Raw genomic sequence first — 68,236 nt, forward strand, 5'->3', positions numbered from 1 at the left:
ATCAAACACACTTTGCTCTATACTTATTTAAATTTAAATTTATCTTGATCTCAGCCACGAAACTTGGATCTGGACTCAAAAGAAGACTTCTAATCAATAAAGTGGTGTCTTCTTACCGTTTTATGCTGCGCAGCTTGTAATTTTTGAGTCCAGGAATCCAGGCCCCGTCACCTCAACCGGAGTCGTCTTTTCCTCCTTGGATCACGTCGAGGGTCCACCAATTTAAAGGAACTCAAATCTCTTTCCTGTCTAATGAGTTCTGCGCATTCGTTTGATCCAAGGAAGAGTGACATTTTAGAATTAAGACAGTCAATTTATTAATAACAAAGTATGATTACCAAAGTAGGCCTTACAAGACCTTAAATACAACAGTTAAACAAAGAAATGCAAATTATTCAAATTGTTCAGAAATACCACAGTTCCAGCGCTTGGTCCAGTCTCTGTCAGTCATCCTGGCTCACCCAGGTCCTCCCAGAGAGTGGCACTTAATCTTTAGATCGTCTCGTCTTTTAAAGCCCTCAAAACACTCAAGACACTCCCATCATAAGTTAAGTTCCCCAAATCTGACTCCATAATGAACAACAGATGTTGTTTGATCTGATCACTAATCTAAACAAAGAATCTCCTGACCTCCTTCATACCTGTTATCTCCAACCAGGTTCGAGGGCCCTAAATTCTGTGTCTTGATACTTCAAAAGTCGGGAACATCCTTGTCTAAACAATCACAACATTTGTTACCGTGGCTTTATCCTTCCTCCCCCAATACATATGTTATCTTCACAGTCACCTTTAAGCCATGTCACCAAGGGCCATAAAAGTTAAGACACAGTTGGCCAGAGCCCCTGAGCCCTGAAACTTCATAACCCCTGCTGTAAGGAAGGGAGCGGTCGTAAAACACAACACAGGATGTTTAAGATCTGAATGAGAGATGACATTATCAATGTTTAACAGTTGATTACACAAAGGACATACATTCAACTCATCAATGGATACACCTATAGGAAAGTAATTTAGAATATGTCTTCAGTTAGAACTGTGAAGGTCTATTTCTGAATATAACCCCTATCTTTGTTGGAGATGGCCTTAAATAATAGTATTAGTAATGGAAGTTTGGGTAATTAAGACAATTGTTATGTTAGGTTGCTTCTGTATGTTTTGATAGACACATGTTGTGACCTCCTTTTGGTGGTAACTCTGTTGGTGATCTTCTAATCAGAACAATACTTAAATGGCACTGAAGAGAATCCCTCGCAGACTAGCTCACATACATGGTATTTATAATTACTAATTCAGCTTGACATTGTTCCTTGTATACTCAGAGTTACTTCTAGCACATCTTCTTCGCCTGGTTGTCTGGCATTTGTTTTAGGAGGTAACATTAAAAAAACTCCAAATCCCTCCAATTTTGTAAAAATATTGTAAAATAAAAAAGAGTGTTAACAGACTAAATGGCCCAATACCTGGACCAGTACCAACACACAACAAATATGTGGTAAGGTCATTTTAGTTAGATTAGGGAATTTGGAAAGTATCTATCCTAAATCAATTCAAGTATTTGTCTTTATTTATCTGAAGAAACGCAAGGATTACAAATACAAGTAATCTCCACTGCTATTATCTTATTGAGTGACTTTTGTGCGTTTTCCGATCAAATGAAAGGCAATAACAGATAACTCTTTGTTCTTTCTTTTTTTTTGTCTTTGGGAGTGTCTCTCTCTTCAGCCACATGCCAAAAACGAGTGGGTGTTTTGAAGCCATCTTTGTCCATGCCTCTGCTACATGATGTTGATATGAGGTCTCAACACGATCACTCCTCCTCAGTAGACAGCAAAGACCTTCATTGTATCGTGGACAATGATGGTCTTCTTTGGGGATCTCTGGAGTTGGGCTAAACTTTGGGAAAGCCCCTGGACAAAGAACAGGAGACATATTGAGGGATGCCAGCTGCCCATCACAAAATGGAGGACTGACTGAATTGTTGACTTGTTTGTTTTGTTTCAGAGCAAAGCCGTCCAGCCTTTGCTCTGCTCGCGCACCCTGTTCCTCTTTCAGAGAGGAAGCAGCCCACACAGTCATAATTGGAATCACGCAACAGCTCTTTTCGTTCCGTTGAGCCCAGCACTTGAGCTGTCACGAGACATCAGTTCAGTGTGAGAGAACCAATGTGTGTGCAAGATGTTGAACAAACGAGGTAATTTAAAGCCACATTAACTTTGATCTTTTATGACGCTTTTGATTAAACACTGACTCCAAAGAACCTCTAATTATCACCTCACTGTTGGGGTCAGAGCTCTCAGTCACGAAATGCATTGTTGCTACTCCCTAGTAAACCATCATTTCACAGGCTGACTAGTTGTTGGTCTTAATAACATTTCTGCCAGAGACCAACAATACAACAAAAAGTGCAAATGTATAGTGTCTACTAACTAGTGATTTCAATGAATTAACTAAACTAAAAAGTCAATAGCAGGGACTGCGTTTTTACTGACACAACAACCAACTCAGGTTTAAGAGAAAGTATAAAATTGTTGTTCTTGCTGTCTATGTTCTCAGGACCTTAAAAACATCTACAACCTACCTCGCCATGCACCTACACCTATAAGAATCACCTGGGAACGCATTCCTAAACATTCTTAGCTTAAAAAGTAGCTTCTAGAGGCAAAATTCTAAGACAATTCTAAGAATAAGTTTCTTAGAATTCCCCCCAAAAGTTAAGTGTAGATTCTAGTCAAGATAAAAGCAATATCTGAAAAATCTGAGTTCTTAAAGTGATAATTCATCCAAAATTCAAACTTTGAACACCCAGAGGGAAACCCTAGGGTTATAACAAAAACATCCTGGGAGGCTTAACCAGTCTGCCACAACGGCTTTGCAAAACTCTGCTGACCCCTTTACTTCTTTGCGAAGGCCCCTGCAACACAAACTTAGATGACACTAACTTCAAAGGCCCCGCGAGCACCTGACTGAGAAAGCAAGTGAACCAAGTCGAGAGCTACTATGGATAGACAGGGCAAAGACTTAATGAGTCAAATGACAACTCTCGCCAAACATGACCACCTTCTGCAAAGTCTCACCAAGTCTATTCAACAGATATCTGATGCAGTATCTAAAGTTCCCCAGGGTCATCTCCATCTCCTGCCGTGCCACTCCAGTATGTGGAGCCCCGACTTCGAACCCCTCCCAGGTATGACGGCAAGCTCAGAGGCTGCTTGGGCTTCCTAACACAATGTGAACTAACTTTTGAACTCCAGCTTAGCGGCTACCAGACTTCAGCAAAGTTGCATTTATAGTCACATTATTAGAAGCTTAAGCTCAGGAGTGGGCGACCGCAGTTTGGAAGAAGGAGGGGCCTGAATGCTCAAACTTTAAAGATTTCTCTGATCTTATGCTGAGAGTGTTCGACCCACAAACTATTCAAGGTAGTCACAGTGTGGCAGATTATGCCATAACGTTTCGACACTAACTTCCGAGAGTTAATGGAATGAGGCTGCCTTAGTATCAGCATTCCATCATGGCCTCACAGACCCTATTAAAGATGGCCTTGCTGCAATTGGCTGCCCTAATAACCTAGACTATTTAGTTGAACATGCCACACGTTTGGATAAAAGGTTGAAAGAGTGTCGTAGGGACCAATTACCTTTAAAAAATGTGTGTGGGAATACAGGTTTACCTTCAGCAGCACCTGAGCCCTTGCAGATTGGCCGCACCCAGCTCTCACCAGAGGAAAGGGAACGGAGGAGGCTACATTTACTGTGGTCGGCCGGGCCATTTCCGGAATTCCTCTGACCGGAGAAGGTTGTGATGGGAGCAACTCCTAAACCCGATGATCAAGGAGTCCACCCTCCCATCTCCATCTGCCGGGGAACAGCCAGCTTCTCTTGTCAGGCCCTGGTAGATTCTTGAGCAGAGGGTAATTTTTTTAGACTTTAACCTTGCTAACAAACTTAAGATTCCCCTCGTTTCCCTTAAGCACTGCCTCTCTGTTATGGCCCTAGATGGACATAGCCTTTGCATCTCCAATCCGACCCTCACCAAGAAGAGATCGCCATTTACCTTATTAGCTCTCCTGAGTTCCCTATAGTTCTAGGCTACCCTTGGCTTTGTCGCCACAATCCAACTATTGACTGGAGTCAGCGAATTGGGGGCTTACTTGCCATGCCACTTGCCTGTTCTGCCCCCTGAGCCAATCGACCTTCAGAGTTATCCAAAGTCCCTGCCGAGTACCTAGACTTGAAAGAGGTTTTAGACAAGGCACGAGCCTCTAGCCTTCCCCCTCATAGGCCCTACGACTGCTCCATTGAATTGTTATCGGGAACCACTCCCCTTAGAGGTCAGATATTTTCTCTATCCCAGCCTGAACGAGCAGCCATGGACTTCTACATCCATGAGTCATTGTCCAATGGATTCAATTATCGAAGGCTGACAAAATGACACAATGGTGATGTGCGCAATTGCTACCCATTACCGTTAATGTCTACAGCCTTTGACCTTCTCAAGGGTCAGCGATCTTTACAAAACTGGACCTGCGCAACGCCTACTAGCTTGTTTGCAAAAAAGAGGGTGACGAATGGAAGACGGCCTTCAATACTCCCTCAGGCCAATACGAATATATAATAATGCCCTTTGTTCTAACCAATGCTCCCGCAGTTTTTCAAGCTCTGATTAATGATGTCCTTAGGGACATGATTAACAGGTATGTTTGTTTATCTGGATGATATTTTTATTTTTTTCAAAGATGGTTGATAAACATTTTTCCCATGTGAAGCAAGTCCTCCAAAGACTACTCCGGATCAATCTTTATGTCAAACCTCAGAAATGTGAATTCCATGTATGGAGAATGAGGTCAGGACCTTAGTGTTAGCCTGTTCTGTGTGCTCCAGAAGCAAGATGCCCCTGGTCCCACATATCCCTGGACTTCGCCACCAGCCTGCCTTATTCCCAAGATAATACTGTGATTCTTGTTGTGGTCGATTGGTTTTCTAAGACCTGTCGATTAATTCCTCTGAGTCAACTCCTTAGTGCACTGGAGACTGCCAAACTAAACTAAACTCGGACTACCACAGGACATGGTGTCAGTTCGAGGCCCCCAGTTCTCCTCTCCGGTGTGGCAGGCCTTCTTCAAATTGGTGGGTGCCACTGCCAGTCTCTCCTCTGGCTTCCATCCAGTCCAACGGGAAACTAAGAGGTTGAACCAAGATCTGGAAACCACCCTACAGAGCTTGGCTATGAACATCCCTTCTTCTTGCCTCCCTTTTGCTGTATTAATATTAATATCAATCAACGACAACTCAAACAGGCACTTTGCTGTGTTGACTATAAAACCATGCTCATCCTGTATCCAAAAACCTGAACATATGAGACAAATGCATCAGCAGACGTACCTGCCACCAAAATGTCTCCCAAGCACTAAGTCCATCAAGCGCTGAAAAGTTTGTGCTGTGGTGTGTTGGGGTGGAAATGTGTCCAAGAGGAGTGTCAACAGGTTGGACAGGTTGATCAGGAGGGCTGGCTCTGTAGTTGGAATGAAGCTGGACTCACTGGTGACAGTTGCTGAGAGGAGATCATTGAACAAACTACTGTCCATCATGGATGATGACAGTCATCCTCTGAGCACTGTCATCAGTGAGCAGAGAAGCAGAATGAGTGCACGAATGCTCCTACCCAGGTGCAAAACAAATAGACTCAAGGACTCATTCATGCTTCGGGCTATTAAATTGTACAATTCTGAGTTTGGGGGCAGGAGTTGAGTGAAAATATCTGGATGTTCTGTTCTATGTTAGTCTATGTATCCTTTGTCTTTGTTATTTTTCTTAGATATGTTCTTTATCTTTATCTTTAGACTTAGATTGTGTCATCTTGTTCTTTCTCTTTATGTTCTTTTTCTTATTTTATTTCGATTTATTTTTTATGAAAGATTTGCTGTATTTTCTGTGGCTATTGGAAAAAAACAATTTTAAACAATAAGGTTTTACCTTACCTTACCTTACCTTACCTTAAGGCTGAACGGCATTTGTAGGCACTCATTGAAGGTTGAAGAGGAGTCTATGGCTGTTGGATAAGAAAATATATCTTTACCAGATGAGGAAAGGATGTTTTCATTTGCCTCGAACATGTCAAAATTTACCTCGTCACTAATGTGGCAAGACGAGGAAGGCAGAGACAAGTATAATTGAGAGTATTTATTGATTTATCATTAGATGCTCTACACATGAAATATATAAACTTCTGGGACACATCCTTTCCCATAATCCACAACTTCACTCATTTTCTACTCACCCTTATGTCAGCTAAGGATTGGGATTATTAAAGTAATCAACTCCTAAATTATTGGTAAAGATGTATATCCGTTGTAATGTAGCCAGTGGTGCTCATCCTCCTCTTCCTCCAAAATGAATCACTTAAAAACATCCAAATACCTTGATACTGCTTGTCTGTAACATCCATCTTGTATTGAAGCCTCAACATTGTTCCAGAAAAACTTAAACAATTCAAGTAACATAACCATCACCAGACCTTATTAAACTGAATTATTATTTTCTCCATTAGTTTCTTATTTAACCATACATCATCTTTGGATTTTGAATTGTTTTGCGCTACATTGTCAATAAATAGGCACTATAGGCCTCTGCAGACGCTTATACTGTTATACATGTTTTTTGTACAGTCTTACAGACACATCAAAAATTAATAAAAATATTTCTTTCAAAACTTTTTTCTCTTGAAAAATGTTTGCTGACGGTCATCAAGCACTGACAGCAGTGTTTTCTGGCAAAAGGTATAATCTGTTTCTGTAAAATGTGTATTCTTTCAATCTTATCTGGCATTGAATGAATAATAACCATGTCTTGAACACGCTGTTTTTTTGCTTTATTTTTGGTGTTTCTGCCAGCATTGTCAGCTTCAGACTAAATAAAAAATAAAAAATATTACAAATTCACCACAAGTTATATATAACTGGAAAACATTCTTCCTCTGAAGATGTGTTTGATACAGCGAAGGCGTCGACAATAGAACTTTTATTTAATCACACTCAACTTGTGGTCACTGTGTGTGGCATCAATGTGTGAGTCAGCATCATCACACAGTGAGAGAACGCAGCTCTGCTCATCATGCCATGTGAGCAACTAACCTCATCTTGGGCCTTCACACACGAAAGGTCTGTTGAGAGGGCACCGGGGGTCCAACTCTACGTCTGAGAACATGAGAAAACTAAGCAATCTCAGATGTCAATGGTGGGATACAATTATCTCAATGTAGCAAGAACATTTGATGGCTGGAGGTCTTGCAGAGGAGAGTCTGAGTGTACTCTCCTGCAACATGAGATTGTTTTCCACCACATGCCAACAGTCTTCATCATCAAGTTTGCACAGGTTCCTCTACACAACCTACACTTTCTTTTGGGCAACACATTTCTATTAATGCAGATCATACTGCCATGCATTGAAGATGTTGCTGTTTTGTTGTGGTCAAATTACAGTTATCTTGCTCAAACATGACTATTAAAAGGTTAATACCAATATAATGCAATCCACTGTCCTAAATCATGACCCATGTGTGACTGGTCTAATGTGCAACACTGGCAACACAATGCTGCATAGAAGTGTCTTTGGCATTAGTCAACTAATACGGCAGAATTGTTCTCAAAGCCTGTAAAGAGCTCCCTGTGAGCGGCTGTTGTTGTTTAGAACAGTTAACACCTTATAGCTGCAGTGTAGTGTGCACAGCACTGAGGGCCTGAGGGCGGTGTTTACATGGAAACAGAGCTTTGCAGCTTCCCTCTGTGAGGAAGTGATGGGCCATGATGAGTCTATGATGATGAAGAGGAGGCCCTGCTAGCGTGAACAGGATCAAGTGGAGTCTTGTTAAGCGACAGGAAAGCCTTTGTGTTCCCCCTGATGCACTGGAATGGCAGCAGCAGAGGTCATGTGAATTGTCAGTGTTGATCAGAGCTGGTGTGAACGCCTTTGTTGCGTTAAAACAACACATCAACAACACAGTTAAAGACTGAGGATACAATTAGAGATGCACACTTGAGTTCTCTAATGAGATTCATTATCCTGGAGTTTTAATGACTCACTCTGATCCCTAATAGTTCGGGGGATTTAATAAATAGAAACCATGTGTACGAGGGGATACCTCCCATTTTACCACTACTGTAGAAGATCTACATAGAAATGTAATTTACACCAAGACAGCATGAAGCTTGGTCCTTATCACAAACCCGACTGCCCACTTGACGATATCCCCATACTGATCTGGCAAGCCGTGGTGAACTTTGACCTGGGGGTGAGAAGTTCATGAGAGCAGTACAGTCATTATGTGTCCATGAGGCCTCCACAACAGCCGTATAGTACTGGTCACATTTAAGAGTCTTCACTGAACACAAAGGGGGATGAGGATGAGAAAATTAAGTCCATTTGCTTTGGTTGACCGTCACTCACCTCATGGTCACCTCATCTTAATCTCATTACTGTTGGGACTAGTTTACCTCAATCCCAAAGATTATACTAGAATTAAAAAGATGGCCTGAGACATCTGTGTACCTCAGTTCTTGCACACCACACAAGAATTGACAGAATTGTTCTGCAGCTTTTTTTACTCTTGAGCAGTTTTACATTTAGTATATTAGTAGACTAGATGTGTGAAAGAAAAATATCACACGCAATTTGTAGATTCACTATGAAATCTGATATGAATGGGCATAAATATCAATCAGGGAAGAGAAAGTAAAACATTTCAAATGGTCCACAAAGATTCCTGCCTCGCTCTATATGGACAAACCAATGGTAGAGTGGTTGCCTGCAGTCCAAAAGGTTGCAGGTTCAATCCCAGCTCCAGACAAGCTTGTGTCGTTGTGTCCCCTGTGTCCCGCGGGACTAATAAGGGATTCTAAAAATAAAAAAAAAACAATTAATGGAGGTTGGTAGATAGATGATAAATCAAGGGTCTCATTGCACAACCCTCACAATCTCTGGTTCTCAAAACTTCCTTGCAGGAACCACACATCCTCCTTATATAAACTCTTCCATAGGCTTTCTCTAGAGCTAGAAAAACACAGCGGATCCTTCTGACATTCTCTATCAACGTTCTTGAGGTGTTCTTTCTAGGGGGGAAATCAAACTTTACCTAAATGAAGACACATTCTCACATTGCCTGTCAAAACGTATCTTCATGATCTTTGTACTTATCCTTGATAATCCTTGATCATCCATGATCCCACTATGGTTCTTGGTAGTGCTCACCATCCCGGTTCTTAAAAATCAGCCCCGGATCACAGCCTTTGAAGATAATGTTTGTGTGGTCAGAAAGGTCATTGCTCTCCTGTTTCCCACCCTTCGTCCTCTCCAGGGATTATTCAGTCCCACCATGTTATTCTCAACCATCTTGTCTATTTATGTCCTTCTCTCAACATGTCGTTCTTTAATACCACAAGGAGGGGCACAATTCAGAATTTAAAAAAACGTTTAAATGTTGAGTTAGCAAAATAACTTTGGCGGTTAAACGACATCATCAGAGTTCGATGAATGATAGGGGTTAAAGATGTAGGGATTTTTTATAACCCCCTGATGTTGTCTTGACATTGGTGGTGGTAAGTTTGCTGCCTCTTAATAATAACCCGCTCAAGTAGAAGAACTCACATTTCTCCGATCCTTAAAACTCTCCACTGGCTTCCAGTTTCTTTCAGGATCAACTTTCAACTAAAATTCTGGTTCTTACTTTCAGAGCTATTCATGGTCAGGCTCCTCCTTACATCACTAATCTGATCCAGCCTTACACCCCAGCTCGGGCTCTGAGGTCTGTGGATCAGAATCTATCTTCTCTATCTATCTTGCTCCTAAGCTTTGGAACGATCTTCCTCTCTCTTTGCGCTTGATGGAGTCTACTGACTCCTTTAAGAAACATCTTAAGACGTTTCTATTTGTTCAGGCTTTTCCTTGATTTTCTGGAACTCCTGTGTTGTTCTCAGTATTATCGTGATCTTTGTACTTTTTTGAGTATTGTTTTGATTGTTTAAGCGCTTTGTGACCCTGGTCTGGAAAAGTGCTATATAAATAAAAATGACTTACTTACTTACTTACATTTAAGGTAGAGTAAAACAGGTCCCAGCGAATTACAAGAGCAACGGTGAAAATAATAAACTTGTTGAGGCAGAAACCATAAACATAGTGATGAAGAGGATGCAGAGAAGTGATACTCCCAGCTCCCAGAGTGTTTTAGAGTAGTGAGAAGGAACACAGGAGTCTTCCTGATTAAAAAACCTACACTAAGCGATCTACCTCTTGCTGGTTCTCCACCTATCACGCTCCTAGATATCAGCTAATTGTGTACCTTTCTAACTATTCTTCCTGTTCGCTTGGGTTTAGTCAGCTGTAGCCCGATATTCATCAGTGTACTGTCTGCTTACAACCCCGCATCCACTTCACATGTTCTTATTTTCGACTTGCAACGTTAGATTATAGCTGAGGTTCATCCTCTCCCAGCTTTGGGACACCATAATGACAGGATCGTGGGCCCAAAAAGAAATTCACACTTGACCTTATGCTACAACAATTTATGTGTTTATTTTCAAGGTTTAAGAAAATGATTTATCCATGTCATGTTACATTTTATTCATTTCATGCGTTTGTGTAAAAAAAAACAAATTACTAAAACTTTCAAACGGAGATAAAGTATGGTGTGGTAAAAGCACCAAAGAAGCACACCATAGTGCTAGTTCACTTATTACATACGATAACATTTTCAATTGTAACATTGGTCATTTGTTTACATGGTTAATGGCAGAGAAAATAAATTGTACATACAGTAATGTTTGTTTTTTTTATTTCTATTTTTAAATGTAAAACACTATATGTGGTTAATTAGATGCTATCAACAATAAAACTTGCTTATTTTTATTACTTTACAAAAAGAAATGTAACTTTCAGTTTGTTACATTTATGATCTTTGATATTTACAAGAAAAACTTAATATGATACACGTTTTGACTTGAATTAATGTTTTTTCAAATTATTAACTAAATGATAATGCATCTAACCGTGTTCCTTGGTTGAAAAGAAAATGTAGTTTTGGAAAAAAGCGAACCATCACTGAGAAATCTGTTGCTTAACGCTGAACTCAAGTTTTTATTTTATTTTATGGCAATAGTGCAGGCAAATAAAATAAAATAAAGGGATCTCTTTATATAACATTGACTCTTTCTCCAGGTTTATTTACATACGACTTAAGATTACCAGCAAATTGTAGTATATTTGCAATAGATAAATATGTTCCACATCATCACCAACGAAGAGATGAACCAACTTTGATTACATGACGTATTTAGCAGCTCAAAAATTCCTCAAAATTCATGAACCAAGTGAATATGACAGATGTCAACAATGCTATGACTTATATTTTGAAAAATGTAACATTTCAAGACTATCGACAATAGATATGCCAGTGTGGTCTGAAATTGATGAGATGAAGACTTGGAATATAAATGGCTTGAACTTCATTTTACTTGTAGACACAATTGGACGTTATTTGGATAATTTTTCAACATAATGATAAGATCAATGCAAACACTTCAATGTATAGGAATGTATCACAACTACCTTCCCCTAAGTATGAATATCGTCTCCAAGTGTTATATAATCTTTTGCTTCCATGAATTAAAAATGACCATAATTCATGATTTGTTGGCTATTCCTGTCACATCCCTGTCTTGCACGTCTTTGTGGTGAAGAGCCACAAGGAGATCTGCTGACTTCGGAATACTGTCAAGGCTCCACCCAGACGCCCAACACACTTGGCTACTGAAAAGTCAACAACTGCCAGGATTGCACTTGGTGGTGAATGCATAATAAACGTGTGTTTTAATTTTATCCTTAATCCCTGCCATATGCCTTTAAGCCAGCCTGCTGACATGTGTTGAATAATTTAGAATCACTATAAATCTCATAATCACATAAACCTTACAGTTGACTTGCTGAGCTGCGATTTCTTTAGAAAGACTTTAACTTTTCTTCGTCCATTACTGAGACATACTGAAGAATGTTGGTTTGAGATAGATGTGTGAGGTGCACTTTGAGGTCAGATGTTTGAACGTAACGTATTAGAACTGCAAAGCTTGTGAAACTTCGTCCTTTTTGCTAATGAGTTCAAAACAGTCTCTAAGCTGCCACAAACAAAGCATCTTCTGCCTCAGTCCGTCTTACACGGGCACTGAGCTCGCTTTAGTTCGCAAAAAACAGCTTTGCTCATTGGTCCAAAAAGTTTACCCGGTATGTGACCTGGTGGCCATTGTCCCAGGCATACAAGATCTTTTCCTTCGGGTTGTAGTCAATCTGAGTGGTGAAGGAATACTCATTGGTGAAGGGCAGGCGTGGAATGCCCTCTGTGTCTGTGTGGGTATCGTAGGCGTAGTGCACCTCTCCTTCCTTCTGGTTGTACACATTCACAGCATACAGGACACCGCAGATGATGAAGCAGTTCCCATAGGAGTTCCTCTTGAGGCCTGTCCTCCAAGTTGTTTCCTTTTTAAGGCTCAAGTCTCCTGGATCCAGTCTACTAATGACAATTAACTCTTGTTGGCTGTAGTCATAGTCCACCGAGGGGTAGATGACCCAGAGGCCACTTTCATCCACTGCAAAGTCAATGTCAGAGTGACCCCTCCATTTCCAGGGGGTTGTGTCTTCGTACACCACATCATGTAGTAGTGTCCACGCCGACACATATCGCATCTTCAAGTCATACTTGATGATGTTTTTGGTGAAGGCTCTGTTGTAATAGAAGGCTCCGTTGTAAACAACATGACCTGTGCCAATCCAGTTGTAAGGTAGTTTGAAAAGATTGCTCCAACGCCCTGAGGAGGAGAAAAAAAAAAATTGTTTTAGTAACATAAAGATAAATCACATTTCAAGTCAAGTAAGTTTAACACATAGTTAGATTTGACGCCAGGGTTATCAGGACTTAAAACTAAGTTTTATAATAAGCAACTCCTGTTCTTATCCAAGTTTCCTTTGCATATGTCCATTTAAATGAACTTACAAAAACATTTTAAATCATTCAAAAGTCACACATGTTTGCTGTTTTCACATTAATTTCCAACATTGAAAAAAGAAGTCAATGGCTGGAGAACCTTGGCCATGTTGTGGCGTCATTGACAAATCAAGCAAATCACAAACTACAACTACAAATCATTTCCACCCAAGTTGTTTGCTTGTTAGAAGATAAATAAAATAAAAAAATTGCCCTGCTTCTTTATACATGTGTCCCTTGGAGGGGGAGACTTTCAGGATTTATGACGCTGCCTGACAAACCTCCACGTTTAACCGATCACAGAAGAGTGGGTGTGGTTATTGTAAACAAGATATTATTTTCCAGGCTTAAGCACATTTTGTAATTTGAATATCTGTATTAAAAGAGAGTTTTGTAAACAGACTCATACTGATGAGTACAATAAAGGTCCAAGATCCTTTCAAGAGACACTTAAATCAACATTAGTTTCCATTTTACACAAATGTCATAACTCTGTTGTTGTTTGAAACTTTATATATGATAAAATGTAATGGAGCAGCTCTGTTTTAATTGTAATGAATAAAAACCTGTTTACTTAAATTGACAAAATAAATGCTAAGGTGTGAGTGCATGAGAGGTGGAACAAACAGAAAAATGACAGAGATAACCTTCAAGAGTCTCCTTGCAGCAGCAGACAAATTCTCTAAAATTGAACAATAAAGTTTTTTTTTCGTATATCAATTAAATTGGACAGATATGATGAAACAGCTAACAGCCTTCATGAAGTGTTTCATTTACCAGTTGACCTCTCCGTCACATTTATAGCACCAGCGATAGAGTTTGTACAACCGCAGACTAAGCAAACACCAGTTTCATGAGACAGAGTCAACGTTTATCTAGTGGTTCACTCCTGAACAAACTCATTGTGTACAATAAGTGTAATTTTCTAATCACATACCATGGGTTATGCTAACCTTTTAACCTCAGGAAGTCCCATTTAGATAAGAACAACAAATGGAAAACCCAGCACAGAGCAAAAACACAGTGCCCTGAAACATCAACCAGATTCAGCCCCCTTCTGCTAATCCCTCCTCGCTGAATTCATTTCAAAGAAAAGGGCCGGAGCACATGTCAAAGACCAGCAGGCATCAGCACTACTCACTGGGATAGCTAGTCATCCGCACACATCCCAGACTCACCTCCCTGCTGGACACCTCACATGTAAGAGAGTCCAGTGTCCAAACGCATTTACTTCCGCCAATCCAGTCCCAAAAACAGGAATTCACCTTCACAGATTCAACAATTTACTTTTTCAATGGGCTCACTCTTGTGTAGCCTTAAAATAACACTGAATATCATTCTACAAATGTCTTCATCTCTCATTCAGGATATCCTTGCTCACCCTAACACTAACCCTAACCCACAATTCCCTTTCATTTATGAAACAATGTCTTCTTAGACAAATCTAAACATACTTTAAATGTTGAAATACTCACGCAAACATAGTTTAAACAAGAAGCTTCAAGATAGATAAGATTGATTAAAAAAAACTCATGAAATAAAATAGAATTAGTGCGAAAAATAAATTAAAGAAAAGGATTTGTTGTATTTAGTTAAATAACATTAGATTAGATTTTTCCTTTGTTGCATTAGAATTGTAGAAGGACGTCTGTGATTCAGAAGCTGTTCTACAATCATAGAGTTTAATAATGTTCTAAATATATCCAGGTTTTGTTCGAGGCTGGATGACGAAAACAATGTTAGTAAGTAAATAATTATTACTTGTAAAGTTCCTTTCTCAGATCAGGGTCACAAGGCGCTTAAACAACAAAACAATACACATTTGAAATATATACTTTACAGGCAAGAAAACACATTGACAATCATCATCATCAGCCCCAAGAAAATTAAGTTAAAATCCTGCACCACTAATACATAGAAATTATATAACTTGCAAATATAATTAAGAGCTACTTATTTTGGGAATCCCACCTTGTTTGAAGTTTTCCAGGTTCCTGAACTCCACCAGATTGTTCCCGTAGTAATAGTTGGTCACATAGATCTTGGAGTCTTTGGCCAGTGGGTCCTTCATCCAGGCACCTTCATTGCGTCCGTAACTGTGCTGCTTCTCCGGCTGATCGATTGATGCTAATGTCCCTTCACAAGAGAGAAGCTTTCCTGGGAGAAACATAGACCATGATGATCATAAGTTATTTGACCTCTGCGTAACAATAAGAATTACACATCTTCTCTGTCCATTTAGCAGGTTAAGGACTTATCGTCATCAGGTCTAAAACCTTCGATCCTTTATTTTTTCTTCTTTACTTCTGCTACAAAATATCAGACCTAAAGTCAAGATCTCATATTAAAAGGTAATACATTTAATGCATAACACATAAATAATTGTGGAAAATGTGGCATTTGATCGTGTTCACAGTAAGAGTCGTTCAACCAGTCTACCTGCTTTGTGAAGTGAAGGGCGGTGGTTGCTGTCGGAGTTGTCCAGTGTCAGCACAATGGTGGGAGCTGGTCTCTCCAGAGCTCTTGTGGTCTGAGGGTTGACGGGGCTTGCAGTGGTGGTGGTAGTGGTGGTGGGAGCTTTAGTAGTCGTTGTGGTAGTAGTGGTGGGAACAGTTGTTGCTGCCGGTTCAGCTGTGGTAGTTCCCACATTCTCCAAAAGTATTTCTGCTCCTTCATCTTTCATCTGACTGTCGGAGATATGATGGACTGTGTATGTTTTTGCAGGTTCGTCTGAGAAAGACATGCGGGTCATGTTATAGAACTGGAATTTGGGAGTTTATGAAACATATCAAAAAACAAACCAAAATTATAAATAAAATAAATGTGACATGCATAATTTAGCTAAGATGAAAATGATGATAGTCCTTTACATCTAAAGCATATCAATAGTGCATAAAAACAGTCAGAGCCAGAACTAATAAAATATTTGACACTACTTGAACTTAAAAAAAATAAACTTCCCTCTTGTATTAAAACAGAACTTAATGTGTCATCACCTCCTGAATGTGTGTTTTATGAGGTATTCCATAATAATTATTTATCATTACCAAACTAGTTTTGAAGAAGTGGTTGTTGGTTTTTTCTTTCATCATCCTCAACTCATACGACGTGAATAATCGATCAGATTCACAATTATTTTGCTGCAATTTCCCTTGCTTTTGGATGTAATGGAAGTTAATGAGATGGCACTTGCAAATTCCCTCTGTGATGTCACACATAACAATGCCCGTGAAGGTTCTCATTCATCCAGGTCATGGTTATCCAAAAGGTTCAAAAGCAAGTCAACTGGACTGTGTAGAGTTTCTAGGACGATGTTTGGTTCCTTATCCAAGGAGCTTCTTAAAATCCAAATAAGATTGGGTTTAGTAGCCAGTATATATCCTGCTAAGGGGAGGAGAAGAGAACAACAGGGAGGAGTGAGGAACAATGCATGGGCTGTAAACCATCGGGGTGATTGGTGAGGCTGGAAGAAACCCATTAGTGTGCTGAGGCCTGGTGAGGGTCATGAACACTCACTGTTTCAGTGAGTGTTAACGATGAACATGCAAGGTGTGACCATCACATGTTCCCTGTTGAGGTTCCTTGGAGACTTTTGTAGGGAGTGAGCTAAAAACTACATTGTGCTGCTGAAAGGTTATGCCTTAAGGCCCCACCTCTGTTGAAGGGTTTTCCAGCCTAGTAGAGATGGCTTCTTTCACTCCTCTCTCAAACCACCTTTCCTCGGGTCTTCGCAAGTGACCAAAATGTTTTGGTCCACCGTGTTGATGTGCTGGGTGAAAGCCTCTACCTCATGATTTAAGATTTTGACCCAAGTGTTATCCACATATCTGGACCAGTGGCTGGATGCTCCTCCATGTACAAGTTGGCCACTATGGGAGAGACAGGAGAACCCATGGCACATCCATGTTTCTGTCTGTAATGGTGGTCTCTGAATGGGAAGTAGGAAGTGTTAAGGCATAAATACCGTAACGTGCAGATGTGTTCTGGGGAGAGCTTGGTTCGATCCTGCAGAGTGCCGTCGTTTACTAATCGTTTCCTTACTGCTTCCCCCCTAGCAGGATATATACTGGCTCCTAACCCCAGCTCATTTGGAACAGAAGAAGCTCCTCGGATGAGGGATGAAACGTCTTTCTAGAAACTCTACACAGTCTAGTTGACTCGCTTTTGAACCTTTTGAACCAAAAACTCGAAAATATAAAGTAAATTTCCATAAAAACTACCCAAAACTATATAAAATATTTTTTTAACCAATGAATGATCCAAAATGTAGGTCAAAATAAAATATATTCCTGCTTTAATGTGAATATATTTAGTTTGATGAACTATTAAACTCTACAAACCTGCACCTATCTTGGGTATAACACGATTGCTAACTTAATACATAATACAGGAAACATACTACTGCTATGAAACTAAGAATACAGGAAGACCTGTTGCTGTGGTAATGAATATTTCTTTAGTTTGTGATAAGCTAATATGATATCTACTTTTGATTTGATAGTGCTACCTCAATTCCTTTCATTCCTCGTCTTGCCAGTAAATCTAAAATTTGCAGGATGTGTTACAATATGTAACTCCTTTCATTTTTTTTTCATGGAATCATTTAAAGTACTTGCATTTAGAATTTAGCTTCACATTTATTTACAGATGTATTAACTGTAAATAAATCAACTTCATTCAGATCATATGCTGTGTAAAATGATATAAACAAATATGTTTATTTAATGAAGCACTTCCTGAAGGCTTTAAGTGTTTTTTATCTTAAATCTCGGCTGAGATAGTTTGACCATCTTCTGGCCTTTTTATTACTTTATTTAAATAAATAACTTTGAACTTCCTGTTTATTCAAGTGTTTAGGAAAGTGTCATATTTCATATATGTCAATTCTGCATTATTTTATATGGAAATCTTGTTATCTAAGGTGTGTGTTTATAGGCCTTGAGCAAAATGTGAAAGCCTCACAGTTGAAAGAACGCTGAAGAATCTGCTGAGGATGGTGATAAAAATGTGGATTATGTAAATGCAGCTGAAGACTGGTCTGGCTTGAGGTCACATATGTGGCAGAACACACAGTCTGACAGAGTCCTGTGCGTGTGCCTTGTGCAAACGCAGCATACCTATTCACTCATCTAGACTTAAAGAGGATTGTAAGGAGTCAGGAAATGTTTTCTCTGCGACGGTGAGGGTACCCTCTCATTGTTGCGAGGAGTGAGGCGGGGGCATGTCATGGCTGCGACAGCACTCCATTCAGACAGCATTCCACTCCAATTTGTCAATTATAGATTTAAATTTCCTGCTTGCCGAGTAGGTTTGACCCTGCTCAATTACCGACCTGAAGGTTTGGTTCAAAAAAAACACTAAAAGCACAAAAATACATTCCAGTCAGATTTAGTAGATAAATGTTTGGAAGGAAGACACTTGAGCTCACATATGCGTCAGGTCAACTCAGTTTGTTTAAACGACTCCTTGGATTGATTTCGATCATCGTCGTTTATCACGAACACATGATCACACACAGATGGGAGGAAAGTATGTTTTCACACAGAGATGATGCTTTCCTATGAGCTCAGATATGCACAGCGCCCCGGGAACTCACCTCCTCGGTGTTCATCTTCGTCTGCGGTCTTGGCAGCCTTGTAGTATGTGATGCCCCTCACAACGCCTGGCTGATGGCCAACCACTTTGTCTTTGGGATCTGGTTTCATTGGTTTCCCAGGCTTCACAGCATCCTTCTTGGGTTTTATGACCTTTTCCTTGGGTTTGGGAGGGGGTTTGGGTGAAGCACCCTTTTTGTTGTTTCCAGCAGACTTGCTTCTCTCCTCATTTGTGTGCTAAAACATGAAGATTTGACGTATGTAAGAAAATGTATTTGAAAAGTACTTTGCTGCTGGTCTCAGGGCTACATATACAAAGGTGGAATCTTAGCAGAGTTTATCATTATTCTCCTCAGCCATACACACATCATCACTGCAGCAATTGCATTGTTAGGATACAATAAGAGTAAGTATTTGTTAGCAAAAACAGTTTATGAGTGATGTATGCACAGAGCAAACATGGAGGAGAAACTCATTGTTAGGATTGGCAGGGCAGTGTGGCATGTTGATACACTAAAAAAAAAGTGATACGACTGCCATTCATGCAGTTACTGAAGCAGACCACCAACATGTATTTTCTGAATACTGTAACTGGATGCAGATAACAGACAGTGGCCCTCGCAGAAGTGTGGATTGGTACAGTTGTACTCCAAGGTACAAAAAAACAACCTGCTCAGTCCAATGCAGTTGTCATACTTTGACGTACTAGACTCTGTATTTGAGACGCCATCAGCACCACAGCTCTGCAGTCATAGGCCAAAAGAGGGATAGGAATGGCCCACTAACTCCTGACTACTATGTGCTGCTGTCCCTGACACCAGAGGTTATTAGGGTATCTGGGACCAGCACAAACACCCTCAGACCTTTCAGTCCCAGCCTCTAAACAATGGCAATTTAGCATCACGGCACAGGGCTGTTGAACAGCAGCCTAGACTGCCATACTGAGTGGGAAATGGGAAACACCAAAAATGGGCCCATCTGCAGCCCTGAGGTAGAACTAGAGAGAACTAAATGAAGACCAGATCTTTGCCATTACCGATATTACCCATTCATACTGGGAAGTGCCTCTAGTCAGTCTGTCTGGGACAATTTTCATCGTAGCAGAAATGTGATAAATTCTGAGAGACATTAGGCAAACTGTCCACAGCCAGACTTTTTTAATCGCAAGCACTCACAGGAGACCGGACTCTTCACAGGTGATTCACATATGCCACAGCTGTAAGAACTTTCCGAGAGGGATAGAGTGTTGGACTATGGTGGCTGAGAAGAGAAGTGAAGGGCGTTGTTTACAGTCTTTAAGCATCAGCAGATTGCACTGTTGGCTGGGACTGACATGAGGCTCCTCCCCAGCCAGCCATTGTGTGTATTGATAGATAAAACTTTATTAATCCCTCAGGAGGTCTCCTTCGGGAAATTGTTTATGTTATGTATGCCATCGGTGTTTAATGTTTTTGTCACAATAAGGTGTTTATTCTCCCTTCATGAAATTGACCAGAAGAGATACATGAAAATAGTTGCTAAATAATAATAATTCTGATTTACAGACAAAATAGAACTTGAGGTTTAAGATCTCCACTGTCACAAATCTCACCTGATGCTTTGTCTCGGCAGAGTCTTTCTGAAGCAGCTGCAGACTAAGACCAGATATCTCCTTCTTGATGCTCATCATGATGTTCGAGTGGTTCTCGTATCTCTTGAACTGGTTGGTTAGACTTGCCATGCTATCCCGGACATAATCGTTGTCTCGAGTCAGGTTGGTCTTGATCGTCTGCGAGGAAGTATGAATCGGAGTTAAAACTTTTTCGAAAAGAGACAAATTTAATTTAATGAAACAAGAAATAATACAATACAATGTATTTGTTCTTGTAGTAGAGTATAAACTCCAAAATCAAATACACAAAAATAATTATGAACAAAAGAAGGCTCCATTATAATGAAATAAAAAAAAAATGTTAAGACCATCCTTGAACCTCTGGACAGGCCCTGAAAATTGAGATAATTAATTGAGAAACTATTTAAACCCGAGAAGACTATATTGTTGAACTGTTTTAATTGAATTACTTTTTATAGCAAAAATCTAAAAAAGGAAGAGAGGACTACAAAACAATTATTGAATTAGCTTATAACTTAATATGGTGACAAGATAAATAAAGATAAAAATGTATTGTAAAACAATTAAAGATAAATAAAGCTTTTTTGCTTCCGCAGTAATGTTAGGATAATTGTTGATGAAGGTGTTGCTTACTTCCTCCAGTGTGTTCATCTGAGACACCACTTTGTTGATGTAGGAGTGCACTTTCAGCAGGTCCATGCTGAACAGGGTTCCCTCGAGGAGGTCCACCATGGACTGCAGCTGCATCACACAATTAGAGAGAACATCATCACTCACCGTGCACTCAATATTCTTGACCTTTTAACTGTGGGGCAGGCCGACCATTTCCTAAGTGCACTTTACTGGTCTGCTCTGATGAACGTAATTGACTGCAGGGCCAGGTTTAACTCAATCCACTCCCTAATATTCTCTCTCTGTTGTGCTGCTCAGACATCTGGCTGTGCATGTGTTCGATTGCGTGCTGTACAGCATAGAAATGTGCTTCATGTAGAAATGATGCTGACATGTGCTGCAGAGATAAGAGGGCATGAAGAGTTGAAAGAGTTGAACCAAGACGTCACTGAAGACTTGAAGGGCTCAACACTAATCGGGGATACAGAGTTCTTAAGGTGTCACCATGTGGCCCACAGACTTCTGAGTGTCACTGTCCAGTCAGACTGGATGGACTTTGTTGAGACATTGTGTTTGAGCCTTCAACTCTATCTTTGTAACTAGTTTGTTTTATTTATGCGCCAGGATCCGTAAGCGATCTGCCACGTGATGGATTTTACTATTCAGGTCAAACTTCTTATGCTTTGATATCAATGCTTATTTAAAATAATCACACAAAAATACACTGTTAAATTAAAATTGTTAGTGCTCATTTGAATGTATTTTACAGTACAATGTTACATAAAAATCAAAGAAGACAAAATGACAGTGAAGTTAAGAAAAATGTAGGAAAGGTTAAAAGGTCAGTGCTGTCTGAGCATCAAATATTAATTACAAATAACTCATCAAGGTTGTCATCAAACCAAAGAACAATCACCTTCAGTAACTCTGGCGCTTGTTTCTTCAGCTTCTCCATCTTCCACTCATTCTCACAAGGGTTGAGCGAGGACGGCGGCGCTGTGCACGAACATTTGCAATCAGAACCAGAGCTGACCGTCTCGACCGTGTAGAAGTCCTCTACTCGCACGCTGCCGCTCCGCAGCCGCAGACACGCGTCCTTGCTCAGCGGACGCATGATGCACTTGCAGCGACAGTCAGACCCTTCCGACACCATCCTGACTGGCTCAGTCTCTCCGAAGATCTGGAAGAAACGAGGAATAAAATGATACTGTTTTTGAAGAGTTGATACCATTTAAATGGATGGTCCACATATTTTACTTTCATGTGCTTGTGAATTTCATATTGTTATAATCAACTGCATATTCTCATCCAGTAGATTGGCATTTGTTCATTTATGCATAGGATTTGACATTTCCATTTGAAGTGTGTGTGCTTACAGTTGTTCCTGACATTTCCTAATCATATTTGAAGTGTTAAAGAAGTGTAGATGTAGATCAGCCTCACTCATAACCTGTCATGAGAATCATATTTGCATATGTGCTATTGAATCTTTCATCTTCAGAGTCTCCATGAATAATGAAACTCAGCCTCTGGATGAAAGTGATCCAGAGATGGCTATCAAATACACTTCCGTCTGGTAGTTAGGGGGGGAAGTGTCAGACCAACACATCCCTGCATCACTGCTTGGCTGTTTGTCCGGTGGATGATGACAGAGCTCTGGCAGATTCTGCTCACTGCTCACTTATGTGAAGACAAAACACATAAGAGACATGGCAGCTCAAGCAGCAGATCCAAAATCCTGCTAGAGAAATGATGTAACATTCAGCTGGTGTTCAGGTGCTGAGTTGGCAGGTCAGTATTCTGTCTAATGCTGAGACTTTTGTGCAAAAATGTTCTTTTTTCAAAGCTCATACCAGTGAAGCCATACAAGTGAATTACAAATCTTTCCAAAACAATAAAATCAGTCCATTCTATCAATAGTATCTAAAGGTTTAATTGGTCCATTCATTCTTTCTTTTTTTGCTATTTTTTGGTCATTGATCCATATGCAATATGTAAAGGTATAATGGTTTTAATTTAAAAATTCTAAAGAAAAGGTTTAACCAGTTTTGATGGTTGTAATTATACAGTAGTATTTAATATTAAGTATTTCATTTCCTTTAATTTAACCTTAAAACATATTTTCCATGTGATCCATTTGCTATTTTATGAGAAGGTGCATTAAGTCTTGCCAAACAAAAATGAGCATCTGAGAACATATAATTATTTTTACAATTAAATGTATCAAATCAAGAATCCACTTCACAGAGGTCGAGCAAGTAGTGGTAGGTAAACCCCCACACTGTAGTGTCCTCCTGTACATCCCCACTAATAATTGCCAATGAAAAGCTTCAGGATAGAAATATTTTTGAGCTTTGGTTCAGTGAGACTGAATCTCCGCCCAATGTTTTAAATGACTTTTTTTTTCCAAGATGACTTTGATGATTATTTACTTTCTCCAAATGAAAACAGAATAGCCAGGAAATGAGTTGGAAAGAAACACAATGACGTTGTCTTTAATTCCGTTCTTCTGGTTACACTCATGGCCTAAATCCTGAAACCTAAATCAAATTTTAGGAATGATAGTAAATATTGATAAAGGCCCATGTGTTTTATTTAACCAGGATGGGAATGAAATCGTAAGGTGCTTATTCAAAACACAAAAAGGGTGAACCTTTTTAAAAAAAATCAAAAATGATTTACCCAAAACTCATTTAGTTTCAAGCCAAAGACAAGGCTATGATGGAAGTATGTGGCGTTGGAGCTGGCAGACTCATTCTGGTGGTGGATTTAAGGGTCTCATTAGTGAAGGAATGCAAGCTAATTGATGGATGGGCTGATTTCCACTTCTTCCGGGAGACATTCCCAAGTAGAAGTGGTGTCAAACCGGGTAGACTTTCGTGAGCAACCCTGACACATGTCAAACCCAGAGAACCTGCTCACAAACACTACAGCAAATTCGACTTCTTAGGAAACTTCCTGATAGATTTGTTTCCAGTGCCTGCTCAGTAGACTGAATGTGAAACTCCATGAAGATCATGCTGAAGCTTAAACCTGCTTCCTCCTTCGGCAGGGTTGTTGGTGCCTAACAGAGCATTCAAGCGTCTCAGGAGGAGCTGACCTACCAGCATGAGACCAGCCAACGCAATTAAGACCACTAATAATTAAGAGCAGCAACTATTTAACAGATGGTTTCAGCTCAGAGCTGTTGACCTCTCAAGTGCAGTCAAGTTTCTGGGGCTAGAATGTGAACTCAATGGATGCAGAAGCTTATGCAAATGCAAAGCAAGCTATGAGATCAAGAATAGACGCCTTAAATAGACATTTAACGCATATCTATGAATGTTGAATCATTTTACATTCATTTGTGATACACTCTCAAGTACATCAGTCTTTTTCACTGGATCAACTTTCGCTACATATGTGTTGACACATGCTCTTGTGTTTTATAAATCATAAATGTTATTGGCTACTTCTGAACGCACAATTTTCTTCACTTACAACCTCACATCTACTCAAAGATAACTCACCGAGGTGCTCACCCATATTTGACTGGGTTAACTTATGCAAAATCATCGGTTACTTTCTTAGCTGTGTGTTTTGAAGAATGAACGTTGAACACAAAAAGATAAAACTGTGAACCTAAGATTGAAAAAACTTTTTTACTTTGAATATTTAGCATATCCCATTTGTATTACTTCCAAATTATCCACTCAGCCTTGGAATTACACGGCCATTAAGTGGTCAGCGACATGAATAGAAGATGAAGCGCTGCACCATGGCGGCTTTGGGAAGCACTAGAGACTTGCCATGGCTACTCATTGACAAGCATTTAAGCGCAACAGGAGGAGCTCCAGGAACGCAGAACTCCCACTTTTGTTGAAAACAGATTATTTTAAAAGACAAACGCTCTACTAATGTTAATGTTGTTTTATTAGTACTATTATCACTGTAACATTCACTATATGGTTCTAAATAGCAACCCTTTTTGAGCAATAGAGCATTCATTTAGCAAATAAAATAGCTTGTCTGTAAAATACACAAGAATGTATTTAACTCTACTGTACATCAGATGTATGACAAGAACATTGTAGTCTGTAGTTGTGGTATCTTCCCAGTATGTGCATACACCCTATGGAACAGCTGCATGTCCAGTTTTGTCTCTCACACAAGTAGTAGACCCTTATCTCATAAGGACCTCAACTTATTTGCAAAAAGAACTCTTGAGGAAAATCTGCATCATCTAATGTCAAGGCCCCTAAGACTACAAATTCCAGACCAAAGAGGCCGCCGGATTTTTGAAGCAGTGCTTGTTATACACAGGCTTATGTTGCTACTGTGAAGATTATTTCATCCAAAGCTGGATTGGGCACGACTCTTTGGTCTGCAAAGAGGCGGGGGCCCGGGGCGGGATGTCTCAGACTCAGCATTAGCTCGGAGATGTTAATTAGCCGAACACACAGAGTATCAAGCTCTCGCTGCTTTTAGGGGTACACATCTACATTCCTGCTGGGCCTGTTTGTGTCTGGACACACTCTGAACTTTTTACCCATGACCCCCTGGAGGTCTCCAGCTGGGTGGTCCAGATATGAATGAAAATTAGGAAATATCTGAGGGAAACTGTAGTGAAACGTGAGTGACAACACTACCTGCAGAGAGAGTAGACATCATCCCTCAACATCTGACACACTGACAAGGGAGAGTCAGCTCCTTATTATTGATCCAGCTACCTCTCACAACAACGATCCTATTAGGTGTCTGGTGGCTTGAGACACTCTATTCTTCCCTTAGCACATTATGTTGATTTTCTCATTGAATCCAGGTAAGAGCTTAATTAAACTGCTTTTATATTAGATTTATAGTGTCCATCAATCTTTGACTACTGTGCATGTAAACATTAGACACAGACGTGAGGGTGAGGCAACAAGACAAACAGGTGACTGATGGCAGAAAACTGGAAACAAGTGTGAAGAGCTGAGAAAGGGGTGGAAGATACAAACTGGTAGCAGTAACATATGTGGATATTAAATTGTAATTATAGGTTCTATCGGTATGACAACCATCACATGAATTACATTTTGACATATATTTCACAATACCTTTTCGATGTAGATTGTCTCTAAATGCTCAATAAATAAATTGGTATGATATATAGTATTGCTGGTTTGACTGAGGGCATAAGTTGCCTGACTACGGTTTGAAACAACTCGATTTCTTTTGCCAGCACAACTGCTTTCAATATCTTCTTTTGACAGGGATATGGACAGGCTGGACTATAATGTATTCTACCAGTGGATTTTTTACATACACACCTGTCTATTGTTACAAAACATGGTGCCCCACCACCAAATTCTAGTGTTCGTATTATAACCTCACTGTTTAAAGAAATCATGCCATGTTTTAATGCACTTCTATTGATTAGATTTAATTAAAGTTGCCTTGCATTGTTTTGTTTTTTGTTTTATAAATAATAAAAGAGTAACAGGTAAGAGAAACACATTCTAAATGAATCCATAATTATGTCTGATCTACATAGTTACAGCCAGAAAGGAATGTACGTAATGTACGTATGTAAACGTTATATTTAATTACAAATAAACAGATTAAATTTCTAGTTTCCTTTTGACTGTAAAGATTTATTTTCTCTCCAATTAAATTTTATTCCAGATACTGAGATATTCAACCATGAAAAATAGTTTGTCCTTTTCTACAACAATAGCCCGTGAACACAAAGACATCAGACTTTATGTAAAGAATTGAGCTGACTATTTCACCAAGAGTCAGGGAGGGAGTCTATAGAATCTGGCATCAAATCCAGACTTCTATAGAAACCCGGTCACATGAGGGGTCATGAACCAGGGTTGAAAGCTAAATGTTGACCCGCTCACTGTGAAAACCAAAAGCAGGATTTTCTTGGATCATTGCCTCAGTGTGAACGAGGTATTAGTCTTTGTCATGTCCAGCCGCCGGCAGCTTTGTTTGGACCCCAAACACAGCATAGACTCTGCACACTGATGATGTTGACACTCCATCATGTGACGTCGCCAATTAAACCAAGTCTTGTTGTCACAACACTCCATGATCAAACATGCTCTCATGCACATTTGGGATTGAATCCTGCGTCAGCTTCTCACTAGAGTACTCAATGGAGTTTTGCACCAGTTCAAGCTCTTGTGATGATAGTTTCATCAACTTCACAGGTAGAGACTGCAACATGGCATCATATTGATTATTTAAATGAGTCTAGTCCCTTAAAACATAAAATACAATAAGTGTGAACTGCCTGACATCAACGACAGATGAGCAAGAAACACACAACCATTAAAGTTATTTGACAAATCTTTGGTGTGATGCCGAACTACTAACTGCTACTACTGTCTAATAAAAAAAACTGCTACATTTTCACGCACTACTATTGTGTGTTGTGTGTCTCAGCCCTAGTGAAATGCAGCAGTGACGTCACCGGCTCTCCTCCTCTTTCCGCCAACAGACACCCTACTGTGAGTGAAGACGGTCCTTCTTGGGACTAAATCATTTCAAGTTTCAGATTTTCTAGAATTACAATTAAATAATGCAACAACAGATAAATGATTGGATAAAACATTTGGATCAGGAGTCCCATCAGGAGTCCCAACAGGAGTCCCATCAGGAGACCCATCAGGGGTCCCCAACATTTTTTGCACCGCAGATCTATTTAATGTGGGCATTATATTCATGATCCTACCTTTTTACAAAATCATTTTCTTCTATTTTACAGGTTTATTTTTTGGGTACTCTTGACGTGTAGAGAGTCACAGGCTAACGTAACTTCAGAGAGAGAAATTATATAAATCACTTTTTCTTTCTGTGCGTCCCAGTAACAAATGCCTCACGGATCAGGGGTTTGGGTCCACTGAACTATAATATGGATGTAGGCAACTGAAGTGAGGTTTTTTTTGCATTGGATTTTCTCTTAGAAATAAGGTGAGGACCCAGTCAGACGTAAGTAAGTAAGTAAGTAATATTTGTATAGTGCTTTTCTAGACCAGGGTCACAAAGCGCTTAAACAATCAATACAATACCCAATAAAATAGATGCTTAGAAGATCAAGACAACATAAGACCAAAACATAAGTCTCAGAAAATCAAGGAAAAGCCTGCACAAATAAAAATGTCTTGTTTCCAAAAGGGGGGGGGAAGAGGAAGAGGAATATCTTTCCAAAGCTTAGGAGCAACAGCGGAGGTGGCTTTCTTAGCGTGCCTCTTGGAGGCGCTCATGTTCATGTCTCCTCCTTGGCTTGAGAACGCAACGGTATTCCCCCTGAAGAGAGGAAAGTCTTTACCTCTTTTCTCTGGCTGCCACTCTGCCTCAGATAAGCGGTTATTAAATATGTCATGACTCCTTCTCTTCTTGTTGCTATCTAGTACTATGTGTTAGTATGTTTTAGCCCTAAAAGGCCTGCTTAAATGTCCAAAGTAGGAATTCAGAATATGCGTTTAACTAAGTTAGAACTACTCAACAAGACTGGATGAACTCTTGAATGTAGTGACAAATTGACTCTACATAAAAATGTTTATGTATGGTAAGAATTGTTGCCCACATAAGATGCACAAAAGCAGTCACGAAAATCCAAAGAACATGCTGAAACACTGTGATCATAACTTCATACTTACAACTTAAAGACTGAAGCCTTTGTTAAGAAATCTTTGGCAAAAACAGAGAAACAATAAGCAAACTCTATGATGCATCACCAATGCTCTAACTTCTCTTGATGACCTCTTCACCCATCCTAAAGCTTGTTAACAAGCAATGCTCAAGGCAGGTGTCCACTCTGGTTCCCACGCCACTGAGTGTCATCCTCTGTGCCATTGTCTGTCTGAGCTTTGTTTAAGAGCCACAGGACTGGCTCCAGAGTGCTACCACATACTGAGTTTAAAGTGTTGTTGGCTGCACCATGAGAAAACAAGAAACTGCGTTGTCAGATGGGAAAGGTAAATCATTCACGCCATGGCTCATTTTTGCACTTCAAAGGGGAAATTGTTGTAATCGAGGGACAAATTTAAGCTTCATCGTAACATTTCTCGACTTGCTACTGTTTATCTTTCAGTCTAATGGTCTAATTCTAATTTGGACTGTCACAATGCTTAATGTTGCCAGAAATTGAGGTATATTTGATACACTCTCCTTTTCCACTCCTACTTGAGAAAATAATTAAAAATATCCTAATTAACCATTAGATTTCTACTGGAGTGACTTCCACCTCAGCAATCTCAACTGTTCCTAAAATGCTAATGCTAACCCTTTAGCTCACAAGTCACTGGATCATCAATATTCCTTGTTGACCTACAGTGTTCACTCCCTCTGGTCCTGAATGTATCCAGGACTGACTGCTGTTGACAATCTTACCATACATGGCTGGAACCACTGCGTGTATGAAATGTCTGAAAGTGTGTATGTCTGTGTGTGCTTCTGAGGGAATTCTTTAAACATATTAACATTTCTGAAACTATTTGAGGACATTGGAAACTCAGGTGTAAAACTCAAGTCAAATTAATTTTCCAATTAGGTCCTGAGCTGTTGTGTTGGCTTCACTATCTAAACACAATTTTAAGAAGGTGGTGACAATGCTTGTCTGTGTAGTTGGACACTTACATTGTGGTGACCTGCTTGCATAAAGGGTCAAAGCGAGGTCTTCACAATTTAAATCATGTGATTTTAGGACAAGGACTGGGTTTAGTTGTGGTTTGGATTATGGTTACAAGCCATCGTTGACTCAGGACTGTGTGTGTCTGTCTGTGTGTGTGTGACAGTGAGGGGTTAGTGGAGTCCAGCAGCTGTACAAACAAGTCCAGCCTGTGATTACTGTCACCACACTGAGGACCATCTCTCTCCCACATTCGGGTGCTGGCAGCGCAGCTGTATGATTACATAGAGCTGCTGTTGATCATGTGACACTCTAAACCTTCAATGAGCGGATTAGTCCGCATCTTCAGATACGACAGACGACTTTGAAGCAGCTTTTGATTGGGAGGTGTGAAGCTGCAGGTCAGGACCTGCTCATGCTGCCAGAACATCATGAGACTGAAATCAGACTAATGGGAGCTTCTGTCAAACAATTGGGTGAAATAAGAAAACCTCAGCATCATCCAGTAAGTTTTCATCATCATAAACACGCAATACTTATTTTATTTTAACATGTAAGTCTGCTGGTCCCTCAATAGTTTTCTACACTAATGGTGACCAATAAGTTCTCTTCCAGCATAAATGCTTCAGTTTTGGATATAATGCTTGTTGGGTCACTGAAGGGTTTGGGCGACATAGCCTACAATAAAATATCAAATAACACTAAATTCAATTACAATTTCTCTAACAGGCCACAAAACGTTTTTCCATGTATAGTAGTGCAGGGGAAACATGAGTCAGTGTATTGATAAAAAGTGTATAAATTGAAAAGGAAGAATTGAGTGAGACTAGTTTGTCTCCTGTGACTTCTGCAGAGAACCACATTTCTGACTCTCTGCTGCATGCACCTGCTGTATGGTAGGGTTGGATATTTTCTCCCAGAACACTCTATTGCTTAAAATCCCCTTAACTATTTGGTTGCTGCCAATCATTACATACTTAAACACAGACAAGAAATATTTGAGTCACCCCTGTAACACACAAAACTGAACCGGAGGGTGCTAAGTAAATCAAAACAACTACCCTTTGTCCCGCCCTCTTCCACATTCCCTCCTTCTCTGTTCTATGATAGCGCTTTGAGGAAAAGTTAGCTCATCGATGCTGCACAGCTTTCTAGGAGTAGTTTCAAACACATCTGGTAGAATTTCTTATACAAAATACAGCTTGGTCACACTATTTTGAAGATGGTCTACCCTACTTTAGAGTTCTGTAATACAAAAGCTTTTGTGCAAAGTTGGCTGAAGGTAGTAGTTTGTTCACTGGCAGATGCAAAAAAAGTCCTTGTTTCTTGTTCATGTTCACAATTGAAGAAGAGGGGGAGGGACGGGACTCTACTATGGTAACTACAGGAACTGTGATCACTTTTCTATTCTCCTCATGTGGAGGAAAAACTGAGCATCATCTAGTTTCACCCTCACTTTCATGGACGTTTGGTTTTTCCTCTTGTTTTCATAGAAAAACATTGTTCAATTCTACATATACAGCATGACACAGAATGTCCTGGCAACTTTGAAGAGTCAACACATCATTAGCAATATGCTCTATTATTTAAATACATTTGATTTTAAGAATTTCCTTGCTGTGGAAGAAATACCACAGACACCTGTCTGCCAGGATTTACTTATGTAATATGTGAAGAAAGGGCCCAATTAAAGACAATCTCTTATCATTTAAAAGATAAAGAAGTTAATGACAACGACTCAGTGTGTGTCCTTGTAAACACTTTATTCGAGTCCAAATGCTTGTTTCTGATGGCCAACACGCATCCAGTAATACGTTAAATATTTGGTTTATGCTTCACATTTCTAGTTTCAAAATTCGAGAAATTGCAGCAAGAACCAATGTTAATGGTGAGTCCGTCGTTGGGTTATTAAAAGGAGAGGAAAACTCAAGAGTGGAGTGGTTAAGGCTGTAAACATTTCAACATAAATCAGTTACTCAAACTCATTCTAACTAAGAGATGGACCACGTCATCCGCAGCCATGTGCACACTGTACACAAGTACTTCTCCGTAACAGAGTCTTGATAAATATACAATGATAACATTTTATGAATTGTTGTAAAGATTCTATTCGCAAGATAAATGAATGCAAACTGCCGTGACGTCATCAAACAAGATGCGCTCCTCATGAAACATCTCCTACCTTGTTCTGTGCGGACCCATCTTTGCACAACAGAAGCTGCAGGAGCAGAAACGCGTTGAAGAACCTCCACATTCTTCCACAGATGGATTCCCAATATGAGGCCAAAAAAAACCCGGATCGCCGTATAATCCCGAATCTTGACTCAAGTGATACTGTTAGTTCTCCTGACCCATGTTCTGTCCGCGAGGGTCGAGAGGAGTGAGAGTTGTGTCAGTGCTGATGGATGTTAGTGCGAGAGCAGGCGGGGTGGGAGAGCGCGTGTGCGCGTGAGCGCGCATCATACTTGAGCTGCGCTGCACAAGGCTGGGAAACAGTATAGAGCTGAGGTCTAGAGTGATAGTAAGTGAACAGTGGGCTTTCCTACCGTTAAAAGTGGGAAAAAGTGTATAAAAAGTAAGACAGAAGTAGCAATTGTAAAAATGTTAAGTCATACTTTATTTCTATAAACCTGCTTTGAATCATAAAGCTAATGAAATAACAGAACACCCATTTAAAACATTGAGTCAAGATCAGTCACTGTCGGCCAGCACAGAGTGCTGAGTCAATAACCACTTCTCATAATGCTCTTATGAAGACAAATGATGCTTTTTTCAAGGGCAAATTCTACTTACTTTTCAAACTAATAATCATACATATATTTTAACGAAACAAGTACACATTAATTAATATTAGTAATTTGATGACAAGCATCGTTTTCGTAGTGTAGTGGTTATCACGTTTTCCTTACACGCAGAAGGTCCTGGTTCGAAACCAGGCGGAAACATATACCTTTTAAAAAACATGTTTAGCGCCTTATATATCCAGTTGTACACCTCACTCAAATAAATATGTTATAGTATGAAGCCTTTTACCAACCTTGATCGCATTGATAGATAATGTTTTAGAGGAATTCACTTTCTCAGTTTTATATCTCAGTTTGATAAGTCAAGTGGTTTCCGCAAAACCAATCAATCCAATATGCATTTCAATAATACCTTAAAAGAGTCATATCAAAATAGTAACAATAGACAATCATATTTCCTCAATAAACCTTAGTTTAAATGTTCTAATTTGACCATCTTCCAGGCTGTTGCTCCTAAGCTTTGGAACAATCTTATTCTCTCTCTGTGTTTGATGGAGTCTACTGACTCCTTCAATAAACATCTTAAGACATTTTTATTCATGCAGGCTTTTCCCTGATTTTCTGGGATTCCTGGTTTGTCTTATGTGTCTTGGTCTTTCAAAGTATATATTTTTAACTGTGACCGACTGACCTACCTACCTACCTACTTACCTACTTACTTACTTACTCACTTACCGATAGGTTGTCAGGTCGGTGGGCCGGTCATTGAGCAAGAGAAACATAAATTGGAATAAGAAGTCTATCGGAACGGCCTACATCGTTGTGGTCCCCTCAGAGGGCTGGGTTTGGCCGCTCTTTGTAATGGACTGTACCTGTGTTTATGTTCACTGTCTATGTTGATAGCCAAACAAATGTGTGTGAGTGTAAGTCCCACACATTTCTCAGCCGGTTGCAGCGTCACATGTCAATCACGCTGCCCTTACGCTAGAAAGGAAGCTTTGCGGAGAGAATTGAGAGCTAACACAATCCGGGCCGGATGTAAAACTAAACAAGCACAAAAACTCAAATGTGTCTCTGACAATCTCAGGGATAAACAAATAAATCCCTCGAGGAACTTGGTGGTCGTTCGGTTTTATCAGCTCTAGCAACAGCAGGAACAGAAGCCATCCAACAAATATCATGATGGAAAGTCATGTGATACTTTAGGTTAAAATGCTCTTTTGGCTAAAATTGGCTAATGCCTTTATCGTCTGCTTAAATTACAAAAACATTTTTACAAATAAAATATTTACTAGCATTTGTTAGTGTTTTTGTGAGGCACTTATATTGCCAATCGAATTGATTTTTAAATGAATTGTTTAAAAACACTTACAATACATGCATGAGACATGAGAGGCTCATACACTTTTATAAATGTGTCTGTATTTGGCCCTTCATACACAGGGTCTTCATCAGACCGAGATTTGGGTAACAGGGTGTCTTTTCTATTCATAATGTATGAAATGATCTCGATCTTTATTAAAATGATGATTCATTGTAGTCCTAATGTGTGTGTCTGGCTTAATAACCTTGAAATCCTCTCATGTACACACTTTACTGATAGGAAACAGTTTCATTAAAATGTTGATGTTGTTGTTGTATTGTTAACTAGCATAAGTTACTATACAAAATTACAAATCTTTCATCTAGACTGCAGATGATCCATGCAGATGTGGACAAGGAAAGAGGCCAAATCAAATCAGCCTTATTGTTATGGTACGGCTAATGAGTGAGGTAATGCTAATATATGAATAATATAATAATAAAGGTATTTTAATATTGCTTTTACTATGTGACTAACCTACTCACTAATATTTTATATTGAATGTTTTCTGAACTAGCAATTAAAATACGACCTATCCTTTGTTTAAATGTTTTTAAGGCTGCAAACGTGTGGTGAAGTCCATTGTTAAAAAATAAAGACGTTCTCTGTTTCCCATCTGGTACGTTGTTACCATCTACTGGCGATCATTGTGAACAGCAGAACTTTTGCCTGAAGAGAGCTCATGTTGTAGAGATAGAGTGGACTGTTTGCTTCAGGATTGTACTTCACGGATGGTTAAGAAATACAGTTATCTTGATGTATTAAATGTATCATTATTCTTTACTCTGGGTGTTGTATTTGATAAAGACATGTCTCTTGTTCAACACTGCAGAAAACTGACCAGAAACTGTTTCCTTCAACTGAGAAAAATCTCTAAACTTAGGAAAATGTTGTCACAACATGATCTGGAGCTTATAATCCATGCGTTTGTGTCTTCTCGTCTGGACTATTGTAACAGTTTATTTTCATGTCTTAACAAGAAGGAGCTGTCTTGCCTGCAGTTGATTCAGAACTCTGCAGCGAGCATTCTTACCCGCTCTAGTAGAACTCACATTTCTCCGATCCTTAAAACTCTTCACTGGCTTCCAGTTTCTTTCAGGATCAACTTTAAAATTCTGGTTCTTACTTTCAGAATCTATTCATGGTCAGGCTCCTCCTAACATCACTGATCTGATCCAGCCTTACACCCCAGCTCGGGCTCTGAGGTCTGTGGATCAGAATCTACTGATGGTTCCTGAACACGGTTCAGGACCAGAGGAGAGAAATCCTTCCAGGCTGTTGCTCCTAAGCTTTGGAAGGATATTCCTCTTGTTCAGGCTTTTCCTTGATTTTCTGGAACTCCTGTTGTGTTATCAGTTTTATCTTGACCTTTAAAGTATATACTTTATTGAATATTGTTTTGATTGTTTAAGCGCTTTGTGACCCTGGTCTGGAAAAGCACTATACAAATAAAAAATACTTATTTACTTACTTACTTATATGTTATTTTTATTGTAGTAACGTATTACTAACATTCTAACAAAATGTCTAAACGTTTAACCAAAACTGATCAATGAGTAATGCCGCGTGAGTTACTGTCGTCATTTAATTTCAAATATATATCGTACTTGCATTGGCTTACATAAATACAATTGAACTTCGTATAAGTATTCGTATTACTGGCGTATCAATGGCGTCCTCTGTTGGCCAAAAGCACCTGTGGATGTTGAACGTAGAATGTTGATCAGGATAAAAAATGTTCTTATTTGCGAGATTCCAGATTCCAGACAAATACTATTCAAAAGTAACTGTTATATTTTGTAATATTTGTCAGTATAATGTCACATTATCACGTAACTCAAAGAACGCAGTATTCTATATGAAAAGGAACTCGCAAGGACTGCCCCCTGTGAACTAAAGTACGGACGGACTCATCCTGAGTGAGTGTTGGAATAAATTGCGACAGCCTTGTCATCTCATTCGGATGTCCAGGTGTGGAATTGTTGGCTAGCAGGGATAATTGTGGGATCATTTAATTTGAAGGGTCGTAGCCCTGATCAGCAGCACCTCTCAATCTTCCACACTGATACTTGAAAAGAGCATTTATTCCACCTTTCATCTGGCTCTCCTGCTCATGCAGAGCGCCTGTTCACTCTGCATGAACGTTGAACGCCATCCACTCATGTTGCCCAGCAGTCCGCCGGCACTGAGTCCATAATACTGGCATTGAAAGTGGAGGTGAGGCCTGTTATATGTAAGGCCATACCACCCCCTGCTGGGTGGTCATTTCACTAATCTTTCTTGGTGGGTCGAGCATTAGGGTTTTAAACTATAGATATAGTGAGTAGAGGAATTAGCATGCATTCTTGGAACCTAGGATACATTCACTAAATAGTATACATCCTCTATACACTTATTTTCATCCGTAATTCTGTTTTTGTCCAGCCAGTAGCTATAGGTTAAAGCTGAACAAATTAAATAAAAGATTAATTTGAAAAAGGTTTCCTCCTCTATTCAGTGGAAGTCTACTGAGCACACACTATTAAAGACTTAATTTACCAAAAGGTTCAGCATTACATTTATTTTATTTTATTATATATATTGATGATGGATTTAAATTCATTTTAAATCAACTGTTGCCAGAAAGGGATGGGTGTTGCTGTATATTTTAAAATGGCTACATGTAATGTAAATTGTATGTTATCTCTATACATTTTACTAACACCATTATATCAAAAAAAAAAGTCAAATGCCAATAAAATGCACATTCCATTTTAATTTGTTGAACTTGTTGTATTATTGTTCCAACTATATACCCATAAGCACTTGTCTTTCCGGAAAGGTTATAGATGCAACAATATTTTCATTACGTCAGCAATGTTTTGACTACACAAGAGTACACAATTGATCAAACTGATGTGTGTGGACATAACTTCGTTGGATAATTATAATTTTGATTGCACAAAAACTCAAGAAAATTATAATACTAAAAGAGGTCATGTGACAAGTGAAATGAACTAAAGTAACACTAAGTAGTTAAGTGTTTGCAAGAAATCAGGTAATCAGTAAATTATAGAATTAAAAGAGCATGATCTAATGCATTAGGAAAATAAACATCAACACATAACATTTCATTATGTTAGAAGGTGTCTAAAGCTCTGAGCTTGTTTAACTTGTTGTCACTCAAGTTATTTCTCCAACAATTAAATGCATCTTCTCATTTGAATCATCAGAAAGGATTTTGGAACGTAAATAGATTTTCTTTATGTATTGAACAACCAAATAAATGTAAAAATGTAATTGTCCCTACAAATATGAACACAAGTTATTTAATGTTATTTTTTTAATTAACAGCTCATTGCAGAGAAATGTTTCCTTCACCGGAAAACAGCAAGAATTTGAGTGCGTTTGATAATAATAAATATTGTAATTATTTCCAAAAATACCCAATGTTGGATTGACAATAAGTAATTCAACACCAAACTATTTTTTTTAGTAGATGATGGATTTGATGGAGGTATTTAAGCCTTTTGATGCCTAAAATAAATTGTATTGTGTAAGCTGATATATTGTGTTTTAAAGTTCACCACATATTATGGACGTTCAATGTTTTACAAATTAGGCAATACATACATATTTTTATGTTTTTATATTTTTATATGTTTATTGTTTGTTCTAAATATTTGTATTTATATATTTATATGTACATACGTTTTTTTTTCTGGTTATTCCTCGAGTCAATGCATCGAACAACCGGTTGCCTATCATTTTCCTTTTCCAAGGATATCTATTTAAATGTCGGAGGCCTTCCACTGGTAAGAAGCCTGAAACACACCTTTGGTGCCTTCAAGGTCCCAACTTGTGAGGCGGAATTCTGGACGTTAGCTTGCTTTGTATATCTTAGATTCATTTTTAAAACTGGATAATGGCTGATATATTTATGGTGAACATGCAAATGTTGCGTTTGTTTAGAAATCGCATGAGCGACAAATATTTTTATAGATTTTAAATGATTCTGTCACCCAGGTTAAGCGTAACCGTAACATTTCCTGCAGACCTTGAACGCAGCAGATGTGGGGGTGTGAACCAGCGCTGCTGCAGGAGACGCTTCAGTCCAGCAGCATGGATCAGTGGTCCGAGCTGTGACGCCACCCAGGGAAGGACCAGGTCGAGGCTCCACACACACCGTCGTCCTCTCCAGCAACAGCAGGATGGAGGTGGAGAAGAGGAGCAGCGGGTTCGAGTACTCGGAGAGAAGCGGCGTCCAGACGGTCAACGGTAGGAGATCTTTCCTCTCTTCAGCCATCACTGTCGTACCTGCGCCTCTGCGTGCACGCGCTGCGCTTACACCGCCGACCCACGGCAGACGCGCACATCTGTTCCCCTGACTTCCATGCGTGTATCACAGGTACATTACCTGCGCGCATGCGCCCTGCATACGGGGGGCCTTTTGTTTCATCCAGAATGGAAATTTAATAGTTGGTGGATTTCGCACGCACGCGCTCGTGTGTGTGTGATTGCTGAGAACAGAGGTCGGAATGTTTTTATTTGGCGGTGGCCTGTCAGGCGGAGGCAGGTCGTAAAAGGTGAACTTTTGAACTTGTAGCAGCCCCCTGGAGCCCTCTAGACCCTAAATCCGATTTGGGGGCGTCAATGAGGAGCTGGAGGAAGAACAGTGATGTTCCACGAGTCTCGTAGTTTATTTCAATAACTGGTGAAGATGGAAGGAGTTGTGTGTGTGTGTGTGTGTGTGTGTGTGTCGCCCGGCGCCTGTCTCGTATCTGTGCTGGCAAATAAATATTTGTTGACATTATCAAGATTCCTCATTGCCTTCACGATACGCCTGTTCTTTAAATTTGACAAACTCAAACGTCAGCGTTTCCTTATCTCTCGACAGTCCCATTTACTTGCATTAAATCCGTTTAAAATTATGTCCGTTGTATTATATGTTGAGTTTATGAAATGCAAGTTAAATATAATTAAATACATGCATTCAAAACCAACCATGTATTTACCCCGAATTCAATCTTTTTTTTTAACCTTAAATATTGACGTCAACCCTCTGTATATTACCATTTAAATACTATATAGGTAGCAAACGTTGTTATTAATTTTAAAAAGTTGAATTAAAAAACAAAAATGAACAGATTAAAACATTTTTCAAAGAAATCCTGGAAATAATACCATTTAAATAAATTCTAATCAATACAAAGAAAAACAATCATTGTGACAAAATGCAACAACGTTTTATTTTTCAACATGTTTTCTTCGCCTTAATTTAATAAATGAGCTATAAAAACCGTTTGTATGTATTTATTTGTATATAAATTCAACAATTTAAATAACTAAAATATATATTGTATGGTCTAAATTTTATATAAATTAATATATTTCATCTGTCATTAAGGCATTTTTTTCCTGCAGGAGTGTTGTAGGAGTTAGGTATTAAATAATATCTTAATTTCCTGGTGACATTTGGTCCACAGTGGGTTACATCTCTTTTTCAGGGCAATGTTGATAATTTGCTGCTTTATTGTGAGAAGGTGTTGACTGCTTAAGGCCTTTTTTTTCCATCACCTCACAATTGTTCCTCAAGACAAAAGAAGCTAATCCCCCACCCTCCAGCCCTCCCCTCTTTCTCTCCATATAACCAAATTTTAGGAAGAAACTCAATTTGTATCGAAGACCCCCCTCACAAGAGCTGGATGAAGTAATGTAATTGAAGTCAGTGAAAGACGCACAAGGGGAATATTGGAATTATGGAAATAGGATGGCGGAGGGGTCGTAGAAAAGATGCCAAAAAGTGTGTCAGCACTCGAGCTTAGGTTAAACAGATGTTAAGGGAGACGGTGAAGAAGCGGGGGTGGACCACCACTCCGTGCGGGGGTATGGTGACAGAATGCCACCCCCGCCCACCACGTCTTCACCCCCCACAATGCGCTGATACTAGACTGATAAGCCCACAGGAGTACAGAAGAGGCTTCTGGCCTTTATCAGATCTGTTGACCTGGTAACATAACTGTGCACTATTCTTTTGTTTGGACTTGACTGTTTAGAAAGAAATTCAATATTTAGTTAATCTATGTCAACTAAATGTTTTTTATTTGCTTAATTGTATGTTTAGGAATCACCAATTTGGAGTGTCTTTCTTTAAGTTATTTGGAGGAAGTGAAGTAAATGTAGCATTTATTCTGTAGATTTTTAATGTTTAAATGTATGTTTCACAACACATGCAGTTTGTTTAAAATCAATCTTTATTAATAGTCTGTAAGTTTAGTAAAACCAAAATATCCTAACAACGTCACATTTAAGTTTGACACAATTAATTATGAACTGGAGTAAAGATAAATGCTCTAAATATCTCAAATGTCTCATTCTGTCTGGATATCCTTTTTGTAAAATAAAGAAGTCGTTCAGACAGCTGATAGGTTGATGAGAGCTTTAAAACCTAATCATTATTTCTCCTTGGATATTGACACTGAAGGCTCAGTGTCCTTCACCCTCGTGCAGCTGTTGCCTAGCAGCACATACAGTTAAGCAGGGCCAGGTGGTCACGTGACTGCCAAGGCTCTAACATGTCAATTTATTTGGTGCACTCTGCTCTTCAGTTGAACTGATTTATATCTGAGGATACTGTCTGATGACGTCATCAAGACCCTGGACTGCCTCAATGAGTGCTGGTGAATTACAATTAAATATTTATTTTCTAGAAAATATAGTTAATTTGTACCAGTATAACGTGATTACAAACTTGTTTAAGGCATTTTTTTTTTTTTACCAAAAAGTGGAAAATAATTTTAGACCAAGAACGAGCCAGATAAGGAAGGAAGGAAGGAAGGGCGGGGCCAGTGAAAGCGAGAACAGCATAAAGGACCTGTAAGGCAGAGATGGATCAGTAAATAATGCTTCTAGAACATTATTGGAAGGAGGGTAAACATTAGAAAAGGAAAGGGGAAGAAAAAAGGATGCAGGGAAACGTATAGGAAGTAAAATGGGATTGAGAAAAAAAAAGATGTTGTAATTTAAAAGTGTAAAAGGTTGGTGTTGATTTGTTGGTATTTCTAAAATGATCTCACTCCAGCTCTCATGACAACATGTGGAGACGGTTTCATGATTGATGATTGGCTGATAAATCTTTTCACGGCAACAGTTGTGTTCCTGCAACTGAGTGTTTGTGTGTTGTTGTGCGGTCAGTGATGGACAGGCGGGGGAGGAGGAGGCCAGTTCTATGGGAACAGCGACCAGGGTCACCGCAATGTTGCTCTTGAAGCATTAATGGCCTGTTCTCTGCTGACCTCCAGGTAACCCAGCCAAGTATTTACAACCTCCACTTGATCCCTGAGGCAGTGGTGTGGGACAGCCAAGTGACACGCTCACATTAGAAATGTGTCCCGCTGCTGCAAGAGATATATTGGCTCATTTCTGATGTTCAACATGAGATCCACCCTGAGGCTGTATACGGCTCCCGTCTGAGTTTGAATTTGGGGCGACAGTTTATAGGCCGCTGTAAAGCACTGAACTTGATGTGCTGAGGGCTGAGTTGAGGGTACAGTTGTTCAGGGTTGTAAAGAGCAGCTGACGGTCTCCCTCTCTGTGTTTAGTGGGAGAACTCTGTTATTTCTCAGCCAACAACAAAAACCCACAACAATGTTGGCATTGACTACTTTAACAGGACTGCGCTAAACACCACCATTGCACTAATTACCTCTGCCAAGGAGGTTGAGAGTTTGAGCTCTGAGTATTTGTTGATGGTGTGACTAGAGGTAAATGAACAAATATTGGTATTGTGCTGGTTACCATTTAGATCCAGGAATGTTTTGAAATGCATGTTAAAACCTTAAAACATGATTTTATATATTTAACATGTCATTGTTCATTTATTAATTATTAAGCGCTGTAAAAAACGATGCTGAAGGCTTACAAGTAAAAATCTTTAACCAATATCCAAGTGTGCATGAGTGTTGTTCCAAAGTGAGCTGTGTTTTTTAGAGTTTTAGATGATTTTCATGATTTAAAATGGGTAAATTACACATTGTCTCCGGCAAAACTGCTTCAACACACCACACACTGTACATAGAACCATCTGCGTCATGCAATATTGTAAAAATGTTGACATTCTTTTTTTTTATAGTAGTAAATAGTGTCTTGATATTGTGAGTGTGTGTGTGTGAAAAACAGTTTATTTGACAAAGACACAATGAATTTATTGATTAATTGATATGCCTTTATTCTTCCCACATTGGGGAAGTACATGGAACCTGTCATCTAATGAAAACATGTGATGAGACTCATTCCACATGACACGTTTGAATAAAACCCAGTGAAGACCTCCTTCCGATGTGTTGTTTGAGATTGGTTGTTGATGTGTTTAGGTTTCATTTCACACTCGTACTTTCATGCAGTATCAGATGTCCTTAAATATCGGTTTGTAAATGGGACCATATTCGTTGTGTGTGTTAAATCTTTTGTACTTCTTAACCATATCCAAAACTAAAAGTTGTTATTCAAACAGAAAGAACGTGAAGTTAACCAGCTATTAGAGTGTATAGTTTGTTCATTGGTAAAAAAAAAATCCATATTTATTGTTAAACTTTGTCGTGACACCTTCCATGACCCGAAGCGACCTGAAAAGTTGCAGCAATCATCTCAGTTTCATAGTTGCTCACTTATGAAGGACCGTCACACCATGCAGCCATATCTGTGAGACGAGGCAGATTCAGACCGGAGACTCTCGGCTCCGTTTTGTAAGATAATTATCAGCTGGTTGAGTATGCACAGTGCAGTGCGCTCCCCCGCTCGCTGCAGCAGTAAAACGCTGCCCTCCGGTATGATGAAAGGAAATTTGCTGCTCTGAGCGTGTCAGGAGCCCCCACCCTGCTGACCACAGAGTGACCCTCTGCAAGAACGTCCGTCAGGATTAGATAAAGACATGGATTCATTAGCTCGACGTAAAATGCACAGATGAGGGCCTGATGAAAGCATTGTTTAATTTATCACAGATATAACTATCTTATGAGACAAATCAAGAGATTTGTTGTTGAGGCGATTTTTGGTAGAATACATTTGTTTTTGTCCGTTGTTAAGATAGTCAAAGCCTCTAAAATAAAAATAAAAGGAGGTAGAAACAGGATATTGGGGAAAACATTTTTCATGAACTATGTGATATAATGAAAATTGTTACAAGTTTGAAATTCTATTTTAAATGATTTACAACAAATCAAAACCCCACTCTAAGAAACATAGTAATCCAAATTATAACACTTGCACATGTATTGTCCTGCAATTGCAGGGTATACTTGCTTATCATTTTTATCAGCTCTTTTACAGCTATTGTGCATCATTCATAGCTTGGCTGGATCAGCACTTGTGTCTTAAAGCTGTCCGAGTCCTTGTTTTTACGATTTATTCAGTATTAGAATTAATTAGCTTGACTTGGCAATCCAGAAGGGAAATGAGTCAATCCTCAACATACAGCAACAAAACCTGAAGATATTTTTTGGATCTTGACCAGGCTATAGTCAATCATAATGACATCTGGGAAAATATAGTTTGAAAATTGATCTAATCAATTCAGACCTCTACTACATTTTCTGGTCAGAGTTCCTTCATTACTTCCTCTCATGCTCACCTATTTGTGCTTGTAACTCACACATTATTTCCATTTTGTCTTCTTGCATGTTTTACATTTCTGCCCTTTTTAATGACCAGTAATCAATCTAGGCCCTTCTCTTTCACAAGCTCATTCATGCCATTCAACCTATTCTTTTCCACAGTATCTGTGTAGTATTATTTTGGTTTTTGGGCAGTTTTATTGAAAGGTGGAAATCTCATATTTATTGCCCTTCTCACAAAAATCATTGCACCTGCACTTTGTCCAAACAGAAAAATCTTTTCCTGTTTTTGTATGTTTTTAAGTGTCAGTTTAAAAAAAGAGCCCAGTAAAAATGGAGCTGTTTCAAGCATCTTGAGAAAGACACAAACTACCAACGATGATGTTGTTACCATGACTGGCCTGTATGTGTAGTTGATTCTCTTGCAACAAACAAGATTGCATGACTGAATGAAGAATCTTGAGCTCTGGAAATGCTAGCAAAGACGTTTGCTTGGTCCTTCATTAGTGCTATTGAGCTATATCTACAAGTCACTATGATCTACAATTAACAAAGGTATGGGATATTGGTTTAGTGATGCTCAGCTTTTTTTGTTTTTGCTGAATCAACAAGAGATGTGTATGAATTTAACTGGAAGTTTCTAAATGGTTAAAAAAAATTCCTGGCCAGTTGCTTTAAAGCTGGATTTATGTGGACGACGACCTATCCAACACAGAACTTTCACGGATAAAACAGATTTTGTCCTTGTGTGGACGGAGCCTCTGTCTGTTTCAAATCTCTTGGTTGACAAAGCAGCATGTTATTGCTGACATTTGTTTATGAGCTGCCTCCATCTGTTCCCCTTTCTCAGCTATGCCAACATTGTGCTGTTGTTTTAAAACTCTTTCAACATCTGCAACTGTGTTACGCCTACACCTTCTTGCTAGTTTTCAATGCTATGCAAAAAGCCAGATAGGCTTTATTAGCGTCAACATCTGACGCTACATTGACACTTTGTTATTGTTAAAAAAAACATTTGGCTGTTGGTCAGTAGAAGTTAAAACAAAGCATGTTGCTGTTGTGCTTTAGTTGTCAGCCACATTAGTCATTACTGAAAAGGCTCTTTGTCATTCAGTTTATTGGTATTTATGCTAAAATTCAACTTTTGTTCAGGAGTGAAAAAGATGGAATGCAAAGTTTTAGTTTTTTTTACAGTTTACAGCGTTTGTTGCATCATTCATTGAACTGCCCATTTTGTGTTGGGAACAGGACGGTTGATTCACTGGGACAAACGTGTGACCTGGATCATTCCGGGTACATATGTCTCATTCAACCGGAGTAGATCTGAACAAGTAGAACCCTGCTTTGATAAAGGGAAACTTAAACTACAGCACAAGCTTTTACACAAAAGTATGGAGGTTGTAGGACTATTGCTGATGACCATGTTATTCTACTGAATCTTTAATCATAATAATTGTGTGTGTGTGTGTGTGCACACTCTTTGGGTAGTAAAGATCTAGGTGTAAATGCTCACAGCTTTGTTAATCTCAATTCACTTCAGACATATGCAATGCACCTCCTCTTTCATTACAATGAGAAGACAATATGTTCAAAGACCAACAGAAGATCCAAACACAAGTTTAATATTTTTTTTGTTCGTCAGAATAATAATAGTAAAGAGTGACTTGTAACTACAGCTCAACCTGGCTGTCGTACGAACTATTTGACAGGAAAATGCGTGGTTGGACGTGGACAAGGCAGGAGCTCACAAAGTGAACTTGAGCAGAACTTTATAGCAGCATCTGCGTCGGCCAGAGGCAACGGGGAGGACAGAGTGGACAATTGTGCTGCACTGTGTTACACAGCAGGGTCAAAGGTCAGGTTTGGAGGTTAAAAGGATGAAGCCAACACTTGAGTTCCTTCCGTCTTTCATATGAAGCATCCTTATGACGGTGAACAATAACCGAAGGTTTAATTTTGTTTCATATGGCTTAATGAAGTTTGGATACAATGGGATATAGCATCACCACTCTCATCCTTGCTCATTCAGGTCACTCAACATTGCAGATTGGGATTTTCCTGGCTGGTAAACCATACTGATAACTTTGATTAAGATACCATTTGTTTTCTACCAATATCTTTCTTGTAACTACAATATACACTGAATCTAAAACTTTTATGATCAAACTATTCTTCAAAGATATGGAATTTTTTTTTAAATACACATTCAAAACTTTGTCCAAGTTGTTTTAAATATTATATTATAATTTTTTTTTTTTGACATTATCTTTAACACAAAGGCCAGAGCTAGAAGAGTCAGAGTAGAAGATGCTCAGGTTTGCACAATGTGTGGCAGAACATTCTGCATTTGCTACTATGGAGTATTTTGTATGTATAAAAACGGCATGTTTCTCTTTCTGTACCTATGATGTGTCAAAGGTGGGTTTGATGCAGTGGTACAGCAACAGCCCTTCCTCAGCCAGGTGGTCATGCTTCACTTGTTGTGGTTGACCCCCATCTGCTCCCACATACTGAAACTGCTCACTGCCAGGTTTGCGCACCCGTGCTGGAGGGCCCAGGAGCCCCTCCACCACCCGTGGACCGCTATGACCTCTCAGTAAGCACAGGATTCATTTTGTCCTCCTGCAGGAGTGAAAACAATGACATGTTTGTGCTGACTGGTTTCCTCTCATCCATCTTACAGTGTTGGGAGGGAGGGTGTGTGTGAATGAATGATTGATTGATGGGACGTCACCTCTCTCAATCTGCTTGTATGTGATCTCCTGAACACTTCCTCTACAAGTGTGCCTAGCACCACTCCTTTTCTAACTTTGCGTTTTATCCCACCATAATGGATGGCAGAAAATAGAAAATAAATTTGTACTAGAGTAGTTCAACTTAACCTATGGTCTTTGAGGTGAAAGCAGCAGTCTCTGTAGTGGTTTTCTCCAGTGAGGTAATGGTCTTTTTGAAGAAGCAGATCTTTGATGGTTTCAGCCTGAGGTTGGGCAGGTCAGAATACAAGGTGTAGTCAGGTCCTTGATGTGCACTTGGCCTGAACCGTTGTATTAGTCGAAAGGATCAGTGGTGTATCATCTGCATATTAGGTTCCTTGTGTAGGTTTATTATTCCAGTTTCATCAATCAGATCCTTTCATCAATCAATTTCATATATATGTATACATTTGTAAAACATTTTTATATTTTTTGTTTCCTCTCCCGAGCAGGCTTTGTAGCCATCATTGTCTGTCTGTCTGCAGGTACGTAAAATAGATAACACCATCTTTCAGGGGATGGAGAACATGTTTAAATGTTGGTAGTGGATCACCATCTGGATCCAACAACCTTTTAAATCATCTTTCACTTTCTGTGATGAGAGGTGCAGTAAAAGGTTAAATGACATTATTTTGTGTTTACTGTGTGTGTTGTGTTTAATACTACTGCCATCTGCGTGAACCCCCTCCTCAAACAATACAATACAATACAAGTGGCTTGACCATTGTCTTTTCTTAGTTAATTATGAGATGATGATGGTGGAAAAAAACATCTAGAGTATAGATATTCACTATATTCACTTATGCAGTGTCTATAAGTCACTAATAGGGCTGAACAATGATTGAAAAATATATATATATATATATATATATATATAAATATTCTCAGAAATATTGCGATTGCGATTATTTTTCAATGTCCTCTTTTTATGCATTTTTTGATGTAATACAATAAAATTAACTTTACATTAAAATGCATTTCTCTTTGATTCTTAAGATACAGTTATTAAGTCATTTTTATGATAAAGGCAAATTAAGCATAACTTAAAATGAAGGGAGAAGGTTTATTTAGTTACTCTAATTACACTTGTAAACTAAAAGTGTGATGTAAACATTTATATTTATGAGTCAATAATATATCATACAAACTTCAGTGCAAAGTAAAGAAAATACACTAGTCAGTCATTATTTTTCTTACTGCTTATTTTTGCACAGTTTTTGGTGTTTGAGTGCGTTTTTCTGTCATACACAATAATATATTATCATTTACACAATATGAATTGTGTGATTGCCTAAGGTAACTTTTATGAGCACACACAAACACAACAGTGGTGCACACACACACACAACAGTGGTGCAATGGTCTGCAATATATTAATCACATTTTTGAATATCGCAAATGTGATTCATCGTTCAGCCCTAGTCACTAGGTATGCTAATGGTGGAGAAAACCCATCATGACTCACCCTGACATAATTGAGTCTTAATATCATCTCCATCTGTGCTCATTTAATCAGAATTACTACAAACCTTTCTAGAGTCTAAAATTCCTAAAGACTACTCTTGAAGTCACTGATCATCAATCATCATGACTGATCGATCATGTGTCTGGTTGTTGAGGCATTGATTGTGTTTATTTACCAACAGCAAGCTTAATATTGAGGCTAATGAAGGTATAAGAATCACAAAGCAGCTGATGATAATGAAGCTTCAATCGATCGCTAGAAAATAGCATTGCAGTTCTTCTCGGTTGGATAGATGGAGCTGTTCAAGTTGAATAATGGCCGAGTTGGCCCCGGGCCTACCAGCCTGCCAGCTAGAGGCCAGTCTGCTCAGATATCAAGATAGCTCTGCTCACCACTGGCCAAGCGGAACCTGGGCCATCTGGAATGGAGAGTTTGACACAGTGAGTGACAATGGAGCTTCACATTAGTGCTCGAGAAAGATTCCTGGACAGGACGTACGCATGGCTGCTGTTGAAAGGATGTGCTCTTAGTGTATATTCTGCTAAATCACAGTCTCTGTCATGTACCAGCGTCCTAAACATACTTGTAGGTGGCACCTGAAGAAGGAATGCGGGGTCCTCTGTGAGTGAGGGTACATACATTTTGTATTGCTGCTGGGCTGGCCTGGCACTTGTTTGTGTAAAGAGTGAAAAAGGGTTGAAGAATCTTTTAGCCATAAGCCTTTTTCTCATCTAGCTAGTTGTAGTCATGAACCCAGTTCTACCCACTGTTGCATGTGGAAGCAAATATACAAATACACTCCTGTTCTTAAACACAGACACTATCTGTGATTAAAATACTATAACCTTGGTGCCGAGTGTTTTTTTAGTTCAGTTTATTTAAAAGGCCACATTTCTTCGACTGCAAGTAAATTCCAAAAATTGGGTTGGTGCCACCATTCTTACTGGGCACGCCGTATTGTGTTTTGTGTGTGTGTTTAAAGGCGGCACGTGTGGCTCCGAGCCGTGTGTTTGATGGTGTATGCTCCAGGGAGAACATATGCTGCTGTTGACGCTGTGTGGGGCAGGGTTGTGGGTGGGGTGGCGTGTGTCGGGTCAGGGGTCTCCAGCTGCTGACAGTTGGCTGGGACACTGTGCGATGGAGCTGAGCGGGCGGATTGTAAGTGAGATGCGGGTCCTGAGTGTGTGCACAGATGGAAGGCGGTGCGACTTGGACACAAACTGGTAACCAATCCAAACCCACCAGATTGTTGTGGGTTACAGTTTGACCCTGGCACTGGTCGGATGACGATTAAGAGTGTTAAATAAAAGTTCAAAGTGATTCTGTGATCCTGATTTTGTTTCCTATTATAATGTGTGTCCGTTGTGCATACAACAGGCTTTAGACCAACACCTAGGCTTGGTTTTAGTAAGTGAGTGGAAAGGGTGATGCCACACTAAATCAATATGTAATTAATTATCAGACTTTTTGGTTTCTAGGATGACCATCTGGACACTATGCTGTCCTCTACCATGCAGGTTCTACTGGCTTGTGTGAGCAGACTTCAGAGCATTCATCTCACCTACTGTTCTCTTTGTCTACCGTTGACATTTATGACTTTATTTAAAGGTCATCCTTACCGAGGCAAACGGGTTTAGTATGATTTTAAATGATCAAATTTGACACAGGTGTAGATACACACACATGCACACGTACAGTATGACTGTTTACTTTTTCACTATTCAAATACATGTTGAGGCCTTAAAATCCCTCTTTCTGAACCTTTCTACAACTGTCATGAACATTAAAACATTCTGAGCCAGTTAAACACCAAGAAAAATCTACAAACTTTCAATTTAATTTACTTTTTTTTTTTTTTTTTTTTAATATTCAGAACCGTAATTAGTTTTTGTAATGCAGCAACGTAGCTTTTTAGTCCAACCGACAGTGTGTCTGTGTTATGTTATGTGTACTAGTCTGGAAAAGCGCTATATAAATAAATATTACTTACTTACTTACTTATGTGATTATTCCTTCACAAGTTAGAACTATTAGTTCATACCTGTGGCTTCAAATGGTAACCAAGTATAACATTTATTTATAATGCAGACTTTTTGTTTGTATCTACTTGACTTATTATTGCACTTACTCTGTACAAATCACCCAAAACATTATATTACTTATCATATTTCAAGGGTTGTCTTATAATTAACAATCTGATGTTTTGTTTTCCAGGTTTCTATGGAGACCATACTTTGGCATCAGAACAGAAGGATATGAGTGGTGAGTCCTACTTGACTGATTTCATCTACCTCTAAAAACCACAGCCTGTATGAAGTAGTCTGTTTCTCCTAACTCACCAGCCATTTGATCATTATACCTGACATATGAGTGTTTTGCTGTAAATGGAGACAATGAATGAGAACCTGTCGTAAACAAAAGGTCAAATAAAAGTTAAGGTTGAAGTGCACATGAAAAATCATGTGATGATAAATGTCAGAAATTGGATTTAAATGTAAATCATGTATTTGGCTCCCCCTTGTGGTGAGATATTGCACTACTACCTCTACTATGGAACGACCTGTCAAAAATATAATATTTAAATCACGGAGAGGGAGAAAAGGGTAGAAATTTCGCTGAACAAACATCGTTGCAAAGTTGTGAATCATCTATAGTCGAAACTTGCTTTTTGAATAATAATGAAATGTTGAATGTTAATCTAATGAATTTAGAATCTTCTATTTAAACAGGAAACCTGAACCAGAGATTAAACTCTTATTCTAACATCCAACAAATTCCACACATGCGACTCCATCGTGTCTGCTGAGGTGGTTACAAGAATAAAGTGGACAGGGGTGAGTCGCTGGTCCAATGTTAAGGTCCAGGTTCAAGCGAAGTTCAGCCTGGACTCCCTTGGCTGCCATCCCAGTGCCAGGTGCCACTGCGGAGGGGCCAGAGGTCAGACATAGTTCAGAAAGCACTGACCCTGCCGTGACTGCCCTGACCTGATTGTGACCATCCTTTCTCATTGCTCCTACTATAAACCTGGTGGGTGGAAGTGGGAGGAAGTGAGGGAGGACCTATTAAACCTGGACTCACTCAGAAAAGGATGCCATTGTTGTGTGTTGCAGGAGGAGTGGTGGATTTATGAGGCCGATAGGGCTGTAAACCTGATGAGGTGGGATAGTAGCTATCTCTCTCTCTTGCCCCCTGCCTCGGATGGACTAGGCAGGGGTGATGCAAGGGTCAAGGGGGCTGAGGCTTTTAAATGTTCTGACAGGGGTGGGAATTCAGAGACCCCGATTCAGTCACCGAAAAACCCGGGTCAGGGGCCAAATAGCTGAGTTGGCAACAGCTGGTTTCAACACTAGCGGAGATGACTACAAATGTTTCTCAATTCAACGTGTTCATGCCGCACTCTTGAGCTACAGTGGTCCTAAGAATAACAAAATATAACTTTTATTAACTGGCTGGATCTACCCCCAAATCCTTTAATGAAAACTAAAATGCTGTGTAGAAAAGTGTTTAATGTCCTTCTAGGCGTGTCATTTCATTGTTGCATAATGTCTTTTTGTTTATTGAAAATGTTGTCGTTTTAAACTTTAATTGATTTCCACAAATTAGTTTGTGATGGCTTCTTTATTTGGGTCGTTTTCATGTGGACTCCCATGTTCCGTTGTTGAATGTGGCTGCGATGCATGTTTTGACCAGCAGGGTGCGGCAGATATGCATCTATATATAACCCTTGTGTCCTTAACTCTTTGCAGCCATATGGAGGCAGTTGGCTTCAGTCCAGCACCCAAGTTTTCTTTGTCTTTACATAAATGTGAGCTGGAGCCACGTCTTCCTATTCCTTACTTCTCGTGTGCCGAGCTGCAGTGTGGGTTCATGCGAGTGTGAGTGAGTGTGTTCTTCAATGGTCAGCAGTCGTTGCCGTTGATCTCTATTCACTGGTGTTTTTAACATCTGTCACATCGCTCTTCCTCATCATCGTAGTTTGTTTAACAGCTATCGATTTCTGAAATGTTTAGTTGCTTTTCAAGTTTGTGTCTCTCACCCTTGACTTGTGTTGAACATGGAGTTAAACATCACTCCTCTGTCCATTCATCTGATCGACTCTCATTTCGGATGTAAATAATTCATTATTACATCACATTCTGGCGAGCTCTCCTCCAGGCCTGGTGAGGGTCTGGGGGTCATCCTGCAGTGTTTCCAGGTCAGGGAGAAATGGGGCACTCTGTTCCCACTGTTACTACAATTACACTGTGTGATGACAAAGAACTCCACAAGGATAAACAAGTGTTTTGTATCCCCCACTACATTTGTGTGCATAACTATGGACTTTATTTAAACCTTCAAACATTTTCTAAAATTCTTCAAAACACAACTTGGTTTTTCTTGGTTTAGTAGCTCAGGCATTCAGTCATGTGACTCTCATGGACAAACTTTCCATGGTCTCTTCGTAGGTCCATTCTTCTATCTATATTTAGTACCATAGATTTGTTTTTCTTTATTTTCCAAATGAATTGCTTGCTGAATTTCTACATGGTAGCTTCGAATGTAGCTTTTTATAAACAATTATCTCAAATATATCTACATGTGTTATTTCATTTTCAAATCAGGTTGAATCAACACAAAAATCACATTTGTATTTGCAGTGTTTTTAATAAGAAGCACACTCACACAGACACATCTTAATACTGGCCAGAAGAAAGGATTCAATAGGCATTAACATGAGAGTTTATCAGATCTGGTGCATGATGCCATTCGTTTGCTCATTCGAGTCCTGAGTGTGTTTGAACCGCAGTCTTCATTCATTGATCAGTGAGTTATTCGGCAGTAAACCCACCGACAGCAATGAATGTTTATTGCAGCCTGAAAAGTTCTCTGGTTGATCTCTGATCCGTGCCGGACGTCGCTGTGCTGACCGCAGGGTACAGTCAACGATCGATGGTTTAATCTGAGCTCAAACTCACCGACAGCGTTGAATGTTCACCGAGGTCACCAAGTTGTGTATGTGTGGGCTTCTACCTGCGTGTGTGTGTGTGTGTGTCTGTTGCTCTTACAGGTTCACATTAGTGTTGTATTACTTGAATTTTTTCAGGTAAATGTATTCTATTTCTATGTGTATTTTGTTGCCTGCATATTCTTTAAAAAATTACATTTATCATTTTCGTTTTTAGATTTTATTGAATTAGAATAAAATAAACTAAGCTAAAGTATAAAATCTAAAGGTAAGGATTTGAATTTAAAAAAATCGAAATCGCTTGTTTTGGCTTTCGTGACAAGGCTTTGACCTTAATGTTGTTACAGGAAGTCATCTGTCCAGTGTCTTCCCTCTGGCGCCCCTCCGTGTATCTCTGCTACCGGCAATAGTTTCCGATGATGATGTTCGGTGGTTGAGATGTGGAAGACGTGGCCTTCGTTCTCCCCCCGTCCTCCTCTTGTTTTTACTAGCCTGCAGCAAACGAAGCAGAACAGACGAGAATGAGATGTGACAACAATCAAACATGGTGTGTTCATGGACGGAGGCGTATCACAGAACTCGGCGGCGTCCCCTGCTTTCACCGCGATGTAGAGCTAGTTAGCTCCGACTGTTATCATCACCCTGAACTGAACCTCCGTGTGTGAGCGCAGGGAGCTCGCCTTCCTGTGCTCGCCTCTTTGAGGTTGGAAAATCCTGCAGTCATGTTTTATTAATGTTCCCTGTCTGTCTGTCGCCTGCTCCCCCAAATCTGGAAGGTTTCTTTGTTGTGCATAGTCAGCGTCTCATGTAGGTCAGAGACAGACGGGCAGGTACGAAGAATCTCTCGTTGTGGGATTGTTCGCAGCGTTTTGTGTTAGAAATTGTTGTGTTGAGGAGACACTGGCGGCTTTCAGGGCCTTGCACATTCTTCTGCTCCCTGCATAATGAATGAACACTCTGAGAGTGGACACACACTTTGGTCGGCTGTTTGACACACTCTACTGGATGCTCACACATTGAGGGGACATTAATGCCACAATGTAACACAGAAACGCACTCATGAATTATTTCCATCATACACTTCATCCTCCACGAAAGGCTCCGGGTCTGGCTCATCTTAAAAGAATGAAACGGAGAAGGAAAATAGCTCAAGATGATTTTGATTATTGTTTTAGAAGTTATTTTTTTTCAATTTAATTATAAAATCAAACGTATGTTTAATATTTGGATAAATTGGAAATCTAGATAAAATTGTAAAAATGAAATGCATTTTGTTCCAGTACTTTCCAGTACAATTCTTCTTTCCCCGCATTTTAATCTATGATTAATCCAGTATCTGTGCCGCATGTCTGCCATTTAACTCAATTCATTAAAGTTTAATGTGAATCTTAAAACACTAAATGATGTGTGGGAAGATTTAAAATTCTGCTGCCGAGCGTTGACCTGGACATAATCACTTTTTTGGATCAGTTTTTTTTTTATTTTTTTATTCAGCAGTTGGTTTAACTAACACTGGCTGTGTTTAAAAGGAGTGACTTTTCCTCTCGGCTGAATCCTTCTTTTGTTTGTGCTCCAGCACACAAGGTGGGATGTAATAGTTCTCTCGCTCTCACTTCAATGGTTTCCCCGCTTGGCACCGGTGCCATCTGGCAATGAGCCCAAGATACACAACCAGGGCTTTTCTCATCCGCCAAGACCACTGTTCCCTCCATCACAACATGTCGTAGGAGTTTATTATCCTGGTGCTCAGTTGTGACGATAACCTGATGACAGATTGAACTACACTGTAGCACAGAACCAGCTACAAATTAATATGAATCCTTGTCGTATAATTTCATTAAAAAAAAGTATGATTATAAATAGATGGTCTGAGATTTATTATAATCTGCATCAAATGAGTAGCTTACCAGGTCAGTTTACTATCATAGGTATTAATAAAATACTTGACCTATATAGAATATGGTGTTTTTTTTTGTATTCCTTTATTTCCCATATATTTTTATCCTGCATTTCTGTTTCACCATTTAGTGATCATAAGATGAATAAACATTTTTGATTGTCGATCTGTAGGGTTATCAGGAAGAAGACTATGTGCTGTATAGAATTAAAGTATTCATGATGTCATTCAGCCACGTCTACTAATGTAACGTGTATGATGGCTGAAGTTCCCCTTTTCCTCATGAGTCTTTCTCAACACAACCAGAAGATTTACGCAACTGACAAAAATGTGGCTGGTTCAGTTGTTGCGTGAGCGGCGACAACTCCGACGGGCCACAGCCACCAGTGCTATTCTGAACTTGTGTGAACTCTGCTTTGTCAGCACATTCCTGGGGTTCGCAGTGAGAAGTACACACTGTTCTCTCCCACTGTCCTGAGCACTCGCTGGTCTAACCATGAGTAACGGCATCACACAGACGGCATTGAGTTCTTGAAGTCATTTCCCTCACAACATTTTTTCAGCGTTTGAGTCAGTGCTGGGTGAACTGCAGGTCAGAGATTAGATTAGATTAAATATTCGGCGTGTTGGCACATTGCTGTTATATCATTTCTAGTCAATATTAACCAAAATATGGTCTTGTGTGCACTTCAACCTCAACTTTTTTTGACCTTTTGTTTACTGACAGTCCAGTCAGCATATCTGGCTGAAATTGTTTTCCTTTTTAAATCATTTAAACTATTTCAAAGCTGAATTTATATATAAGGATGTTAAAATAACAAAGCTAGTCGATGTTAGCTCTGTTCGGCTAATGATGACATTGAACTGACGGCATTTATTTAAGACCTTTCCTCTCCTGTGGCCCTCGTATTAATTTGGGTCGGAAGTGACACTTAGCCTGACACTGAGAAGCTCAGATGTACGTTGGTGAGTGTGTGCTGGCAGCAATGTTCTCACAGGCCGCTGCCGTCCTCAGTCCTCGCTGCTGAGCAGATTAGAATCCGTTTACACACCAGCCGAGAGCCTGATCCTCTGACTTCATCAACCGCACAATAAGACCTTAATTAGTTTGCGAGTAGCTAAATGGGCTCATAAGTCCGAGTGGACGTTTCTTATGGAGGCTTCATTTAAGACGTTGGTTTAAGATTGGGCTGCGGCTGCGTCGGGTTTAGCGGCTGTACTAATAAGAAATGCTATTGCTAACACTTGAATGGTGCTAGTTTATTGTTTTCATGACCTTCCTCGCCTGTGGGATCAAATCATTTTTGGGTGTGACACTGTTGAGATGAGGGTTTTTAAGAGAGAATATTTTTTTAAATAAAGAGGTGTAGGACCTTGAATTGTGTGTGCAAGTAAATGCAAACTAATACACATTTACTGTAATTACAATTAAGTTTGGCCATGAATTTATCCAAACACAGACTTTTCTCTCTCTCTCTCTATATATATATATATATATATATATATATATATATATATATATATATGGAAATAAACTGAATCAGCTGAGAAGTTGGTTTGTATTCACCACTGAACCTTAATGTGGATAAGCTTATTGTATCTTTTTTTTTGCTTTAAAAAAAAAAGTCACTATTATCTGACTTAAATTTTACCAAATTAAAATATTTTATAATATAATTATATATATTATATAATTACAACAATGTATCATTGGATTTATATAAAATTCCTATTTAAGTGCTATATTATAAGCCATTATATGTTATATAATATAAGCCAAACATCTAATAGGGTTATTATGATGCTTCATTTGTATTGTATAGGTTTGAAAGTGAATTATCTTCAAGTGATAATTCAGTGACATATTGACCTCATTCAGTATAATATATCTCAGTGTATTTATAAAATAATATCAAAGCCCTTCAGATAAAAAAAAAAAGTGCTTGTTCTTGAAAAAATGTCGTTTCGTGAAATTTTGCCGTACACTTCAATATCTATAAGAAACCATTTATTAATTTCAACTGTAGAACAATCAAGTAGTGATTTCATGTGAAGCTGACTGTGAGTAAATTGTTGTTAGTTTTGTATTTTATTTCTTCAAAGGATATGGCAATAGTCTGATAAGAACTAGTTGGATCAAGAAATACTGTTTCCAGTACTAGCAGGTTAATGGCATCATCATGATGTTAGGAACTAAAAGTGGGATAAAAGATGTAGCTTGGTCAGTACAAATACCCAGAGCCCTAACTAGTGAGTGAAAGTTTCTGTTGAAGTGGGCAGGCAGCCCCGGGGAACTCCTGCAGGCGTGATGCCAAACCCTTCCAGACACACAGTGCTTCCACGTGCCACACACCCTGCTGCCAACACTCCAGGGTTTCATTTTTCCTCCTTGTGAGGGCCAAGTCGACCCTCATTTCCACTGCCAATTTCTAACCCATCTAAAAACGTAATGTTCTCACTTCAGTTATCTCTCCATTCTGCACGGTCCCTCTATCTGATCGACACATATGTCTGTGTGTCTTGTCTAGCATGTATCTGTCTGCCAAGCACCTTTTGAACCTAATGTCAGCATTGATCATGTCTTTCTTCCTTTTATCCACTCCTGCAAAAATGTTAGCGCTGCACTGTATTTCTCACTCCTGTCTTTTCTACGCGGCTTTGTCGGCTCATTGCAGTCGCGTGGCTGATGAATATTTATCTGTGGCTTCTTTCACTGCAGTTTTAACAATCTCTAACAAAGTGGGATGAGAGGGCCCTTTGTGGCTGCCTCCTGGATTAACCCATGACATTTCACTCCAGCGCGTCTTCATTGGAATCTGCTTCACACTCTATTCCAAGGCCTCACTTGTTTTGGAAATACTTGGCAACCCCATGGAGATTTTTTTTCCCCCCCAAAATCAGTACATTCAAACAAGCAAAATGTTATACAATGTTATTAATCTGCCGTGCTGACGCAGTGCAGTGGAGGGACCGGGAACATGGGCTGACAAACACTGACAAACACTGACACACAAACCCACTGCATTGCAGCCCGGGAACTGGGCCATCGGCATAATCATCGCAGTTGTCCCTCATCCACCGAGTGGATATAGAGATAGCGATGACCAGAGAGTTGAGCCTCCAGCCGAGATAAAGCCTTCCGTCATACAATCACAACATTGTAACGCTGAACAGTTTTGGATTATCTGACTGATTAAATCATAACAACAACCACATCTAAAATCGTGTGACCGCCTGTCTGGTTACACTATGCTAATGTTTGTCAGAAGAATGTTTTTTTACCACCATTTTACTGGCTAGACAATTTGTATCAGTCCCGTATGACCATTCATTGAATCCATCCTTGCACAGACGTGTTTTTTTTCCAGCCGGAAAACTGATTGTAGTGCAGTCCGCTATATATATTTTAAAATTCAAAATTCAAAATACTCTATTTAATGCTGTTCACAGCCAGAGTCAGCTGAACAAACACCTTCTCCGAGGAACAGATGTCGTACAAAAGCCTTCTGTTAACATTAGAATTAAGCTTAATATTAAACAATTGTACTTTGTTAGTTGAGTTAATTCTTTTGTTTGAAATCGGTGCTCCAGCCCAGTAGGGAGCGTGTTTCTGCACCCTCACCAGCAGGGGCACCATGTATCTAATGCCTTGGAGTGTAATATGTGCGCTTAAGCCAACGTTAAGCTCATCTTTTGTCCTAGTGTATTACCAAAAAGGACTGGGTGTAAGAGATAAACTTCAGAAGTATAGGAGAGCGCTGCGGTTAAAAAAAAAAAAGCTGCTGGATTGGAGTGTTGTTGCACTTTCAGATCCTCTGCATGGCAGCTTGACGATTTGCAGCAAGAGTTGTCAAGGCCAGTGATTCTGAAAGTTCTCAGACTTAACCCTCCTCCCCGGCACCATCCTCCTCTCTTGTGCAGAGCGAAATCTCTGCTGAATTCATGTCTTCTTTCAGATTTCTAAGAGGCGTTAAACCTTTCTGGATTAAAGTAGGTAATCTGACAGGCAGAAGATTGTATTAGCTGGAGTGTTGGCAGAGCTTTTAATTTCTTCTCTCTTTTCATTCCCCCCTCTCAGCTTGTCTCTTCTGCTGACCTGCTGGATGGTGTTATTGTGCTTCTGCTTTTGAATTACAGCGAAAAGCATCCACATCTTTCCCACTATTCACGCTCTATCCCCCTCGTTCCATCTAACTCCTCTTCCCACTTTCTTCCTCATCTCTCCGAGCACCGACGGCACACTTGTGTGAACTCATGATTTATCATTTGCTAATCCTTGCTGATTACGGAGCTTTCCACACAGTCCTTATCTGTTGCTGAGCTCGCTTTTCACTTCGTAGCTGCCAATTATCATCCCTGCAGCTTGCAAACACTCGCATCTCAGCCAGCTGCTGAACAGCCACGAGGCCCCTCCTTCCTGGTCACGAGTCAAGTTGGCTTTGATTGGATGTTTCACTTTTAAATTGGAGTGGAAGTGTTCTCTCCATGTATTCTATGCGACAGTCTGAAGCTCACCCGTTATTCTGTAGACATTAAAGTCAACCTACAGAAGCGCCCCGAGTCCACCACCCACATACTCTCCACCCATTGCAGTCCGGGCGATGCCTGACGGTGAGTCGTGCAGCACTTGCGCTTCATTAACGCAGCCTCGCAATGCTTTGCGTATGACAGCGTGGAGTTTAAGGGGAAGAGTGGCCATGCCCGCGGGAAGGGTACGCGGAGCAAGGCGGACTCGGCTGATGTGACTTCCTATTGTCAGGGTAATGGGAAGTGACGTGCACATCAGAGCAATGTGGGTCAGAGCGCCAGACGACCAGCCCGCGGCCTGTATCTGCTTCGCCTGTCTAATCTGCTGCAGCCCAAGCAGACGAAACTCTCTAATCGACCCTGATATTCACTGAACACACATTATCATCTTCACGCTCAGAAACGCCAACACACTCGTGGCACGAAGGCAGTTTTGTATCTGGAAATCAAAGTCAGCAGAAGAGCGGTTTCGCTGTGTTCATTGTTTTGCCGTTGAAGGGAAAATAATAAAAGCAGGCAATGCTGAGGGAATGTTGGAAACTCTTCCCACACTGTCTCTCAAACTTTAAAAAACACTTTATTTACAATCATTTCACACCTTAACCGGTTTTGACATACTGATGCAGGCGTCCGGATATAAATGTCAGAATTTGGGGGTCCCTGCAGCTTGGATTTTTAGTGGGTGAAAATGGGTCGGATAGATGAGAGCTTAATAGGATTCTCATGACATGGTGAAGGACTGCCGTCTGAGGAGGGAGAAGGCCCAGGAAAGGCTGAGGATTGAGGAGGGGGATGATACACGGCAACTGGAGGTCGAAGTTTTGTGTGTTTGCTTGGCACCTGTGTATGGACTTAACAACTCCATCCTAGCTAAAGGGAAGTGACACATGGTGGCCTTGAAGTGTTTTGACATTTTCTGCTCAAACAGGTTTTTTTTACGGTCGGGGGAAGAGGCCCGCAGTGGCCCAGCCTGTGCGAATCTGCCACCGCTCCATCAAAGGCAGTAATTTCCTGTTAGTTTCAGGACAACCCCATCCCCCAACTCCCGAGCTCATGTCTGCTAATCCCACCCCTGCAAACTGCCCCCACTCCCACCCTCTCTCAGCCCCCCTGCTGGTGTCCTGTGCTTCAGCCTGCTCCACTCCAGGCCTGGGGACTGCGAGGCTTCGCGCTTTGTGTCAGCAGGCTTGCAGTTGAGCACTAACAAATCCTCATTGTCCCACACGGGAGTGGTGACAGAGTCGGAGGGAGGCATGGGGGGCGGGGGCATTCCCTGTCTGGTTTCTATTCAAATCCAGGTATACACAACGCCTGGGAGGGAACGAGGGTTGGCGAAGGGTGTGCACAGTTCTCAGCCCGAAACCATGTTCTGTGGCGACCTCGGCAAAGGTGGAACAGGCCACACCACGGTGTCACAGGAGCGGCTTACACAACCGCTGCCCTCCTTGAACTCACCAGGGGCTGAGTTTTGAGTCATCCACAGTTGAAGTTCAACAAAATTCATATTCACTCAAAAATGTTCCACCTTCACAGGCCAGTGTCTATGATGGACGAGTCTAGCTTGAGTGCTCAGTTGGGATGCTGAGTAACAAGACTCTACGTGTGCGTACAAGTGTAGGCATTTGACTTTGCCCTCAGCCACAGAACACACACACACCTGTTGAGGTATTTTACATTTCCTCTCCACAGGTTCCTTTACGTACATTCCTGACACAGTTTCTTGTGAGACCGCACAGATTTATTCCACGGTTCGTCTGAGTGTTGTTTTTGTTGTTGTTAAGCTTCCATGAGTGTTGTGTCTGTTTTTTTTTCTGAAACTGTGTTTGTCACAGTGATCGCCTCTGATCTGGGATTGATGTTTTCCTCCATTTGCTGCTTTCTCAGGCTCACCGACTTTTTGGTGGATTAAGAGCTTTGGACACAAACACCCCAGAATGGGTGGCGAATGTTTTCGGCCACTAAGCGCAGACTGAATCCAACAGCTACAGCGGCGAGATAGAGGGGAATGAACAACTTCTTTACTGAAACTATTCTTATCTTTTAAAAATGTTCCATCTACAGTTGCTGCCTGATAGTTGGAAGGAATGGATACATTCCTCTGGTGGAGACAGTAATATTTGTCTAGAGAGCTATGGGTGATTAGACTTTAAATAAAGTGGTTAACTTTAACTTCTCGAGGTCCGGGCGACCCCCTGCCCCCCTCCCACGGGCCAGGCAGAACAGCAGCTGGTTGACCTGTCCCTCCGCTGCCGCCTCTAATGGCTGACCTGCCCTGTCTGGATGGCCTGGCTCGCTTTTGTCTACTGTCTGGCTCAGTTCCTCCCAGTCAAAAATCGCGACCGGCTACTTGGAACGAACATTCCCACTGAACGACACTTCTACACGCTTGGTTGAGTCGGTCCAGTTTTCAAATACATTCACGTGTACGTGTAAGTTATCAACAAATTCACCGCTCGTACACATTCAAGCAGACGAAGAGCTCACATGTAAGACAACAGCTTGTAGATCAACGGTAGTAATTATTGAGAGAAGTGTGTAACAAACAAGTGAGTGAAAAAGTCATGCGGTGAACGAGTTCAGGAAGGGTCAAGAAGTTCAAATACTTACCCCAAAGTTGAACAAAACCGGTCTGGAGGTTGCCTGGGATGGAGTATAAAAAGCTACTGGTTCCAATTCTTTTCTCTTTTTTTTGTATGTTTTTGTTTTTTGTAGTTGTGAGGGATGGAAAGTTGCCAGGTCGACCGGGTTCATGTGCGTCTTTCTTTGAGTCTGTCCCAGACACATGCACCGACCCTCATCGACACGCCGGCTGATCTCTCTGCGTCTAGTGGGAACTCAGCCAGTAGTTTGCAAATACAAGTGCCTAACAAATCTCTCACCCCCTCCTCCCTCGCGCTCTCTCTCTCTCTCTCTCTCTCTCTCTCCCCTGTCCTTAGTCCTTCGATGCATCTTTATAAACACACACTAGAGCATGCAACCCCCCGCCTACCTCCTGTCCCCATGCACACACATGCGCACACACAGACACACACCCCAGAGAGCCTGCCGAGCACAGAAGTTATTGAACTGCTCCACATTTTCTTGCATGCACTATATATGAGCTGGGAGATTGACAGCGACACACACGGTCACATGTGGAGCAAACACTGCTGCGATTGGGTGAAGATCCAGAGAGGGAGCTGTGATTGGTCGCTCTAGTCATTGAAAGTGCGAAGCCTCTCTATTGACTGACAGTGCTGAGGGAGGGGTCAGTGTGACACCCTGGGATAGGATGTGATGGAAGGCCTTTTTCTCCATGTTGACAAAACTGTCTTTTGCTTCCTTGCCGAAGTGAGCTGCCTTTGTTAAAAGCCTTCATATGCTGCTAGTATTTTTCATTTTATGTTCACAGCTTAAGTTTGATAGTTTTTAATACATCTAAAGTTAATAAGACATTTCTACATCGTGATAAGACTTCAGGAAAATCTTTTCAATTGTACAATTTAAAGATTACACAAAAGAAAAAAAAAGTAGAGGTAAAATAGATGTAAAGGGTTCACCACAATATTATTCTGACATGGATCCCATAACCGCATGTTTCTAGTTTCTTGGGATTTGTTATGGTAAACGTACACATTTCTTCTAATTTTCTAATTGTCTTGTAGTATTGCCAATGAGCAGGGTAAGCATGAGATTGGCAGGTAGTTGTTGCACTATAGTCATATACTGTAAAAAGGATCTTACTGGAACACAAGGCTCTTAAAATATCAATATTGTGTAGACCTGTAAAAGCTGCAGCCAATGAGTCTCTCATATACTTCTTTTATATAGCAAATAGTTTGTATACCCTGATTCAACATGCATATTGTCTCTATAAAAGCTGCTTGGCTGCCTTTCCTCAACCTCCTGTGACTCTTGCGTTTGCCCTGTAAAACAATGAATTACACTTTAGGTCTGAACTACTGAACAATACCATGTTACGTATTTGTCCACTGATTAATATTTGTGCAACATTCTAACAGCACCAAGCCCCACTCACACAGTTGGGGACAATATCTGTTGAATCTGAATGGAAAAGCTCTCATCTGGACGGATGTGATCTTGTTTGAATGACATTTATATAATGGAATCAGTTCTAGTACAGAAGATAACGTGTATTAGGTATGTAATAGGTATCATTTTATCTCTAGAGATGAGGTGATATGTTTCTGGAAGGGGAGCTAAGATATTGAGAGTGACTTATTGTGAAAATTGAATAAACACTGTTTTAAAGGCCAATTGTATGCAAAAATGGTATGTACCAGAATTTGGATTGTTATTTTAGGTGTTTGTACGTACAGTATGTTGCATGTAGATTGCAGTACAACGGATAGATTTTAGTTTTCTTGTAATATGGATTAGCTATAATCCCCACCTACCCATACAACCTTTCAAACCTTTTGTTTCAGGAACTTGTTTCACTCATTACCCTCAATGTAACTCTTCTAGAGGGAAGGCGATTGAATTACATATACATGGTAACTCTGGGAGAATCCTGTGTAGAACTTTTCATTTTTTTTCCAACAATAGTAATGGCGAGTGATTGAACAGTTTTGTTAGATCAAATAGTATGTCCAAATATTGGACAAAGCCCAGTCATGTAAACTAGTATAGTCTATAGAACAAAGAATGCAACAAACAAAGTTAGCTATTTACCGTATATGTGAGTCATTTTAAATACACGGAGAGATTCCCTGGAGATTATCTGTGGAATTATTGAAGCAAAGCAACCCAGCAGAAAAAATGGAAACGACCAAAAAGGACGTCGGATTTAGAGGTCAGTTATCTTGCCCCCGGACATACACTGCTGTGAAGGTGAAACATGTCAAGTGATGCTATTAAGGAAGAAAAAGAATGTGGGAAAAAAAATCACATATTTGTATCCTTTCATGAGTGTGATGAAAGCAGCTATGTTAACATGGATGTTTTCTTCCCCCCAGTGTAATAAAATCTCACTGGGGCCTGGAGCGCTGCCAACTTCTTTCATTCACACCTGATTAGATCACTCTGACCTGGAAAACACGCTCGGCAACACGCTGCTACACAACTCTTTTGTTTGGCCTCACCAGAACACTGCTTTGGCCTCAATTGCCTCACAGTAAGACATCAATATGATCAGAGTGGATCCCTCCGTGGGATGTTAACTTGTCCTCAATTCACCTGAACCCACCTGAACTGGACCCATCTGTCCTCAGCGCTGTGGGGGAAATCTGAATAGCTCATGTCGTTTTCCAGCACACATCTCCCTGCTGTCGCACATGATGGAGGAGATTGCTGGATTATAAAATGATGTTCCATCTTTGCTCTGACAGCTTACTGAGGCACTGGCTTGTGATGGACCAAATAACTTGAGTAGATGTTGAAATCTGACTTTAGATGAACTGAACTGATATGTGATGTGTGTCTGGAGGGTGAATGAAATAAAACAGGACAGGTATGAAGATGGAAATAAGCAAATATACATGTCAGAACTGCCTCTAGCAGATGACGTACCATCCACACTGAGAACAAGGAATTGGAAATTTATAAATGGTACCATGTGTCAAGTCTTTTTTCCTGTGTAGTCTTAGAATGTGATGATGATTAGTTGTGTCACTATATTTACAATCCCAATTCAATGCATTGACATAATTTTAAGGATAAAAAAAACACATTTGTTTGAGTTGATGGCTTGCGAAAACGCATGAATGTCCAGCGACTACCATTTGGCCTAAATAAATGACAAAATATTAAATAAAATGATCTAATTGTCTTTAATGATATAACTTTGGTATCATCACAAAAGTAAATGAAGTACATTTGTCTCATTCAAATATTGAAATGATAAACCTTGTATGAATTTCAATGTGTTTGTTATTCTCTATCTTTTCCCAATTCCCAAACAGGATTGTCGACGATGGGAACTGAAATTCAGACAGTGATTGAAATGTTGGTCGTTAATCAACTTAACAATTTATTTTAAGAAATAAACTTTTCGTGTCCTCACCTGGAATGTTATCTCCTTGAGACTATGTCCAGGAATGCATGGATCGCTTGTGCACTAGCCAGGGTCCACAGAATCCTGACCCCACCCACCCCCTCTATGGACTGTTCTCTCTCCTGGTGTCTGGCAGAAGGTTCCGCAGCATCCCCTGCAGAACAGAAAGATTTAGAAACGGCTTCTTTCCTCTTGCCATCAGACTGCTGAATGAAAATATGACTTGAGCTATGCACTATTTAAAATATTATGTATTTCTTCTTCTTTTAAAAGAAAAAACATATTAGCACTATTGTATTTATATTTATACTTTATATACATTAATTCTATGCAATATTAAAAAAGTTATTTATTCTGTTTATACTATATTGCACTATTTTTAAATTATTCATATTTATATTTATACTTTCATATATACATTCACTCTGCTGTGTTTTTAGTGGTTGCCAAGCAACGAAATTTCGTTCCCAGTTTCACTGCTGTGTTTTCTGTGCAATGACAATAAAGGAAAATCAAAAGTCAATAGACACGACTATTGCTGTAACCAGGCCATTCTGGCAATTGTTGCCGGCATTTTACTACCAAATGGTAAACCTGATTTTAAAAATCAAATATATTTAGCATGCTTTTTGGCCATTTTGTCAATTTGTGACAAGGATGGACTTTCCCGTGCTCAAAATGTACCTTTTCACAAAAAGCTGTTTAACTGAGTGCTATATTGGTAAAACTTCATTATACCAAAAATATTCTCATATGCCGAACCATATTAATACATCTATTGATAAAATAACTTCATTGCCTAATTAATTTAGCTATCAGACATGAACTGGAGAGCAGCAGACATTTAGCTTCCAGCTGTCAGGGCTGCCCTGCATTTACACTATCTGGCCCAGCAGCTTGTTGAATCACCCGTAACAGTAATTCTCAATCTGCTCCTTCCATTTCACTTACTTCATCCGTTTAGTTTTGTTTCAAGAAAAATTCATCTACCTTTTTTACAAGTCAACTTTGTCTTTAAACCATTCCTATAGAAGCAACATTATTCATTTCAAGTACTCTATTTGGAAAGATCCATCATCTTTATCCCAATAATCCCTTCAACATTCAATCTGGAAATATCTTTCTAGTCTTCCACAGTAATGATTTTGGTCGATCAGACCATTCCAGTACTCCTCTTCTAGCTGGTGAACGTTTGCCGTTATGTTGTGTACTTTGACTCGTTGACTTTGACTCTATACATTGACACAACTCTAGTGCGACCTGTTTGGTTTCTAATATTAGTGTCATTTATAGAAAACAATACCGATTACAATGTAAGTAAGTAAGTCATTTTTATTTGTAAAGCGCTTTTCCAGACCAGGGTCACAAAGCGCTTAAACAATCAAAACAATATTCAATTACACCATTAAATCAAGAAACGCATCTTTACATTCTCAAAATGTGGTTGTCAATACTACACCTGAATTACTACGAGTGTACATCATTTTTTATGCCAGGATGAAATTTTAAAATGTACTTTTTTACAAAACTACACAAACCTGTTAAAACAATGTATAGTACTGTACGTATGTACATGGTAATAAGTAAGTAAGTAAGTAATTTATATTTGTAGAGCGCTTTTCCAGACCAGGGTCACAAAGCGCTTAAACAATCAGAGAAATGTGAGTTATTCTACAAGAGCTAATCAGAATTCTCGTTGCAGAGTTCTGTGTCAACTGTAGGCGAGACAGCTCCTTCTTGTTTAGACTATTGCAACAGTTTTTTTTCATGTCTTAACGAGAAGACACAAACGCATGGATTATAAGCTCCAGATCATGTTGTAACAACATTTTCCCAAATTGAGAGATTTTTCTCAGTTTTCTGCAGTGTTAAACTAGAGACATGTCTTTGTCAAATACAACACCCAGGTTTCTCAGGCTCAGTTTGACAGACTGACCTAAGTCACCCAAGTACTGACTCAACTCTGGAACATTATCATCAGGCGCAATAACCAAAGTTTCAGTTTTGTCCACATTTAGCTGCAAAGTGTTTTCACTCAGCCATTGTTTGATTTCTAGCAAACAATTGGACAAGCTGTTCAGAATAGAACCTTGAGGGACTCCACACAGCAGATCCGCTGATTCAGACCTCATTTGATTGGCAGATACACTGAAACTGCGCCCAGAAAGGTATGACGAGAACCACTGTAACACAGACCCAGACAGTCCCACTTCATCCCTCAGTCTTCTCAGCAGGATCTGGTGATCAACTGTGTCAAAGGCTTAGGACAGATCCAAGAGAACCATATAAGATAATAAGAACTGTAAACTATATATTTATCATTATTATTATACATTTTTAAGTTGTTCTATAAATATGCTAATAATTATCTAAACCGAACAAACAAAAACTGGTAGCTTTTAGTATAACTTTTAATTAATTTGTGGTCACCCTCTGGCTAACCGTGTAAAGGAAAAATAAATAGTTGTTCAAATGACATAAGCTCAGACTTTCAGAGAGCATCTCATAATGCCATGTATATATAACAGAATTGGTATTTTTAAGCTGGCAGCTGTTCTTTGCTTCTGACATCACCTTGTTAACCTGCTAGGAGTGTAGTGCCCCTTTCAAACTAAAGGTTAAGACCCTGCACTGCCCCACACCGCAGCCAAGTCAATGAGAACTCAACAGGCCTCAAACCTGGAGAGATCAGCCTTACGATCGCAAGTGTTATCTTGATGGTGATAAAAAGTTGTTGTTTAGAGAGCCGTTGAACGCTTCAATTTCACAGTCAGTAATTTCTTTTTTTTTCCACTACCAAGTGAATTAGAACGTCTCCGCCTCAACACCATGTTTGTGAATCACTGTTTGTTTCATAGTGAACGTTGCATCTTGATAAAGGATCAGCTAATTATGCCAGGAGCCATGCTCTGACAACACCTCTTTGTTGTGCTAATGCACTGAGTGATAGTATCTCCATCCATAACTTTCTTCATGTGCACAGATTACCTGCAGGCGTCGCAGTGGTGTATGTAGGCCACTGTGAGTCAACTTATTGGTTCGAGGGCCGATGTCCTGAAGCTCTGCCTGTGTGACAACTAAGCTTGTCCTCAACTGTGCTCCACCTGCGGGGCTGCCTGCCTTTCTCATGGTTCTGTTGTCAAATGATGATTACTATGGCTTGTTCTGGGTTCTCAGCAGCTTTATATCGCAAAGTAGAGTTTAAACTGCCGCTAAAGCCTCCATGACTTCCTATTGTAGGTTGACTGCTAGCTTGGCTGCGTGCCGATGTTCACTAGCCATGATGAGTGCATTGAACCAGGTTTTCATGCCCATAGCACTTCTGTGGGAGTCATGCTTGATCTTTCTGGGCCAAAGGGAAAGTAGGTCACTGTGCTGGGTTGCTGGTGGAGTCTCTTTTCTTGTATGTATGTGCATAGAATAAAAGTGTGAAATACGGCTTTTACATAAGGTTGGGATGGTTCCACAGATATGGCACAGAGTGCTGTTGCAGAGATTTACTGAAAATGCAGCAGAG

At 39.8% G+C, this 68,236-nt stretch overlaps 1 protein-coding gene and 1 non-coding gene across 2 annotated transcripts; one reads left to right on the top strand and one right to left on the bottom strand.

Moving 5' to 3' along the window:
* Window positions 1-10,624: 10,624 nt before the first annotated feature.
* LOC148088596 (olfactomedin-like protein 2A) lies at window positions 10,625-31,794 on the bottom strand. The gene is made up of 8 exons (XM_087798136.1): window positions 31,623-31,794; window positions 21,755-22,018; window positions 20,860-20,967; window positions 20,206-20,382; window positions 18,617-18,851; window positions 15,460-15,750; window positions 14,992-15,177; window positions 10,625-12,844 (listed from the first exon to the last, which is right to left on the bottom strand). The coding sequence occupies exons 1-8, from the start codon at window positions 31,692-31,694 to the stop codon at window positions 12,240-12,242; spliced, it is 1,938 nt and encodes a 645-aa protein (XP_087654262.1). The 5' UTR covers window positions 31,695-31,794; the 3' UTR covers window positions 10,625-12,239.
* Window positions 31,795-32,313: 519 nt separating this feature from the next.
* trnav-uac (transfer RNA valine (anticodon UAC)) lies at window positions 32,314-32,385 on the top strand. Its single transcript has one exon. It is a non-coding gene; the product is annotated as a tRNA-Val (tRNA).
* The last annotated feature ends 35,851 nt before the right edge of the window (window positions 32,386-68,236 follow it).

This window comes from Callionymus lyra, chromosome 1 (assembly GCF_982586985.1).
Source record: "Callionymus lyra chromosome 1, fCalLyr1.hap1.1, whole genome shotgun sequence".
Lineage (NCBI taxonomy): Eukaryota > Metazoa > Chordata > Actinopteri > Syngnathiformes > Callionymidae > Callionymus > Callionymus lyra.

Bases quoted from the DNA above. Each gene is read 5' to 3' on its own strand.
- LOC148088596 (XM_087798136.1), bottom strand. From the start codon at position 31,694: ATGTGGAGGTTCTTCAACGCGTTTCTGCTCCTGCAGCTTCTGTTGTGC. The intron at 20,383-20,859 runs GTAAGCAACACC...ACTTCCTCGCAG, and splicing joins AGATGAACACACTGGAGGAA to ACGATCAAGACCAACCTGAC. The intron at 12,845-14,991 runs GTGGGATTCCCA...TCTCCTCCTCAG, and splicing joins CCTGGAAAACTTCAAACAAG to GGCGTTGGAGCAATCTTTTC.